Here is a 60,948-nt window from a genome sequence, read left to right as displayed (position 1 = left end):
TGAGTTATATCCTTTTATAATTACAGATCTCGTGTATCTCCAATCCTGTCTTGGCATCTGCCTCTGAGAGGGCAAGAACCAACATACCGTCCATAGATTTAGATTTTTTTTTTCCTTAATAATATTTTGTTCTCTATGTAGAGGTCTTACACACCTACTGTTAGATTTACTCCGAGGCAAATAACATTTTGTAAGTGGCATCTCTGATGGATTAGACATGGCTGCAAATTCTTTTTGTCTTCTCCAAATCAAAGATAGGGCCTTTTACCCATCCCTTCTCTGGGCTGACCACTGGAATATGACTTCTGAGACTAGGTGTCAAGCAGGTCTTTCTCAGTGTCGCCTCTGTGGAGGTATCGCCTCTATTCTGTCCTTTGCTTCTTTTGTCTCTCCATGCTTCTTACTGGATATTTTCTTCAGGTTTATCTTCCAATTCACTGATTTTTCTCTTCAGCTCTGTATAATATGCTGGCATACTCATCCACTGAGTTCTTCATTTCACTCGTTTTATTTTCCACTTCTAGAGTTTCCATGTGGCTCTTTCTTTTTCTCGTTAGTTTCAAGTTCTTTGCCACAATTCTCAATCTTGTCTTTTATCTCCTCAAAGGTAGCAAGCATCATTATTTTAATTTTTGATTGTGATAATCCTGTGAGTTTTTCCCCCACATGGTAGGTATTTAATACATACTTGTTGGATATTTTTAGTAGGTAGGCTCTCAACTGAATGGACAGCTAACTTAGTGGCTATCTCAATTGAACACTTGGAACAGTTTCTCTATCTTTAGGCAGGGATGTTTTCAAATTATCTAGAGTGTGTGGACTTCTAGTCTTACTTGTGAAAATCTCTAAGATAGAAATTTCTTGTCCTCGCCTGGTCATCTACCTATGCAGAAAAGGGCTGTGCTCTATTCTGCCCTGGGAGGAGCTGGTTACCAGGGCCAGTTGAGGTAGGGGCATTTGAGGTCACTGTGCCTTTCTAGTCCCTACTCCAGCTGTGTGGGGACTTCAGAGAGAAAGGCATGGTCCTCAATCAGCTGTCCCTCTGGAACGCTTCGCTTGGCACCTGAGTCAGCCTCCTGTGTTTGCATGATCTCATCCATCATTTGATTCCAAAATGTTTGTTCGTTAATGCTCTTGGAAGAACTAACCCTGACACTCCCATCCCACCTCATCGGACCCCAGACTCTAGCCCCATACTGAGTCAAGCCTGGAGTAATGAGACTGGCTCTGCAGCTCAATAGAAGAGGGCAAGTCATTCTGGTGTGCGTGTGTGTGTGTGTGTGTGTGTGTGTGTGTTTTGCGGTACGCAGGCCTCTCACTGTTGTGGGTCTCCCGTTGCAGAACACAGGCTCTGGACGCGCAGGCTCAGCAGCCATGGCTCACGGGCCCAGCCGCTCCGCGCCATGTGGGATCTTCCCGGACCGCGGCACGAACCCGCGTCCCCTGCATCGGCAGGCGGACTCTCAACCACCGCGCCACCAGGGAAGCCCTGTGTGTGTTTTGTTTGCTTTTTATAACTACTTTATTGAAAATATGATTTATATACCATTCAATTCACCCATTTAAATTGTGCAACTCATTTGTTTTTAGTACAGTCACAGAGGTGTGCAACTACAACTGCTATCAATGTTAGGGCACTTTCCTCACTACAAAAAGAAATTTCATACCTGTCAGCAGTCACTCCCCCTACCTCCCGCCAGCCCCTGGAGACCGCTAACCTACTTTCTCTCTATGGAGTTGCCTATTCTGGAATTTCATATAAATGGAATCACACAATATGTGGTCTTTCGTGACTGGCTTCTTTCACTCAGCATAATGTTTTTGAGGTTCATCCATGTTGTAGCCTGTATCAGTGCTTTATTCCTTTTTATGGCTGAGTAATATTCCATTAAATGGATATGCCACATCTTATGCATCCATTCATCCACTGATGGACATTTGGGTTGCTTCCGCTTTTTTGTTTATTACAAATAATGCTGCTAAGAACATTCATCCACAAGTTTGTGTGTAGACATATATTTTCATTTCTTTTGGGTACATACGTAGGAGTGGAACGGCTGGGTTATCTGTAACTCTATGTTTAACAGTTTGAGGAAGTGCCAGACCATTTTCCAAAGCAGCTGCACCATTTTACATTCCTGCCAGCAGTGTACAAGGGTCCCAATTTCTTTACATTCTTGCCAACTTTTGTCATTTTGATTACACAACCATCCTATTGGTTGTGAGGTTGTAGCTCCCTGTGGTTTTGACTTGCATTTCCCTGGGAGCTAATGATGTCGAGCATCTTTTCATGTGCTTCCTGATCATTTGTTTATCTTCTTTAGAGAAATGTTTATTGAGACCCTTTGCCGTTTGTAACTGGGTTATTTGTCATTTATTATTGGGTTGCAAGGGTTCTTTATATATTCTAGATACAAGTCCCTTATCAGATACAGTTTGCAAATATTTTCTTCCATTCTGTGTTGTCTTTTCACTTTCTTAACAGTGTCCTTTGATGCAAAATTTTTATTTTATTTATTTTATTATTTTTTTTGGCACGCTGTGTGGCATACGGGATCCTAGTTCCCTGACCAGGAATTGAACCCATGCCCCCGGCAGTGGAAGCGTGGAGTCTTAACCATTGCACACCCAGGGAAGTCCCTAATGCAGAAAATTTAAAATTTTTATGATGTCCAATTTCCTTGTGTTACTTGTGTTTCTGGTGTCATATGGTGTAGGAAACTATTGCCTAATACAAGGTCATGATGTATTACACCTAAGTTTTTTTCTCCTAAGGCTATTACTTTAGCTCTTCTATTTAGGTCATTGATCCATTTTGAGTTAATGTTTGTATATGGTATGAGGTAGAGAGACTACTCTTTTGCGTATGGAGGCATCTTGTTTTATTCATTATTTTCTGTAACCTTCTGTTTTTTTCATGATTTGGGCAAGAAAGTCTCATTTTATCCCAGTCTCATTACTGTGGCCCAATAAATCTAGCTTTGCCACCATGCCATTGTGTTCCCATAGTGAGCCCCACAGAAAGTTATCTTTGAGCGTGTGCGCGCGCGGTACACGCACGCACACACACCCCATGGGATTGGGCGTACCCTCCTCACTGCTCCCGCCCCTGGCTACAAAGACTCCTGAAAGCTCTAACATAAGCAATTCTTTCCTTTGGCTGAGTCATCAGCCGTTTCTAAGTCCTTTCGCTAAAACACAAATATTTGTATTGCAGCTGAGTTTATCAGAACTTTTCCAGGGATGGTTAGCCAATTCCTCAATAGCCGGGGTCAGGACATGGGGAAAGGAGCCAATGCCAGGTAGACTGCTTTGGCCAAGGGTCAGGTGGAGCAGGTAACTAGGGGCCACACGTGCTGTTCTTCTGAGAAGATGGCATCCATGTCACACTGCAGTTAAGGTCCTAGAAGAGTCCTCGAGATATGGCAAGTACCATGTCTTATTTGTCATTATGCCCCTAGCACCTAGCACCTGGGCTAGCAGAAAGCAGAAGCAAGAAAGAGCAGAGTGGAAATGTCAGCAGGAAGGGAGTGGAAGATCGGGTGTGGAGGAGCTTAAAGCGTGAGGGACCCTGAAAGGGGACTGGGTGGGCTCCAGAGCAAAGGCTGCCTCCTCTTGCATGCCAGCTTGGCCGGCAGTGGGACAGGTGATACACGCTCCATGACACATGACTGTCCCTGGAGAGAGGGCACGCAGTGGGCACCTGGATGAAGCTGATTCATTCTTTCCACACACCTTTGGGAAATGCACTCAGCCCCTGTTCCCAGCTGCATCCTCTGCCCGGTGGCCTCAGCTGCAGGATGGTGAGGCCCAATCTTTGTCCTGCAGGGAGCGGGGTCGCAGTGTCCGCCTGCTCCGGTCTGGCCTCAGCGCAAGGCCGAGCACGGCCGCACCGGCTCACCCAGAACCAGGCAAAGGGAGGCCAGCAGCTGTTTGCCAGCCTGCTGGCACCAACAGGACCCAGGCAGCTTCTGCACTGCCTGCTGGCCGTCTGGTAAGGGCCCTGGCCACTAACCCAGTTGGCAAACGATGGAGAGAAGAAGAAACATCTGCTCTTCACCACTTGGTCACAAAGGGGGCTGTTGGTGGGTGTATTCAAGCCTGCGAGTTGCTGTAGTGGGTTGACTTGTGTCCATCCATGGGCCAAAAGATTGGTCCAGGTCCTGAGCCCTGCTAACTGTGAATGTAACCTTACTTGGAAATAGGGTCTTTGCAGATGTAATAGAGTCAAGGATCCTGAGAGGGGATCATCCTGGATTTAGGGTGGGCCCTAATTCCAACAACTGGGAAAGAAGGGAGGGGGAGATTTAAGAGATCTAGGAAAGAAGGCCACATGAAGACAGAGACAGGCAGGGGTTAGAGTAATGCAGACACAAGCCATGGAACAGCTGGGGCCATCCGGAAGAAGCAAGGAAGGCTCCTCCCCTACAGGGCGTCCAAAGGGGCCAACTGTGAAATGCATTCCGGTGACAAATGAGGCAGTTCAAGGTCCAGCCTGTGCCTGCTGGGTACCAATGTCCCCAGGTACCAAGCTGAGGGCCCCCAGGCCTCCAACAGGCAGTAGGCGGGGTTCCGGCGGTGGGGTGGGGTGGATAGAACGGAGGAGGACTTGGTTCAACACCCAAACTGAGGAGGCCATGATGCTGAAACACACAATTCCAGGTTTAATGTTTTCTGGAAGAGCACTGGGGCAGCACGAAGCAGGAGGCGGGCGCCCTGCTCCCCAGCCCTCCCACACGTATACACAGTTATTAAAGTCTGACCAGCAGAAGTCCTTCAGAGGGAAGGATGTGCAGACCCCAGACCCAATGGCCAGGCTCAGGGAGGGCAGAGGGATTGGTCAATCAGGGCTTAGCAGGCAGGCAGTGGGAAGGAAGGCTCCTGGAGGGGCTCAGGGCCCAAGCTGACGGGGTGACCCTGGCCCCGGGCGTTGATGCAGAGAAGTGGGGAAGGGCTGCCGGGCCAAAGTCAGCCACGGGCCACAGCACCAATCCAGGCAGCGCCCCACTCCAGGCATCCCCCCAACCCCCTCAGAGCAGAGGTTCTGACCCCGGTGGTTGGGACGTGCCCTCTCTCCCCCCCTCAGAGGCTGAGCCATGCAGGAACTCCTGAGACAGGCAGGGGGGAGCTTTCCGGTCCCTTCCAGCTCTCCCCTGCTCTGGGGCCCAGGAAATCCCCCTCCTGCATTGCTCTTAGGCTGCTGGTCAAAGAGGCCCCAGGGGAGGGTGCTGGGGCGCTGAATGGCGAACTCTCTGGGAAACAGGACTCTGAGACGGTGGGTGAGGAAGGTCTATTGAAGTTGTGTAACCATGACAGCTGCTGCAAAATCAAAGGCCCTAGTTCCTTCCACAGCTGACCCGTTGGAGAGGAGGGACAGAAAGCCAATGCCACTGTGACAGGCGTGGGGGCCCCGTCTAGGACGCAAGGGTGGGGTGGGGGAGTGGGTAGAGCCATGCCAGGATGCACGGCTCTGCTGGGTTGTACTGAGCTTGGCTGCCAGGGGCCATCTACCACCAGGAGCCAGCGGGTTCCGGCGGGCAGGTTGCTCACCAACGCAGAGGCCACGGCCGAGGGCTTGGCTGTCCCTCTGAGGAGCTGACCCTTGCTGCCCAGTTCGAACCCCCTCGCCGTTGTGGCTCAGAAAGACCAGCTGAGCCCTCGGGCAAGGCCACAGGAATGTCCACGGGATGTGGACGTCAGTCCAGCTGTCCCCCAAGAAGGTTCCTACGTGGCCTAAAATATTAAGCCAGACATGGTTTTCCGGTCCCCACGCCCCCCACCCCCTTCCCCTGTCACCCTTGGCATCTACTTTAGATCTTCTCTTACAGGAAGTCTCCGGCAGCCTCGAGGGGAGACAGCCCTCCTGCCTGGAGCCAGCGAGGCTGGCAGAAAGGCAAAAATAATAATGCCTCCCTTTCTTTTCCATGGTTTACTTTGCTCCTTTCACAACCTTTAGAATTGGCTTAATTATTCCCAGCAATGGGAGCAAGGGTGGCTTACTCTGGGGACACCCTGGCGCGTCGTGGCATGCGCGCAGGGGTCACTCAAGGACGTGCACACAGAGGGGAGCTCTCGTGGGCACCCGCCTGGTGATTTCACGTGCGGACACGGCAGGGCCTGGGACCACACAGCCGATGTTGCTTCCCACTCCCGCGAGGGGCGTCATGTCGAATGCCAAAGCTGGGGACATGTGGGCCGGGGAAACCCGGGTGGGGGAGGGGGTCTGGCGGAGCAGGGCGGGGCACGGGGACAACGGGAGGTTAGCCTGTGGCGACGGAAGTTAGCCCTAGCGGGCGGCTAGGGCTCGGTGGCGGGCTTGACCAGGTAGCCACTGAAGGTGATGTAGGTGTCAAACTCATCGCTGAAGATGGCGTTCTCGCGCTCGCCCTTGAAGAGGCGCACCCACACCTCATCTTGGTCCTGGAGCTCCAGCATCAGGCTCTGGCTCTGCATGATGCTGCGGTCGCTCACCTGGGCGTACAGGATCACCACCTCCTCCCCGTTCTTCATGATGTGCAGGTATGTCTCCTTCTGGTTCCAGGTGTGCACATTGAGGCTGAAGAAGTAGATGCCGGGCACATAGCAGTAGAATTTTCCCGTGAACATGTTGAAGTGGCCATAGAGGTTCACGAACTCCGTGTCGAAAATCACCGTCTGGTAGTAGTCGTTGCTGTGCAGGGGCTTCTTCCGGCCCACCGAAAAGGCAGCGTAGTGGTTCTTGCACCGGTCCCCGGGGGCCCCCATGGACCCTTTCTGCCCTTTGGGTCCCGCGTGGCCCCTGGCGCCCACGGAACCTGTTTTGCCATATTTGCCTTGCACGCCCCGATCTCCTCGGTCGCCCTTCTCACCTAAATGGGACGGGAAAACACGTGGCGTCAAGCAACCTCAAGGATTATTCTATTTTCCTCCGGAAGCAATCTCTTTTTTTTTTTTTTCCTTCTTGAAAGTCCTGGTGAAGAAAAGGGAACGTATGCGTTTATCCAAAAGCAACAGGAACAGCAGCGGGGCCCACGGCTCCCTCCGAACAAATGACCTACAGACGCAGGGGCTGGGCCTGAGAATCTGGGACCCGGGCCGCTTGGCTTCCCGATTCAATCGTCCCAGGCTGTGCAAGGTTATCTGCTGCTCACAGGACCGTGAAGCTGAGGCTTGCGGTGCAAAGGCAGGTGGGGTGAGACCCTGAGCTGCCCTGAGGCTCCTTGCCCTGTGGATCCCTCCCCAACCCCTCCTCTTGGAAAGGGGCCAGAGCCTCAGAAACGGAATTTCCTTCTCCCCGCTAGATGACAGCATGCCTCTGCTCGGTGCCCTGAGGGAGCCATTCTTCTCCTGCCCACTCCTCCCTAACTCCATCTTCTGCCTTGCCCTCCAATCAGGACACAGCAGTGCCCCCTCCCCAGGGGACAGTCCCCCCTGCTGGTCTCTGTGCCTGACCTTTCAGGATGGTGATGTTGATCTGTGGCACCGGGATGGCCTGGTACATGGGAGTACCAGGGTCACAGCAGCGAAAGCACCGGGATGCGGGGGGCTCCTCTTCCTGCCTGGAGCTGTATTTTTCATGCTTTTCTTCATCCCTAAGGGAGTAAAGACATCACCGTGAAAGCCAAGAGCTCTCAGAGCCAGGAACTCTTCTCTCTTCTGCCACCAGAGGGCCTAGGGTACCTGTCTCGCCTTCTCTCACCTGGATGTGTGAGGCTGTGTTAATTTTCCCTCCACAGAGACTGCGTTGGCTCTTGGCAAATTCTGAGGCTTTTAGTGAAGGTTCAGAAAGAGCCCCCTGCCCTCTGTTGACAGCAATGACAGTAGTGGAAACAACGAGATAACAAAAACGGCAATAATTTGAGGAGCTTGGCAAGATAGAGGCTACATGGGAGAAATCTGGCACGTGACATGCCAGTGGAGTGACTGGACATCCCCTTCACGTATCTAGGATTCTAGAAGATGCTATGTTAAGCTGACTCATTTGCAAATGAGAGGGCTCAACCAGATCTGCTCCTGGGGGGCGGGGGGCAGCGGCAGCGACAGCTCCATGCTGCTACCTCGAGGCGTCACACTGCACCGCACCGTGCTATCTGCTTGCAGCTCTTTGGCTGTGACACGGCCATCTTGGAGGTGGCACAGTCCGTCTTGAAGGGTCAGCTCTTTGTCTCACTCTGCTCCCATATTCAGACCACAGACAATCCAGGAAATGGATCTATACACCCTAAGCTCAGCCACCTACAAGCCCTAGACTCCCGGATGGACCCCCGCCCACCTCTCACCAGAAGTCTCCATTTAGAGATTCAACAAGCCCCACACACGAGATGTGTCCCAAACTGATGGCCCATCACTGCCGCTCATCCCTAGAATCTTCTCTTTCCAAACCCTGCTCACAGCAGCAGCAGCGTCGCCAGTCGCCCGGAATGGAACGCTCAGCCTCATTGCAGATGCTTCTCCGGCCTCACCAATCCATTCTGAGGATCACAGAGTCCTGAGGAGTCAGCCCACCCCACCATCAAAGTACCTCCAGGAGCTGGGCCCTCGGCTCTCCTCACCTCTAGGGACCACTGCTGTTCGGAATGCCCTCCTGGAATTCATCTCTCCCTTGCCAATTCATCCTCTGTTCTGCCACCCTCCGGCATTCTTTATAGGGCACCATGAAATTTAAACCTCTCCATGACTCCCCTATAGATGAAGTTCCAAAGAGACCCTTTCCCACCAGGCTCATCTGCCCTCCCATCCTCCACCCTCCGGCATCCAACCACCCTACCCAAACGACCTACCAGCCCTTACACTGCCACACACTGGAATGGCCACACTTCTCATGTGCCATCCTGGCTGCCAGGCAGCTTTCCCCTCCTGTGCCTGGGATGCCCCTCAGGTGTCCTCAAGACCCAGTCACTCCTCCTCCTAGCCTTCCCCACCCCCCACCCCCGGCCCGTGCGTCCACACCGTGGACACACTGAACTGGATCGTGTGTGTCTGTCCCCCCATAGCCTTGGAGTTCCTGGAGGCCAGTGACTGTGTCATTCACGTGTGTGTCCCCAGTGCCTAGAGGATAGCCAGACCAATAACGGCCCTCAATCAATGTTTGTTGAATGAAAAGAAGGAGGAAGAAGAGGAGAAGGAGAAGAAAAGACAAAGAAGAAGAAGAATGTTACTTTGCCCCAAATCCTATGCAATTCCATTGTACTCCAAGACGGCCCGAAGCCTCAGGTATCGCGTCAGCCCGAAGCTCAAGGTGATAAAGAAACTCAAAGTCGGCATCAGGTGTCTAGGACCTCACGTTTGATGAATGACATTTTCATGAGTAATCCTAAGCATTTTATGTATCCCTACAAAATATCCCAGATAGCCTGGAGTCTATATATCATCGCAGGTCATATATATGGAGACAGTGCCATTTGGAAGAAATTCATAGCTTTTCAAGGAAAGCCACCACTTCTTGTGCCAGTCTTCAGCCACCATCCCCCATCTTGCAATGTGATCAGACATCAGGGTGGTGGAGATCAGCTCTCAGCCCAGCATCGTCCCTGTCTCCTACTTCCAGGTGGTACTTAGAACCCTAGAAGATATTCTCAAAGGACAGGCAAGGATGCAAAGAAACCGAGAGCTGGGGGTTGGGGTTTTGGTGTGTTCTTCTTTTAAGGATGTGGCTGCAGAACCTCACACAGACCCACGTTCCTCTGGGGTTGGAATGAGGCTGGGTTACTGTCCGCAGTTTCAGATAACAGGCCCGGGTCACTGACAGGAGAAATGGCGCCTCTGTCCCCCAGCACCGGCTCCTCAGCCTTGGCCTCTGCTCCTTCCCCTCTAGCTGCCAAAGAGCCCCCTGGGGCACCTGACCCCCAGGCTCATCCCCGCTGCTGAGCCAGCGCTCCCGCATCCACACCGCACAGCCTCACCTCTCAGCGTGGTCCAGCGGTGGCTCCCTGGTCCCCTGCTGCTGCTGCTGTTCAAGCTGCGCGTGGGGCACGCGGCCCAGCACCGGGCCACAGGCAAAGGCCAGCAGCAGGCAGCACGCCAGCGCGGGTCCCAGCCCACGGGGGCCCATCTTCCCGCTGAGCCCTGCTGGGGAGACACACGGGGAAGACACGGGTTGGAAGGGCCCTGCAGGGAAACAAGCCTGCAGTGCTTGCCCGACCCACCAAGCTGACCCACTAAGTGCTTCAGCTGCCACTCTTCCTGGGACGGCGATCACACACTCACACTCACACACACAGTCACACAAGCTCAACATACATACTCACAAACCCCGGTGCACATTCATGCACATATACACGTGCCCTCACACACGCACATACTCACACACTCAACACACACTCATACACAAACACACTCTGTACACACTCAAGACACTCGATACATTTACACACACTCAGACCCACACTCTCTTGTGTTTACACTTGCACACCCAACACACTCACGTGTACTCCGGTGCACTCACGTGCATATACGTACGCTCACATGCACACATGCATGCCCACACCTGGCATTCACACTCTCAGCACACTCACAGGCTTATACGCACAGACTCGCACACCCTCACGCACACGCCCTGGGGCCGGGCTGGCGTTGGAGCACCAGGCCACCTGCTGCCGCTGAGCATGGCTCTGCCTGGCCCCCCACGCCTCCCAGGAAGGAGACCCCTCAACCCTGAGCTCTGCAGATGGTCGTGTCTCGGCCCTGTTAGGACAATGAGCAAAATCCCGAATGAATCTGGGGGGTCCGCTGTCCAGGGACTTTGCCCCAGCCGGCACTGTGGGGCCCGGTGGGCAGGCAGGCGCTGACATGTCGCTCTCTGGCCACCAGGGGGCGCAAGAGCGTGTCCTCGAGCATCTGGCGCGGGGGGGGGGGGTGGCGCCCCGCCGCACAGGGCATTTATTGTCATCGAAGCCAGCCCCATGTCTCTCCAAAAAGCTCTGGACCGGACCCTCTTTGTACAGGATTGAGATAGTCCTTCCAGAAAGAGCTGTCCACTGGGGGTTCCCAGTGAGCCCACTAGGGGGCAGTGCTTGGGCAGACAAATCCCACTGGTTTCTCACCGTCAGAGGCATCACCCCGGCTAACCCCAGCTGTGGGATTTACACGCGTGCCTCAGCCGTTTCTGGTGTGTGGAGTCAGAAGTCACACGTGCCTCGACTGTTTCTGGTGGCTGGGAAACCTCCCCATCACTGAGGGGGTGACGGTGGTCAATCCCAGCCCATTTTGTTCACCGAATCATACAATTTAACCCCAAAAGGGCTGACAAGGACACCTAATTGGACCCTCTGGCCTGCACAGTGAAAGAACTGAGGCCGGGGGAGCAAGCACGCCTCCACCCTGCCCCTGCAGCTGGGCTGGGGCCGGGAACCAGGCATCGTGGGGAGGGGCAAAGCATCAAAGCAAGGGAACAGCCTCAGAAGGTCCTGTCTGATTTGTCTTTAACTCCTCTTTCATGTCTAAGGAAAACTAAAATACCGAGCCGGATTTCTGTTTTTGTCGGTAATCGTCTACCCAGATGAATGCTCCTTTCACGCATCTCGGGCCACCACGGACCTCCTTCAACTCCATGGCTCAGAGCCCTTGCGGCCGATGAGGGCACGACCCTCTCCGCGGGGCCGACTCTTTGGCTTTGTTCTTTATTCTGCGTGTTAGCAGGCTCGCTGTTTTAGCTCTGGCCGCCCTCGCTGCTGGAACCCCGTGCCAAGTCAGGAGAACCTGGGGGAGGCCCAAGACCGGGAACCAGAGCCGAGGCTCTCCCGATGGATCCTCAGAGATGTGCTATGAGACTCTGAGCCAGGAAGCCTGGCCTCCCCAGGAATCCCCCCCCCCGAACCCACACTTCTGCCCGCTCTTCAATTCTCTGCATAACCCCCACCCCCTGCAGTGGATTAGCTGGGCCCCCCACCTCCACGTTCTCTACCTGCCAAGGGTCAGGACCCAGAGACCTTCCAAATGACAGAGAGACTGCTTGGACCAGCCCCCCTCCTCAAAATGTCCACTACCTCCCCTCCACTTGGCAAAGAAAATTTGTACATGAAAATGTAATTTATAAAATACATATTAAAAGAATCTCTCCCTCTCTCTCCTCGCCCCCTCTACCCATCCATCATTTCTCCAGGCTCCTTGCCAGGGTGGTCACCACCCTCCCCAGTCTGCTCCCACACTTCGCCTGCATTGCCCAGCACCCCTCATCCCATGCGCAAGCTCCCTGCTTCACGTACTGCAACGTGCACACGCGTCACCTGGGAAATCGTGTGAAAATGCAGATTCTGATTTGGCAGATCTGGGACAGACATTTTCCAAAAGCCCCCAGGTGCTGCCAAGGCACCACAGTTTGAGCACCAGATTCCAGCCACACCCCCAAACTCCTGGCACCTGCCCACCTGCCCACATCCTTCTCCCCTGGCCAGGAGCACCCTTTGGCCTCTTTTCTTCTGCTAATAACCAGCCTAACAGGACTGACAACTGCCCCAGGCCCGGCGCTGGGCATCCCTGCATCATTTTCACTCATCCTTACAACCCTAAAGGTTAGGGTTCCCTCCGAGAACACTTCCTCGTTAATAGTTTTTACCCCATCACAGGTCTCGTATGGACCTGCGGTGAATCTTTTAAGAAGACAATATTCATTCATTATTATACTGAATTTACTAATGAAGAAACCGTGATGAGAAGTCGATTAGCCTAAGGCTGCCCACTTTTGTGTGTGTGTGTTTTTTTTTTTTTTTTTTTTTTTGCGGTACGTGGGCCTCTCACTGTTGTGGCCTCTCCCGTTGCGGAGCACAGGCTCCGGACGCGCAGGCTCAGCGGCCATGGCTCACGGGCCCAGCCGCTCCGCGGCATGTGGGATCTTCCCGGACCGGGGCACGAACCCGTGTCCCCTGCATCGGCAGGCGGACTCTCAACCACTGCGCCACCAGGTTAGCCCAGGCTGCCCACTTTTTAAGCCATGGGGGCTGGATTTGAATTCAACAGGCTGCCCTCAGATCACATCAAAATCCCACCCAAGGGACCTCCCTGGTGGCGCAGTGGTTAAGAATCTGCCTGCCAGTGCAGGGGACACGGGTTCAATCCCTGGTCCGAGAAGATCCCACATGCCACGGAGCAACTAAGCCAGTGCACCACAACTACTGGAGCCCGCCGACTCTAGGGCGTGTGCTCCACAACAAAAGAAGCCACCTCAACAAAGAGTAGCCCCTGCTCTCCGCAACTAGAGAAAGCCAGCACGCAGCAACAAAGACCCAACGCAGCCAAAAAAAAAAAAAATCCTACCCAAGACCCAACTCAGGTGCTTCATATTCCTTCTGAAGGCCTCCCAGACCCTCAACTGGAACAAACTCTCCCTGCTCTTTTTTGCTTGCGTTTCTCATATTGTCTCATTCTGCAGAGAGTTTTTCTTGGCCTAGAAGATTCTGCACAGCAGACCTGTGACCTCCTCTGGGCTTGGGATACGGTCTTGTTCAACTTGGACCCACCAAGCATCCTGCAGCACCCTGAACTCAACAAATATTTGTCAGATTGAATTCTCCAAATTTGTTTATTGCCCTATTTCTGTATTTCCCCTGTTTCTCCTTGGCGCCTTGATAATTACTCTCTTTTTCCTTTTCAATGCCAAGCTTGCATCACTTGAAAGGAAAAGAGGTTTTCCTTTCTTCAAACATTTTTTTTCCCCTGAATCCAAAGAAATATATATTCATTTGGGAAAGGCTGGAAAATAACAGGAAAAGAAAGTACAGAGCTGTCTTGGACTCTTTTGTCCCCAGGGTTCCTCAGCCTCGGCACCATTGACATTTGGGCTGGATCAGCCTTTGTCGTGGGAGGCTGTCCTGTGCGTTGTAGGATGTTTAGCAGCATCTCTGGACTCCACCCACTAGATTCCATCAGCACAGCCCCACCCCCAGTTGCGACAATCAAAAACATCTCCAGACTTTGCCACATATCCCCTGAGAGGCAGAAATCCTCCCAGCTGAGAATCAGTCCTCTACCCTCAATGGAAGTACACTTTTGCACGTTGGTACGTTTCTTTCTAAGTCTGGAAAAGGGATTTTCTGTACCTAGATAGAAGAGATGGAGACCAGGATGCAGCCGGCGCAGGGGTGATGCTATCAGTGGTGGGGTGGGGGGGTGGCCCGCGATGACCCAGCAAAGAGTCGGAGGCGCCAGGAGGACTGAGTGAGGGCAGCAGAGGTCGGTGGTTCTCCTCAAGGACCTCCTCTTTGGGGTCAAAGCAAACCCAGACTGAAAGCTTTCCCTCTTCAAAACCATCTTCAGAACGCTTTTACTAAGTCCCACAGCAAAGTCAACATCATGACATTATGATCATTTTACTCACTTTTGGGCAAAAACAGTATTGCCCAGGGCTTCCCTGGTGGCGCAGTGGTTGGGAGTCCGCCTGCCGATGCAGGGCACGCGGGTTTGTGCCCCGGTCCGGGAAGATCCCACATGCCGCGGAGCGGCTGGGCCCGTGAGCCATGGCCGCCAAGCGTGCGCGTCCGGAGCCTGTGCTCCGCAACGGGAGAGGCCACAACAGTGAGAGGCCCGCGTACCGCAAAACAAAACAAAACAAAACAAAAAAAACCAGTATTGCCCAACATCTAACCAAACTTGGCTCCGGCCCTCTTTAGCAATTTCCAGTGAAACAGTGCCCTACAAGGGGGGGAGGTGTGCCCCCAGAAAGGTGACTCAAAGAACGTGCTGTCAGGTCCAGGGAGCAGCCCCCAGGACTCCTTGGCCAGTGGTGTGTAACCCTTGTGAATCTGGACCCGAGTGGTCCAGTCTCCTGGCTGCCTTGCGGTCAAGACATCTGAAGTTAATTCCAACATGACTCAGAACTGGACTTGCCTACCCCAAACCCTGAGAAGACATTCGTGTTCCAAATTCCATAACAATTCCATGAACATCTTTATCTCCCACCCACGCCCTTCAGGACCTGCAGCTCCTCCACTCCCGTCTTCTCAACCCTCCCCATCTCCCTGCATCTTAACCTCCCCCAGCAAGGAAGAACCCCCCTCTACAGTAGGTGGGAGGCAAAAAGGAGGAATTGGGTCAATGACAGGGTCTGGAGGAAGGCAGGAAGTCTGAGAACACTTCCTGGTTAATGATTTTTATCCTCCCAGCCCTCGAATGGATCTGTGGTGAATCCTTTAAGGAGACGATATTCATACACAAGTGCAAGTTTCCTTATATCTGTTTAAAATCGATCCTGTCATTTTGGGGGGCCCGCCCACCTCCGTGGTGTCATGCCTGTGTTCTGACAGTGAACTCCTAGCCCTCAAGCTCCACGAGTTTGCCTTTTGTCTTGTTGCCAACCCGGCCCAGTGCCCTTTGACCAAAGTATTTTATAAACCTTCCTTAATCTTCATCGGGTAACCAGCTGTTCTGAGAGGCGAGAAGCCTAGGATCTCCCTGGATTAGAAGGAGTCTAGAAGACAAGTCGAAATGCCCATGTAGCTCTGGAATTCCCTCTCAGGAGAAAATTGAACACAGGCACGGTTTACTGGATGCCCGTGATTTGCACAGCATCGGGTAAGAGCTTGGGAGACAGTGATGCCACCGCAGATTAAATATACTCCCTGACCTCAAGATTACCATCCATGGGGACTTCCCTGGTGGTCTAGTGGTTAAGGATCCACTTTCCAATGCAGGGGACGCTGGTTCGATCCCTGGTCGGGGAACTAAGATCCCACATGCCACAGGACAACTAAGCCCACGGGACAACTAAGCCCACGCACTGCGACTAGAGAGAAGCCCACGTGCCGCAACGAAGATCTCGAGTGCCAAAACTAAGATCCGACGCAGCCAAATGGATAAAAATAAATAAGTATTAAAAACAAAAAAAAATTACTGTCCAGTGAAGGAGACAGGTATGTACACAATCACAGCTCAAGGCAGAGCAGGAGATGTGGACTCAAAATGTGATATTCTAGGCCTGTGCCGTCAACTGCAGTGGCCGCTAGCCACCTGTGGCTATTTCATTTGAAACCAATTAAAATTAAAGAACATTCTAGGGACTTCCCTGGTGGTCCAGTGGTTAAGACTCCGCACTTGCACTGCAGGGGGCACGGATTAGATTCCTGGTCGGGGAACTGAGATCCCGCGCACTGCACAGCATGGCCAAAAAAATAAATTAATTAAATTAAAGACCATTCTAAATTCCATTCCTCAGTCACGATAGCCATGTTCCAGGGGCTCAATGGCTACAGGGAGGTGGGAGCTACCTTAATGGACTGCACAGAACATTTCAAATGCTGCAGAAAGCTCTGTTGGGCAGCTCTGTTCTATTAAGATGAAGTTGGGGGGTGGGGGAGTAGGAACTATGAACAAACAGCAGGCCAGAAATCTGGGAGTCATTTAGACGCCTTCCTCTCACATATCTGCCACATCGAGTCAGTCATCAAGCCTCTTTAATACCTCCTGAAGGTCTCCGCTCCTCTGTACCATTTGATGCTTTCCAGGAGCTCTGGCTGTGTCCCAGACTTCAATTCACCCAAAACAAATATCTTTGTCTGGCTTGTCTAGGGCCTGGACACCACCCCCAAATTTTACATGCTTCTCCCGAGGAAGCTTGGCATAAGATAGGACTGTCTCCCACACCTAAGGTCTTCTAGGTCGAGAAGGCGACGCGGATCAGTATCCAATCAGTCATCTGTTTCAACACAGCGTCAACTGTCCCTCAGCCACCAGCAATCCTTCCGCACATCTGCTCCTGCCACCCTCCCCTCCCCAGTATCTTCTCTACCAGAAAGGAAGCCCTGGGGCTGCCCCTCACTGCTTCGACATCTGGCGGAAATTCTCTCGTTGAGACACTCAGAGCTCTCCAGTTGCTGCAGAAGGTTCCCTGGACTCAGATCCTGGGGTGCCCAGAAAAGAGAAAGCCCCATGTTGGGGTGTCCCTCTGGCCCTTATGACCATCCGGACTGTCTAACACATGACATCTGCTTTCCTTCCCCGGAAGCCATTCATCACATTCATTTTCCACTTACCAGACTCCTCTGGTGATGGGCAGGAGGGAGGTAGAGTGGCTCCCACTTGATAAATGACATTTGTTCGCCAATCCCAGGAAGCCATTTCATACCTAATTTTCCCTTCTGTAATGGGGCAGCCCCAGCCGGTCTTGGGCCCTCTCCCGCTTCCTCCCAACCTTGCAGTGGGGGCTGTGCATCCTTTATTAGAGGAGCTCTGGTCAACTGGAGGTGAGCTGTGCCTTTCCCAAAAGGTGAGGGCATCCTGGCGCCCAGCTCACTTGCTGAATCTCCCTCTTCCCCTTTTTCCAAGAAGCTGTCCTCTGGAAGGACAGCTTCCTCTGGAAGGAAGAGGGTTTATTTTTTTTAAGGTTTGGGGTTTTTTTGGTTACCTCCAAAGCCCAAGGCCAGCGATAGAGGTGGGGTCTCCCAGGGCTACTTGCTAATTAATAAACGAGGGCTTCCTTTGTGCTAACTTGGGATATAACAGTGAAGGAAAGAGGGGCCAGGCATCCTCCCATCCTGAAACATCTCCATCCTCTCCTGAGGCAATTCACTGCACCTAGACAAGGAGAGGCTTACCTGGACCTGAGAGAAGACACTGCCTAAGTTTCTGCCCAGGTCCTGCATACAAGGAGACCACGTGGGCTGCAGGCGGCGGGCCTTCGGGGGCACCTGGCCAGCCCAGCCTCCCCAGTGCAAACAAAGATTTCCTTGACTAGAGCCCTGTCCTTAGATCACCTCCCAGCTGTGAGGCCTCGGGCGGCAGGCTTGGCCCCCGCTTTGAGAACCGTGTGAGAGAGAAGAGCTACTGACAGCTTGTGCCTTGCCGTGAGCCCGCGCCGCAGGTGGCCTGGCCCACGTCCCACTGCCCCGCAGCGGTGACACCCTCGGGGGCTGACGTTCCCAAGACGGAGGGAGAAAAAAGCTGGGAATTCCACGGCCTGTGCGCCAACCGCACCATCCCTTTTACAAGCACCACACCGTTTTTCGTTTTCTAGGGCCTGGAAATCACTGCCGCATTTTACAGCCATCTCCGGGGAAAGCTTGGCAAAAGGTAGAACCTTGTCCCACATCTAACGGCTTCTAAGTCAAGAGTACAATTCAGCTCAGCATCCAGTCAGCCCTGCCACTGCCTGCTGCAGCCCAGACTGCTCTGGTTGAGATCGCCGAAGTCCAGCTCCCGTGCACGCTGCAGGGCGCCTGCCGGCACGACCGCCCACCTCCCCGCCCCCTATCCGGCCCACGCTGTCTCACTGTGTTTACCCTCCATAACCTCCCCCTTAGCGACAGGTGTTTTCCAGACCGTGTCCTCAGCCCTCAGCCCCTCTCACTCCAAACACTTTCCGCCCATCGTTTCCTGTGTGACAGCTTCAGTGGACAGCTCCTTGATCCTTGTCCCCAGCAGGCGTCCCCGACCACCAAGCTCTAGGCCTGCGCTCTCCAGAACATTGGCCTCTGGCCTCTGGGGCCAGTCAAATCCTTTACAACTAAGCATAGTGAAAAATTCCATTCTCGGCCACTCGAGCACATTTTAAATGGCTATCCTCTTGGACGGCACAGCTGGGAGGACACTTCCATCATCGCAAAGTCCTACTGCACAGCGCTGGTCCAGACCCAGATGGCCAGCTGTCTCCAGATCATGTCCTCTTCACTCTGTCGTAAGATGCTCAAGCCCCCAGTTAGTTCACTGTCTTCTTCCCCAGCTCCCGCCATCCCTGTTCCTCCTCCGCGCTTACAGCGGTTCACACAGGGCCGCCGGCCCGCATCTCCGAGCTCTGCAGACTTCGGCCTCTCTTGCACTGTAACCAAGCCCCCTGGCAGTCTCTCCTCTCCCTCCCTTCGGGCGCTGTCACTGCTTCTTTCTCAGCCCTGCGCTGGTCTCCCCATCTCTCCCCTACCTTCCAAACTGCTGGCCAGAGGCAGCTTTCAAACCTGCAGACCTGAATGCCCCCCTTGGCTCAAAAGGCTTCCATGAAAATAAAGGAAACATTTAAGCCCTGCGCTTCACCATCTGCCTCCCACCTCATCTCTGGCCCCCTTGTCCCCACCCCTACATGTGTATCCTTCACCCCAGCCAACTGGAGCCACCGGAAGTCCCAAGTCACACCACGGTCTCGTCCTCTGTCTCTCTCTCCTGCCACCTTCCTCGTCGCTGTGTCCTTCAGAGCCCGGCCTGATGCCACCTCCTCCAGGAAGTTTCCTCCCCCAGTATCTAGCAGAGACCAGCTTCCTTGTCTGGTGCCCCCACAGATCAGGAGGTCCTCATACACAGGAGATGTGTTTCAGTTCACACGTGTCTCCAGTGCCTGGGGTCTGACTTTCAGTATTGACCGAAGTCCACAGTCCCTTTCAGCCCTTCCCAAGTAGCAGAGCCATCGTCCAAAGAGGACTCAAGCCAGTGTGTTCAAATCTCTAATTCAGGTTGGGGGTGGTTTGGGGTGGGGGGAGAAGGGAGGTGGGGAGAGTGGCCCAGGGCATACTATTGTATTTTATTTATTTATTTATTTTTGGCCACACCACACAGTACGCAGCATCTTAGTTCCCCCGACCAGGGATCGAACCCATGCCCCCTGCAGTGCAAGTGAGAAGTCTTAACCACTGGACCTCCAGGGAATTCCCAGGTCACACCATTAAGTGTCATCAGAACACTGAATCCCGATGTGACCAGGTAGCCATCTTTTCCTCAAATGCTCCTCTTATCAGCACTCAGAAAGCCTCCTGCTTCAAAAAGAGTTACAAGCGCTCGCTTCGGCAGCACATATACTAAAACTGGAACGATACAGAGAAGATTAGCATGGCCCCTGAGCAAGGATGACACGCAAACTCGTGAAGCGTTCCATATTTTTAGACGTAGAGAATGGACTTGAGGACATGGGGAGGGGGAAGGGTAAGCTGGGACAAAGTGAGAGAGCGGCATGGACATGTATACACTACCAAATGTAAAATAGCTAGTGGGAAGCAGCTGCATAGCACAGGGAGATCAGCTCGGTGCTTTGTGACCACCTAGAGGGGTGGGATAAGGAGGGTGGGAGGGAGACGCAAGAGGGAGGAGATATGGGGACGTATGTATATGTATAGCTGATTCACTTTGTTATACAGCAGAAACTAACACACCATTGTAAAGCAATTATACTCCAATAAAGATGTTAAAAAATAAATAGAGTGAGATGCAAAATAATTAATTAATTAATTTTTTAAAAAAAGAGTTACCACCCATTGCCTCCATCAGCCAAACTTACAAAATACCTCAATGTCCTGCAAAAGCAGTCTAATCAAACACATGATGGTGCAGCCACACGATGGAAAAGTAAAGACGAGGTGGTTGGTCAGGCTGGCAAACTCAAATGCCTTCAGCCATTGGCCATGGGCTGGGTGTAATGTGACAGGGAGGGGTGGAGATTGCTCCGAACCCAGAAACACACGCTCCGTTTAAAGACATTTAAATAAATAAATAAACGATGCTGGAGGGGGAGGGGCAACTTCAGCTGGTAGCACCAAGGACTGACCTCTGTAAACAGACGAATATTTACTGGCGTGGAAAGATGTTCGTAAAATGCTGATGAGTGAAAATGCAGGTTGAAAACATACATACATAAAAACACATCCACACATGCACGTACATTAGCCCAGAGATTTGAAGGCCACCCACCTGGCCGCTGACAGCAATTATCTCTGGGTGATGAAAATACGGATGCTTGCCATTTTCTTATTTGGGGGTCTCTGGGGTTTTCCCCTATAACCGTCACGTATTTTTTCACATTAAGTACACATTATTTTCCACTTAGACAAATGATAAGTAAGCCCCACCCTGGAGACTAAGAGAGCATTTTGTTTATTCGGGGGAATTTGAGTCTCTGCCTAGAAAAGGAGAACGGGGAAGGGGCTTGAGGACGGTGTGGCAAGTTTGTGGCTCAGGCGGGACTGTGGGGGATATAAACTGCCCTCGTGCTGAAGTCCCACGTTCTTTTTTTTTTTTTAGAGAATTTTTTATGTATTTATTTTTGTCTGCATTGGGTCTTCATCACTGCACGCAGGCTTTCTCTCATTTCGGTGAGCGGGGGCTACTCTTCATTGTGGTGCGTGGGCTTCTCATTGCGGCGGCTTCTCTTGTTGCGGAGCACGGGCTCTAGGAGCACAGGCTTCAGGAGTTGCGGCACGCGGGCTCAGTAGTTGTGGCTCTCGGGCTCTAGAGTGCAGGCTCAGTAGTCGTGGCACACGGGCTTAGTTGCTCTGCGGCATGTGGGATCTTCCTGGACCAGGGCTCAAACCCGTGTCCCCTGCGTTGGCAGGCGGATTTTTAACCACTGTGCCACCAGGGAAGCCCAGAAGTCCCACGTTCTTTCGCAAGTGTTTGTTGAGTGTCTACTGCGCACTGGGAAGAGGGCTGGATTCTAGGGACACGGTGGAACAAGAGGAAGAAAAGGCCCTCCCCTGGGGCAGCCGAACCCTGGAGTTACCGTGGGTACTGATTACGCCGGGAAAGGCACCCAAGTGGGGCTAGAATCAGGCCGGCCAGAGAGAACCGGCCTTTTTGTAGAAGCAGGGGATTTGTCCTGCCTTTGACACACCAGTCACTGGTGTACTTGCCACTGAAGGAAGCTGCCTGCAGCCACAAAACAGGAGAAAATGGAGCCAAACCTTTGAGGCCATCATCAGGACTTCTGCTCAACAGCCAGGCGAGTTAACCGGCCCAGGAGCAGCCCCGTCATTTATCACAGATTCCTTCTAGTAAAGCTCCGGTAAAGCACCTGCTGCCTGCCGGGCTCCGGGCACGTGCTTTACGGAGGCTACTGAACTTGTCCCCTACAGTCACCTCGATTTCTCAGAGGAACAAATGGGCTCAGAGGGAGGGAGTCACTCACCCCAGGCCCTGCCGTGGCAGGGGCTGCAGCTCAGGTGAGACCCAGGTGTGTCTGACAGCAGAGGTCTTGCCACTTCGCCTCGAGGGGGCCTCCAGGAAGATGCCGGCTAGGTAGGACAGGCTGGTCCTGACAAACCACCGTCCTGAGGACACTGCTGCCTGCCGGGCGGGTGTCCACCTGCTAAGCTCACTCGGTTACGGTGGGAACAGCGGCAGCAGCCACGGGCCCTGAGGAACTTATCCCCCAGCTGAGACCTCGCATTCATCCCTTCAGCAGATTGCTGAGGGCCCGCTCCATACCTGGCACCATGCAGGGCACCAGGGATCCGTGATAACCGTCCTCATCAAAGCAATGTGCTAAGATCTCCCGGTGCCAGCATCTTAACGTCCACCGCTGGAGCTCGGTTCCTTTGGGTTTAGGTACAGGATCACCAGGAACCTCCCTCACACCTCAGAATGGAAGGGGCATGGGGGTTGTGGCCCACTGAATGTGCATTTTGAAGGCACTGCTTTTGCAGGGTAGAGAGAAAACAGTGCATGGGTGAGCTCTGCAGGGGAGGGGAGGGGGAAGCCCACATCTCACAGGGATGGTAAACGGTTCCACCCTGACCCCCATGCCCTCTGATGCTCAGAAGCAAAGGGGACTGAGGCCGAGTGCGGCTGGCAGGAGGGAACGATGTAAAGAACTGACATTCTTTACAGGGGGTGCAGTGAGCGTGCCCTGTGTCTGCCCATCCCTGGGGGCTGCCAGGGGTCAGGTGTGGGAGGGGTCCCACAGGAGAGGTCCCTGCAGAGAGGGAACCAGGAGTAGAATGGAACAGAAGGGGGAAGGGCAGGCATCAGACTCCAGCCCAGCGCCCCAGCTGCCTGGGCCTGCTTCTGCTTGCTCTACAGGGTCCATTCTCAGGGTCTCCTCCTTGTAGGTCAGGCCAGTTTACAGAACCACGGGTCTTGCTCTCATAGCTATACCTTAAGGGGTGGGGGGTAGATGTACTGAATGCTGGGTGCCATGGCCACCCCAAACCCCACCCAGACCCACCCATCTCTCACCAGAACTCACTTTAGACTCTTCACAAGCAGAAAGGGCCCAAGTGTTTCCAAGCGCACCCCAGTCCCCCACCCTGACCACCAGCCTCAGAACTTGCAGGGCAGAGCTGCAGGGCCCAGCCCAGCCGACATCTGGCCTGCATCCCCCCCCAGCTCCACCAGGGCTGGCAGCCTTCTCAGGCGAGGTCCTTTTCCTTCGCTGGTCCCCAGGGCAGAGGGTGACTGGTAACCAGATGTCCCCACTTGGGGACAGCGCGCAACGGAGGCGAAAGGTTTGGGACCTCCCCCCAAGTGTGGATTCGCCAGCGGCTGGCAGCAACGTCTGGCCCGGCACAGGGCACCCAGCACCTGACATCGGCATGCTCCCCACCTCCCCCACTGCCCGCCCCGCCTGCCTGCCCCTTCTCCCGCCGGTCCGGTTCTCCTGCGCTCCCTTCCCATCCTGCCTCCTGCCCGCAGTCTCCTGCTCTGCTCCACGTCATCTCAAGGAAACTTCCCACAGGAGCCAGGGAGGTGGTCAGGCAGGGAGGCGCAGGATGGGACAGGATGCCCCAGTAGGACTGTGCCAGTGGTGCCCACAGCTGCAGAGGGTTTGACTCCAAAGGCCTCTGGGCAGGCCAGGGACACCCCGGTGGGCAGTGGGGGGCCTCCGGCGCTTCTGCCCACACCCATCCTGCTTTGAGCCCAATTCTCGGAAGCAAGCGTGGGCAAGGATGAGCGGCTTCCCGGTGTCGGAGTGCCACTTCCACCTCCAGCTGCTCAGGCCCCTCTCAGCTGCAGCCTTGACGAGGACCCAGAGCTAAAGCTGCCCCCAATGAGCTCAAGAGCTCCCACTCCTGCGCCCAGCATCGAGCCCCTCCCCGAGAGGCAGGAAGACAAGGGTCAGAGGTCACAGGCTGCGGTGGCAGAAGTTTCACTGCAGGGCTTGGGGAGGAGGAAAAGAGCCAGCGTGCTCGCTTCTGCATGTCCTTGGTTGAGAGCAGAACTGGTCCTGCCAGGCTGAGGATGTCTGGGCGGGGCCCCAAGAATCCTGAATCCTGGGCCCGGGGGGAACCGGCTCACTGGGCTGCCCCTAGAGCATGGAAGGAAGCACCTGTTCAGGCTTTGGTGGTCCTTTTCCAAATCCTTCTCCAAGTGGGCAGATGTTCCCTCGTACTGTGTGAGGGGTCAGGGAGGTGTCTGGGGTCCTGTCCAGGGAGCTGCCTTGTCTCATTTGACTTTACGGGAAGGCAGATTTCAGCAGGTAAAAACAGGAAGAAAATAATAAGCCTCTGCCCAAACGGTAGTTACACCACCAAGATGAAGTGCCCCAGGAGACCGTCACCCCCGCTTAAGATCCCTGGACTCTCAGGGCAGGGAGACGAGGCTGCTCCGGAAACACTCACATCTCTCTCCAGTGGATGGGCAGGCAGAGTTACCTTAAGTAGTCAGCAGAATGTGGGGACCATAACAAAAAGGAAACTTTTTATTCTTCCTTTCCTTTGCAAGCTGTCACCACCACCTCTCCCCTAGGGCCCTGGAGCCTCAGCCACCCGAGCTCCAGGAACAGGGACTCATGCAAAGGTCCAGCCCCTGAAGACAAAAGCGCAATGGCAAGCTCTTGTCTGGTGAGGACGCCCAGCAGCACGACTGTATCTACAAAATTCTTTTCATCTTTGTTTTGAGGGGTGAAGTTCAATGCCAGAATATTTGGTTTATGAGTCACGCTAATTACATCGGGGGGGGGGGGGGGGGGGGCGGGGGGGTAGGGCGGGAGGCACCAGGAAGAATAACAGAAAGAAGCATGTTCCAAAAAAACTATGCTGTGCTGGTTGCCCTGAATAGGGAGGTTACGTCCCAGGAATGAGGAGGGAGCTGCCTGCACCCTTCCTGGGGCCATGTCGGCCTTCTCGGCTCCCACCTGGGAGCCTGTCCCTCACTGGATGGCTGCCCCTGCCCCAGACAGGCAGCGGTGTCCTCTGGCAGAAAGAGGGCCCATCCAAGGCCTCTGGCACCTACATTGTCTGTCGCCCTGACCTGCTGCTCACCAGGAGCATGCTCCTTGGCATCCCAAGAGACTCAAGATGGGAGAAGGAAAACAGAGAGAGCCAGAGGAGAGGGCTAGAGTCCCTGGGAAGCAGACCCCGGCTGTCTTTCTGGCCCCAGGGAAATTTCTCTGTGGGCTGCTGGGAAGTGGAAATTTGGAAACTTGAGAAGCTTGGGTTCCAGCACACACACATCCATGGCTGCCGTTATTTCTATTGCCACTACTGTTGTTGGGTCATCTCTAAGCCCCACCTCAGCTCTCAGGTCAAGAGGGAGAGTGGAGAAGGGGGACCAGAAAGGGCAGCTCAACCCTCTGCACCCCCCACCTCCCCTTCACCTGTATGTTTCCTGCCTCTCCCTGCCGTATGCCTCGATTTGTGAACTTGCACGTGGGGCTGTCCGCCTGCTTCCCTGAACTATAAAAAGCAAAGGCCTAGCGTCTCTGAGGACCTCACATCCTCCCCCAGGGACCCAGGATGTAGCTAGTGGTTGAGAAAACTCGGTTTCTCAGGACGCTCCCCATTTTCAAAGCTTGGAAAGAGGAAGCTCCAAGTGTGCCAAACTGCCTCCATTCTTAGAAACCAAGCGAGAGAGAGGAGACGGAAGCAAGTCACAGCGAGAAGTCAAGCCACCCTTCCTCCCAAGTGGCTCAGGAGGGCCCGTGAGCACCTAAAGCACGTTGGGGTCCCACGGAAGACACAGCAGCTGTCCAGGAATCGGCACGGCGGGGCCCAGTGTAACACGACGTGGGTGCCCAGGACAGGCGGGGATCACACCTGTGCCGTGGAGCTGCTTGGTACTTGCTAGTGCACAGAGAGGCATGCGTAGTCCAGAGGCTCAAGGGCAGCTCAGTGGCTCGGGCGCAGACCAGGGCCACATCCAGTGGTGTGGGCAGACAAGAGGGTCCCCCCAGAGGGACATTATTTTTTCCTGTCCAGGCTGGATCCCCTCCAGGAACACCAAAGCCATTAGATGCAGGGGCCAAAGCCAGCATTCCCTGTTCTGTGTAGGGTCCAAGTTGCCCACAGGCAGGGCTGGCTCTCAGACAGTCCAGGCGCTATTGGGGTGGGGTCTCCCCACCAGGTGCGAAGGTGACTTGGGTATCACTCCTTTCCCTTTCACACCCAGGGAAGAGTGAAGCAAGATAAACACGCCACAAAAATCGGGGGAGGTAACAATCATTCCTGACAGCATCTGTCTGCCACAGAAGCCCCCTGCTCCCTGGTCAACAAGGGAAACCACGGCCACGGCTCTCCACGGCACCTCGGCTCCGAAGGGAGTGTCAGGAACCGGCACCCGGCCCTTCTCCGCCAACTCCTGGTCTTTCTGCCCCTTTGCCACAACTGGCTTCTGGCCCCTCCCACTCCGCTCCTCGCCCCGTGTAGGTGTCTGCTCCGCGACCAGGCTGAAGCCAGGAAAAGGCGCACTGGATCCCCCTCCTTCCCCCCACCCCCGCCACGGCCACGTCCCGTCCGCCAGGCCACCTACCTCCAGCCACCAGCGTCCGGGAGCGAGCGGGGCGCCCGCGTCCTCCCCGCGGCCTCTCTTAGAGCATCTCCCAGCGGCGGAGCCCCCTCCCAGCCAGGTCGGGGGAAGACCAGACTTGTCGAAGGAGAGAGCAGGCAGGAAGGAGAAAGCCCTCCGGGAAGAGGGCTCAGAAAGTTGTCGGGGTGCAGGACAGCCGGCCGCTCCCCGGCACCTGGATCTCCTCGGCTACAAGGTCTCTTTGGCCAGAAGCGGAAACGCGGTTTCTCGAAAGTAGAGGAAGGACCGAAGCAAGCGGGACAGACGCGTAAAGAGCAAACCCGGGCCAGATGTGAGCGGCCGCGGAGCCTCGAACGCTCCCAGCGCATTTTATCCAAACAGCAGCCGCCGAGGATTAACCGTGTGTGTGCCCGGGGGCGGGGGAGGGGAGCCCAGCGCAACCCTCCTCCTGGCTACCCTGGGAGCTGGCGGGGGCCGGGGACTGGGGGCGGGGCTCTGAGGGTCCGGAAGTCCCTCCAGGTGCGGGAGTGGCCGGGGGTCCAGGACAAGGAAGGTTGGGAGCTTCGAGTTGCTGGGGGGCAGGGGGATGGGCTCCAAGGAGCTCCTGGCGCGCTTGCAGCCAAGCCCCTGGAATCCGTCCCCAGATGGTGGCAGACCTGAGACATCCACCTGGGGTCCGGGGACCATGGACAGGTCTGGAGGAATCTGTGAACCCCCGAAACAGAACACAAACTTGCATGTGTGCCCGTGTGTGTACACACATGTGCGTTGTTGGACGCTGATGGTCTAATGCTTTGATCAGATTCTTGGAGGAGTCTGTGATCCAAAGGTTAAGAACCCTGGCTGGGGGTGCAGACTTTCCAGAGGACGTGTGAGCCAGGGCAGGGCGGGTGGGGCCAGCAGGAAAGTCAGCATTTCTCAGTCTCCATCAGGCCTTTCATTCCTTGATATGAAAAACAGACATTTTCTCCACCTCATACAACTTCCTTGGCCCCTCCTCGCATCCTGATAAGCTGCCCTAGGCTTCTCCAGAGCTGCCCCTGGTCAGGCTGGTCTCCATCCCCAAAGTCTGAATCTGGATAGTTCTAGAATCTTATCAAATCAGAAGAAGAGGAAGGATCTGGCCTGAGGAACACAGCTCTGCTGTAATGATAATGGTTTTCTTTCTTTTTTGTTTCTCCCCCTCTCCCATGGTCTCTCCAATGTTTGGATGTCCTCCCTGCACTTTTTGTTTTGTCATCACTCCTCCCAGGGCCTCTCCCTCTGGCTACACCTGGACAGGAGATGTAGAAGCAGAGATGCCGGACTGGGATGCTCGGGGCAAAGCTGACTGAGTCTCACTCTTCCTTGCCTTGGAATTTCTTCTCCACCTCTCCTCCCCATGTGTCTGCCTGGAAAGCTAAGAAATCAAAACAGGAGGAGGAGGGGTGTGCATTTCTGACATCCACGTGGCACACCTTCTCGCCAGGGCAAGCTGAGAATGATGGAGATGAAAGGAGACGGAGGGCTCCAGGCACGGGAAAGACCCTGGCCACCAACCTGCTCCTGTGGGAGCAGAAGGACAAGTGGTCCTGATGCTCCGTGAGCCTGGAGAACTTCAAGGACTCCGTGGCAAGATTAAGTACATGCGTCTCCCCTGGAGATGTGGTTTCACTTCAGCTGGCATTAAAAGACTCAGAACTGCTCATGATCTTTGGCGTGTGTCTGAGACTTGGCAAACCCTACATCCCTGGTTGCTTATCCACACAGGAAAACCCAGAGATAAGCTCATCTTCGTTCCCACGCATAACCCAAGGACGTGTCCTGGTAAACAAGACCCGGGCCCAGCACACCCACTGACCTTCCTCTAGTCTCTCTGTCCTCAAATAACCTTCGCAGCAGGGTGACAGCAACACGACAGAAGAGGCAAGTAGGCTACATCTTCATGCAGCCTCTGTGGGACCTTCGTCTGGGACGTTAGAGGACTTGGGTCTTTCTCAGAACTCCTAGGATCTGGAAACCCCCTGAGTGCAATGGGAAAACCCCCAGGAGACTCAGACCTGGGAAAGTCCTGGACCGATACCAGAATTCAATGCACACAAAGTTGGGCATGCAGCTTGGAAGAGAAAGAGATGAGAAGTTGGAAGATTTGTCCCCCTCTTGCCCCCCATGTAAGACGGCTTTGTTGTTGAAAAACTAAGAGAGTTACCTTTAAGATCCTTCCAAGACATGAACTCAGAGGCCCAATATAGAGCAGAGCTCTAGAAATACAGCCAGACAATGACCATGTCTTCCTGCAGCAGCTGGCTTGTTCTAAAAGGAGTCTTTGAGTCCTCAGCCAGGGGATGCTGCCCTACCTTGGCGAGCCTTAGGCCCCTTACCTGTAAGCAGAGCCAGGTCCAGGGTGTCTTACTGGATGGAACCCGTGAGGACAAATGTACCTAGCATAGGCCGCAACTATCACTAGAGCATCTTACCCAGTAGGCTTTGGGCAGGGCCCCTTCATCAGACACGTACATAGTCCTAAGTGGCACAAATAAAGGGCATGTACAGTCTCCCAACAGTTCAAGTCACACTGTTCCGTGAAATTTGTTTTGTGCCACATTTAAGGGAACCACTACGTTTTCAGAGTTTTTTTTGTACTGGGGGATTTGGGGTAAAGTATGAGAATGTTCGTTATAACTATCCGTGTTTTTACAGGTATAATCTTCCCTCTCTCCTCTTGGGTTGAGTCCCCACATCTCCCAAGAGTTAGGAAGAGATTACTCATTTTTTTGAGGCAGAAACTGGGGGTTGGGGGTGTTGATATTAAATGTGGCAACAAGAGCCTAGGGTTTCCCAAGATATTCATGAGAAAGAGACGTCTCAGAGGTGAGGGAAGTTCCAGAGAATGGGAACTGAAGTCTGAGTGCATGTTGGGTAGTGCCACCAGGGCCCACAACTCAAGCCAACAGGCAACTGGGCAAAGATTCGCCAGGCTAGGCTCCCAAAGAAAGCAAAGTCAGCTCTCAATAAAAGAAATATTATGTCACGCAAATGGAGCTGGCCGGGGCCCTGATGCCCGTTGTCAGGTACTTCCTTACTGCTTTAAAGTGGTAAGTAGGACAGATTTGGCAATGCTTGATTCTCTCCATCGTGGCCAAAGCCACCCTCCCCCAGCAACCAGGGCGGAATGTTCCCGGTTCAGCAAATATCTTCCCGTCAGGCAGTCTGGGCTGGCTCTAGGACAAGAGTCATGGTGAAAAACCAAAATTGACGAATTAGAACCCAAAGCCAGCAGCAGTGACTGGGGGAGATTTCATCAGCCCTGAGATGGGTCAGAGGCCAAGGCCAACCAGAATGATGAGCTCTCCCCGCCCAAAGAGGTCTCTTAAGCTCCCAGAAGAGCCGTAGGCCACACCCATCCTGGAATTCCCTAGGAGCCCACACCTCCTGCACAAGGATGTCTGAGCCAAACTCCTAATGTCTTCCTGAACATTCATTCCCAAGTGGCTCCACATTCTCAGACAAGGGCAACTCATGGGATGTAAAACCCAGCGGCTCACGGTGCTGGGAGGGGGGCACATTCCCTGGAATCCCCGCCCAGACGCAGCACATTCTGTGCACTCCCTGGTTTGGCAATTCCTTCTCTCTCCCTGGGCATGTCACTGTGCTCACTCCGCTTGTTTTCTCATCCTCGGAAAAAACTACGTGACCTCGGTTAACGTCGGCAAGGCGCTCGGTTCCAGATAAGCACAGCCTGTCATTAACGGCGCTGTGATTTTTTCCCCCTGGGGCCCTAACATTCTGCCTCTCCCAGCTATTTTGGGCCAGGCTGCCCAGCCATCCCGCTGTCAAGGGCAGAGACTGGTATTGCAAACTCTTGAATTCCCTTCCAAAGGGTAGCTACAGGCAGGCTAGGATGGTGGCTTCCCACTGCCAAGGGATGGGGGTGGGAGAGCCTCCATGAGGAGTTGGGAAAGGAGCTGAGATGGAAACTTGGCAGCCAGACCCAGCCTCCCTGGCCGCTGGCCCACCCTCATTGCTCCTGGATGGCGCTGCTGGTGTTCTGGAAGGGTTGGGGGCAGGTGGGAATCAGACTGGCGACTGCAAGGATGCAACAGGCTAATCTGCTGTGATCCTTACACCTGGAGAAGACACTCTCACTATGAGAAGGACTGCCCTCTGGACTCCATGCCAAGATGGGAGGTCGGGGAGAGGAAAATACGCTCACCGTCTTACTTTTGCCCTTTATATGCTGTCCGACTCTAATCAAGACATTAAATGCCCCATGCCTCGGTTTCTCCATCTCTCAACATTTACTCCCCTATTTTGGGAATTCCTTTCCAGCACTTTCAGTTACACAGAGATAGTCCTAGACGGACCGGTTAGGTAATACTCCTTTACTTGATGTACAAAATAGGAGGGCCCCCTGGTGGACTGCACGATTCTAGGCATTTCACTCTGAAATGAATGAGTGAATGAGTAAGTAGACACATGAATGAACAATTAAAGTGAAGAATTTTTAGTTTTTTATGCAGAGCCACAGAAACAAAAGGAGGAGAGCATTTCCAGGAGAAGGTCACGGTGAAGTCTCCTAGGATGCAAAGAAGATAAGGACAATGAAAATCGGAAGGAAAACCTGGTTGTACATGATTGTAGACTGGGAGGAAGGCAATTCCATGCCACAGCCTCCCGGGAAGGCAGTGTCTATTCACCAGAGGATGCAAGGCCCCTTTGATCTAATCATTTTTCTTCTAGGAATTTATCCTACAGCTATACTTATAACTGTGCTCAAGTAAGTACGTTCTGGGATATGTCTGGAAGCGCCACTGTAATGTAGAAAGATCGCAGATAGCCTGAAAGGACATCATTAGGGGCCTGGTAAAAGAAATTACAGGACCTCCACACAGCGCAATACCGCGTGGCTCTCTAGAGAATGAAGCAGCTCTCTATATAATGATATGGAACAAGCATTAATGTGAAGTGAAAAATCACAAACCTTATTGAAAGACGTTAAAGAAGACCTCGGTAAATAGAGAGGCAAACCGTGCTCGTGGGTAGAAGACTCATCACCATAAAGATCTCAATTCTCTCCCAAGTAATCTACAGATTCAAAGCAATCCCGTTCAAAATCCTAAAAGGCTGGGGTGGGTGGGATATAGTGGGAGGGAGTGGGGAATTGTCCTGCAACATATGAAGGCTTATTATAAAGAGGTAATGATGAGGAAAGTGATATTGGAGCTACTATGAGAAATTATATCGGTACAACAGAAAGCCCCCAGACAGACCCATGTGTATATGGAAACTTGATCTATGACAAAACTGGCGTTGCGTACATATCAATGCGGGAAGATGAATTATTTCCTAAAAAGAGCACAGAGATATTGGGGCATCTCCAGAAGAGGAAATAGAAACGACCGAAAAATATAAGAAACAAACACAAACTCTCGGTAATCAGGCAATGAAAAGACATTTAATGCCATCAGTGGGCAAAATTAATACACCTGATAATACCTCTGGAGCGACCTGATCTTTCATCCGCCGCATAGAGTTTTATTTCATTGTTGTAAAAGTTATAATAGGTATATATGTTGTTTAGGGATACATACCTATTTGCTAACATTATAAAATCAAGCAGGAAAATGATTATTAACGCAACATGCAAGATTGTGATTACCTCTTGGGGTGGGAGGGAATTGGGTAGAGGGAGGAGTAGCAAAAGAGCTTTCAGGAGAACAGGGCTAAGGTTTTAGTTCTTAAGCTGGGAGGCATATATAGATTTAGATATCTTAATAAATAAAAGATTTGAAGAATTTACAGTAATAACAGTATATATGGTGTATGGAACAAATGAATTCAAGAAGGTTCCCCCCCCAAAAAAAATGCAGAACCATGTCCAGCACATTTCCATTTTTTTAATAAGGTAATTTAATATACGTGTTTATGATTAGTTTGTGTGTCATAAAATACCTCTAGGAAGAAACTAGTAATAGTGATCGCCTCTGGGCAGGGAATGCAGAACGGGACCGGGGGTTATTTTTCACTGTGCACCATTTATATAATTTGAATTTTTCCCTTGTTGCATCTGTAAGCTCTTGGGAGACACGAGGCTGTTTGCAGGCAGCGAAAGGCTGAATCAGGTGCAGACCTGCAGAGCACTGAGGCACCCTCCTAGCCAAGCTCTTGGGTGACGCGCCACTGCTACCAGGTTTTTTCAGGATTTCTGAAATAGGCACATTGTAGGACTTGGGGGGTGAAGGGCCAGGATACCTTTTAACACTTCCATTAAAACAGCCCCAGGGGCTGGGGAGGAGACTGGCAAAACGAGATGAATCAGAGACCCTGATTTGGGAGAGGATTCGTTGATTGCCAACCAGTGGCAGCGAAACCTCCACCCCATCCCCAGGACCCTCCACCTCCCAGGACAGTACAGCCTGTAGATCTGATCTTTGCTTTGGAAACGGATCAACATTCCGATGTGGCCGATTAGAAGAGCCAAGGAGAGGGGCTCTCTGAGAATGAGGGTGGCAGAAAGGGGCCCACGCTTCCCTGCCTCCAGGAGAGGGGGTCCTGTAATCTCAGCTCGAGGAATGATAACCCCTTCCTCATAGCCTTCATCCCACCCCCTTCCCATTTTGCCTTGGCCAACGTTCCGGAATTACGCGGCGGAGATGGCCTGCGGGTGGGCGCAGACTCCAACGCCCCTCCCTCCGTTCTACCCGCTGGCCGGCGGCTCCTCCTCCCGGACCCGCTCGCTGAGCAGCAAAAACTACAACTCCCAGCAGCCGGCTCGGCGACCGGCGCGCAGCCGCAGAGCAGAGGTTGCCGGGAGCGTGTTGCCCGGAGGCGGGGCGAGCACGCCGGGCGGAAGTCGGCCGCTCGCTAGGTCCCGGCATTGCCCGCAGCGAGGCCCCGCCGCCCGCGGGCCCCGGAGCCAGCCCGCACCGGGTGAGTGACGGCCTGCCCGCGGCCGCCGGCGCCCGCCGCCTCCTCCGACCCCGGCCCCGCAGGATCCCTCCCCATCTGACTGAGCGGGGGCTCCTGCCCCCTGACTCGCTGACTGTGGTGGGACGCCTCCCTCTGACTCTTGAGAAACTGTCCTCTTCCCCCGACTGGTGGCGGACACCTCCTCCCTCTGACTTGTAAGACTCTTACTTCCTCTGACTTGCGGGATACCTCTCCCCCTCTGACTTATGAGATACCTATCCCGTCTGACGGCGGCACTCCAACCCCTTCTGACCTGGGGGACTCCTACCCTTTCTGACTGCAGGACTCCTCCCTCTCAGACTTGCAAGACTCCCCCCCGCCCCCACCCCCGACTTGTGGACACCTCTCCGCTCTGACTAGGGTGGGACATCACCCCCTCCGACCCTGAAGGATGCATTCCCTTTCTGACGCTTAACTATCCTTGAGAACAGCCCTCCCCTGCCCCCTGTGATTTCATTGCTACTCCTCTGACCTACGCAGGGCCTCTCCTAACCAGTTAGGGAGCCCTCCTCTCTCTGACTGGCACTTTGTCGTACCTGCAGCAGGCCAGCCTTCCCCACCCCAGCAGGCCTTCCTCTCCTTCCCTTCAGCACTTTTCTTCCTTTTGCACCCAAACTGTACATCCTGCCCTCTCCCCTCCTCCCAGCCTCCATCTGGCCTGGATGGGCACCATCCCTGGGACAGGCACCTCCTGCCCATCCTTGCCGCTTGGTGCCTCTCCCTTGCCCTCACGTCCCTAGGCTTGGCAGGCACCTGCACCTGCGCTCACCCTTCTGTCTGCCAGGCACATCTTTTCCCGGGCACCTGCGTGTCCCCCAGGAGACCAGTGTCCCTTAGCACTCTTGCTCCATTTTGCCTGCCTGTCTCGGGGTATGTGCTTGACATCTTTTCCCACCACGTTCTCAACAGATTGTAGGTTTGGGAGCGCGCATCTCCTGGTGTCGACTGAATCTTGCTGGCTCTTCAGTGTAAGGACCAAAACTTGACCAAAGCGTGGGGTCACAGGGCGTCCATGAGAAGGAAGCCAGTGCTGCAGTCCTTCAGGAGCCGGGGGTGGGGGGTGTCTCTGCAGCCTCTCCCTCCTCTCCCTTTGAGGAGCTTGATTGAGAAAGCTCTTCCTGGATTAGGCTGTGGGCCCTCCTCCAGCCCCCAGCCCCACCCCACAGGCCTCTCAGTGGAACGGCCCAGCCTGAGCCTGTGGGCATGGTGGGGCACCTCCCAAAGCAACCAGCAGCCTCCCCGGGGGGGCCCCTCCCTGCCGGCCTCAATGAGCCCTCTATTCGGCCTGAGAGGCACACTGACTGGCCAGCCCCTCCCTCTGCACTTGGTAGGGGCTGCATCCTGAGAGTGTCTTCGGGAGAGGACTCAGGGGAAGTGTAGATTTGTTCAGGAGCTGTCATGAGGCCACTGCAGTGGTCTGGGAACGGGATTCTCTGTCTTCTCACTCTTTTTCTCATTCAAATTTCTCATCTGCTCCCAGAAGGCACTGTGACGTCACAGGGTGGTGGAGGAAATCCCGTGTGTGCAAGTATACTTTGTGCCACCATATGATCTGATTGTTTGATACCTTCTGTTAGCTGAAAGTCTCCTATCTTCCCCCAAAGATGTTCACCACATGTAGGTCACACCCTTTTTGCATAGCCCACAGCAGTGTCATAGACTTTAAGCCGCTGATACTTGAGGGATTTTTTACATGCCGGACGGCACCCTGCGCATGTGCCAGGCATTCCCGAGCCACAGAGGCAGGGAGGAGGGGCCCAGGGTGCAGGAGGAGCGGCTGTGTCCGCCCCACTCCCTGCATGTGGCCTTTGAGGTGAGCACTTGGAGGCTGCCACAGACACACGCCCTTTCATCTGAGTCTTGGGACTTCCCAGGCAGCAATGTGGCCATCCTCATGGCAGCTGTGGGGGGGGGGGGGGGGTAGGTGGATCAATGCCCTAGTGTTTTCTCCTTCAAAAACAAGAGTATCTCAGCTCTGGGAATGTGGTCCAGAGTCCTGAAATAGCTCTGCACTGTGATAAGGAAGTCATTTCTCTATTGTTCAGGTGTTTGTGGCATGGTACCTAGGACACAGAAAAAAAAAAAAAGCCCGTGATTATTCTTTTCCCTCCAGTAACACTCTGGACTGTGGAGATTCCCGGAAAGATCTTACTAAATGCCAACATTAGGGGAATCTAAAACTTTCATATTGATCTTTAAGGACTTTTATGTTGATTTTCCTTTTTATTAGACCAAGGTGATCAATTAGGAAAAAATAATCCTGATAATAGAGAAATCTGTTTGGGAAGATGTTCGGTTTTCTCTTTTTCTACACTTTTTTTTTTTGAATCCTACGTGTTTCTCTGTAGTAAGTCCAGTCATTAAGTGGAACTCACAGCTCCAGGTTCTGAAGCAGAGCCCTACTTCCATTCGTGCTCAGCCGGCAGAATGAATGGGTCGTGGGGAATGAGGCCGGAGTAGGGCTGCAGATGGCAGTGTGCAGACGAGGCCAGACCAGATACAGCTACGGTTGCTGGCCGTGTGAGAGTGAGGGTGAGGTTGGAGCCCACCCAGAAGGGCTCCAAGGGGTCCCAAGGGTTGAATGAGTCCCAGTGATGATGGCCACTGAGAAAAGTGGGGGAGAAGATGGGTTCTTGCAAGTGCACCTCCACTGGGGGAGCAAGCCCTGATTCAGGTCGATCGTGGGGTGATTGTGTCCCCATATTTGTGGGCTCTCTGGGAAGCAACCCCAATGATGTGTGGTTTTGTCTGGGACCTCACTTCCAACTGGGAAGATAACTTTTTGCTAAAAATCCTCCAAGTATAACATTAACGATACAACTGAAGCTCACGCAGCCCTACTGTGATGGGATAACTGCAAAACTGTGGATGGTCCGGACACTGTGCCACCTGCCCCAGAGACAGAGCCATGTGTGAATGGCCCTGCCCCGTGGGAAAAGCTGGAGGTTCTTTCCCTGTCTCCCTCCTTGTGGTTGGCAGAATAATGCCCCCCCAAGGTGTCCACATCCTGACCCCCCAGAATCTACAAATATATCACGTGACGAAGGGAGATTAAGGTAGCAGACAGAATTAAGCTTGTTAACCGGCAACCTTTAAATAGGGAAATCATCCTGGATTATTCAGGTGGTCCCAGTGTAATCACAGGGTCTTTAAAAGTGGAAGAGGGAGACAGGAGAACTTCAGACGGAAATGATGGCAGGAAGGCTAGAGAGATGCAATATTGCCGGCTTTGAAGGTGGAGGAGGGGGCCGTGAAATGTGGACGGCCATGAGAAGCTGGAAAAGGCCAGGAAGCAGATTCTCCACCAGCCCCTCAGGAGGGCACACAGCCCTTGATTTTAGTGAGACCCACGTCAGACTTCTGTCCTGCGAGACTAAAATAAGTTTGTGGTGTTTAAGCTGCTGAATGCGGTGATTTGTTACAGCAGCAGCAGAAAACGAATTCACTCCTCTTGGGTAGCGACTTCAAAACAAGACAGAGGGCTGAAAACTAAGTTATCTCAAGGTGTATTTAACTGGATTCAGTAAGCAGTTGTGAATGCCTGTTTGCAGAGAAAGAGAAGAGTCAGGGGAGGTGCAGAGTTAGGGAGCAGGCAGAGTCAGCCCTGACCTCAGGAGTCCCTAAAGGACATACTGGACTACTGGGACCTTTTCCTTCCTCCCTGGTTTCCTTCTGCTGCCCACCCTGTCCAAATTTGAAATGGACTTTTCAAATACAAAATAGGAAGCCTTGGTGAGTCCAGAACAGAAGAATGCCACAAATCAGGTCACATTCTCAAGGAGCTGAGACACATCACCCGCATCCTTTGAGATGCTGTCTCGCTGCGGCTTTGAAGCCCTTGGCCTCTGTCTTTGCAGCCCCGAAGAGTCAGTGATGTCGACGGGATTAGCTCTTGACTTTCTAACCAGGAAGTGCCCTTGGGCAGTGAGCAGAGCGGGAACTCTGAGGCCCGTCTGCTGTCTGGATGCCGCTCTCCGGGACCGTTCAGATCAGAGACCGAGGCAGGGAAGGGAAGGCAGCTGTTCTGCAGGAGTGAGAGGCTGGGAGGAGAGTGGCCGCCACTCTGGGCGACAGGGAGCTGGGAGGGGCCTCCTGTCGCTTCCTGCCTCCCTAGATCCTGAAGGGGAGGAGTTTTGCCCTGGCAGCTGTCATTAAACCTGTTTGCCCTGCCACCTGTCACACCAGTGTTCCTAAAGGAAGCTACAGAAAGAGGCCCTCAGCTGTGTCCAGAGTTGCCGCCTGCTTTTGTCTAAGCCCTGCTAAGTCCAGTGGCGAGAGGCCCAAGGATGGCCCGTGGAGGTAGGGGTGTCGGAGCCCGTCCTCATTCTTCACCGTAACCAGACCTCGGAGGGGCTCCTGCTTCTGGGGTGGGGAGGTGGCGTCACCCTGGACAGACATGCAGGAAGAGGTCGTACCGCCTTCCTTGGGCCTGGGAACCCACTGGCAAGTGGACAGACCCCAATGCCACCCCTGGCTGTTTCAGGCCTGTTTTCTAAGGAAGTTTTGGTTCTACAGAAACCGGAAAAGCGTGAGTGTCAGTGAGCCGTTCTTGATACCCACCCTAAAGAGGGGGGACCGGGAAGGAAATTAGGACTCGAGCCTCCTGGATGGTTGTTGCCCCTTGACAATCAGCGACTTCTTTCTGTGGATGTTGCAGTGGGGCTGGCGATGGAGAAGGAAGCCAGCAGGGGTGCCGTGCCCTGGGGTTTCTGAGCAGGAGAGGACTTGGCTGCAGGGCCCCTCAACAGGCGAGCCTGGCTGGTGAAAGAGTCCGTGACTTTTTACTGCAGCAACTCGGTTCCAGTTTCCCGGGTTATATAAAGCCAGCCCATCCTGCTGCACGTGGTGGGACTGACCAAATTCTTGTCACACTAAAGCAGACATTTAACCCGCTTAGTGTTTGCAGGTGCGTGGGCAGGGGGAGAAGCGTCAGCCCGGCCCTACTGGGAACGGCTTTGTCCATTTCACCTCTCACCTGCGCTGGCTCGTTTCTCTTGGTTCTCGTGGTTTGGTTTGGTTTGGTTTGGTTTGGTTTTTTAATGAAAATGCAAGCTCTCGCTTGGCACCAGACATCCAGCAACAAGACACTACAGTCAGCTCGCCATCAGTTTTAGGTGATAAACCAGCAGACCGTGGCATGGCGTGAAAACGCATGGGATTGTAAACTTTCTTTTCTACAAAATAAAAGTAATTCCTTGGGATCCTAAAGGAGGGATGGAGACCAAGGTTGGGCTTTGATCCAGTGGTGAAGCTAAAGGGATTTTCTGGAAGGCAGCCTGAGTTCTCCTGTCATTGAGAGCAGTTGAATGATTGTTTATTTAACAAAAGGTGATCGAACCCCAGGTGTCCTTAGGTCTTGGGAGCCAGCCTGACTGAGCAGAGCCCCTTCGCTCCTGGGCTCAGAGTCAAGTGGGGAGGCTGTGGGCCGGATCGCAGCCAGACAGGTGGCAGAGCCCCTGCCCAGAGAGAGGCCCCACACAGACGTGCGGCAGGCACATCAGCGGTGCGTTGGTTTCTAGGGCTGGCCTGACAGATCACCACAAACTTGCTGGCTGAAAAGAACACGTGGTGACACATCTTCACTGGCCCTCGTAGTTCTGGAGGCCAGAAGTCCATCCGAATGTCATTTCACCGGGCTGAAATCACGGTGTGGGCAAGGCCACGCTCCCACTGAAGGCACCAGGGGGCAATCCGTCCTCTCCTCTTTCCAGCTTCTGGGGGTCCCCCGCGTTTCTTGGCTGTGGGCCTCTTCTTAGTCATCGAGTCTCCCTCTGTCTCCCTTCCGTGACACGTCGCATTTGCGGCCCCACCTGGATAATCTCCCCTTCGCGAGGCCCTTGACTTGCTCTCACCTGCAGAGTCTCTGTTGCCGTAGAAGGAGACAGTCACAGGTTCTGGGATTCGGCCTGGGTGCCTCTGGGACCAGTGTCAGCCCCCCCGCAGGAGGGACGCTTACTGGTGGGGGAAGGGCACTTCATAGACGCAGGGCAGGAGGGGGAAGGGACAGCGGAGGCGTGACTCTCGTGGGACAGCCAGGGACTTCTAGGTGGTTCCGTGTGGCCGGGTGGAGAAGGCATCCCAGGCAGGGCTTCAGCACACGGATCGTGGGATCGCAGACAACGTGCTGTGCGTGGGGAGCGCACGCGAGGTGATGAGGCTTTCCCTGCAGGCTGCGGCGCTTGTCCTTTAGCAGGAAGGCGTTGGGGGCTAGTAAAGTTTCACTTTTTAGGAAAATCTTTCTGTCAGTTGTGTGCAGGATAGATTGGGGAGGGTCTAGCCTGGGGATCTGTTCCTGGGTGGGGAAAGAGCATGGATATTCTCAGCTTTGCAGGCTGTCCAGGTCACTGACTCTGCAGCCGTGCCTGGTGCTTGCAGGGATGGGCAGGCACCTAGCCAGCTTTGCCTGCAAAGCCGCACACCCCCAGCAGGTGGGCGAAGGTGCCAGTAAAGTGAGGAACAAAGCAGCCAGCCAGTGGCAGGCAGTCAGCGCCAAGGCCTACAGCATCTGAGCCAGCGGCCGTGGTGCGGGAAGCCAGCACGTCACAGACACAGTCCACACGTGGAGAGACGGAGGCCGAGAAGCCAGGGCACTTGTCTGAGGTCATGCGGCTGGTAAGTGGCAGAACTCAGGTTGGACCCAGACGGCCTGGGTCATCAGGAGGCCAAGGTGAGACAGGACCAGGGCAGAGGCCGTGGGGGTGGGAATCCAGAGCTGGGGTACAGACGGGTGAGGGGACCTGGCACCTGCCTGGATGTGAGGAAGTGAGTGATTTTGACTGAGGATGGCCCCTGAGGGCTGGAGTGCCCTCAGCCGGCAGTACGTTCCTGAGGGGAACCTGCTCCAGCCACAGGAAGCTCGGCAGCTGGGCTCCTAGCTTGGATTCCGGGGGAAGCTTCAGGCTCGGAAGGTGTGGATTCTGGAGAAGAGGTGGGTGGCAGGGAAGGAGCCAGCCTTGGGGGCTGAGAAGAGACAGGCAGGAGGAGGACCACAGACAGGTCACAACTCACATCCCCATGCCTGCTGGCAGGAGGTGCAACAAGACACCCTACGGGCTGATCTCGGGGCTGGGACCCCGGAGCAGGCCTGTCGGTGGGTCATCTCCGGGGACGGGGGGCAGACCCTGGCATGGACGGGAGAGAGAATGCTGTTCCAGGATGGTGAGGTCAGGGGGAACAGAGGTGTCACGGCGTGGGGGCGGGCTCTCCATTCATTCGTAGATTCATGGATTCACCTTCATCCGTTAACATACCGAGTGCTTTCAGTGTACCTGCGAGTGTAATCTGGAGATAGAGCGGTGACTCGGATGGGAGATTTGGACCAGCCCAGATGGCGGGAAGGAACCAGAAGAGCAGGCGGGGCTGCACGGAGCCTGAGAAGCAGGAGGCGCTCCGCCCGGACCGGGGCTGGGCGGCCGGCGGGCTCCACTGGCCCCTGGACCGTGGCCTCAGATTCTCTGCTTGGCGTGAGTGGGCGGAAGATGGGACAGGATCGCTGGTGACAGTGAGGATAGTGACTCAGGGACGGGGAGAGGGTTGACCGGGGGCAGTGAGGACGCCACATCGCAATGGCGACACATCTTCACTGGCAGACACTGTGTCCACTGCACCTGCGGCTCTGTGACCAGGAGGCAACTCGACCATCAGGGAGTGATCCAGGGCCGTGGGCTTGCGCGTAACTAAGGTGGGGCTCAGGGGCAAGACGGTGAGGGGCTGCTCAGGAAGTGGGTGTATTTTTCACTCCTTCAGCACTGGATGCTGTGGGGTAGAGGGTGGGCGGGCACAGGGTGGGCAGGGAAGTCCTGAGGAGGTGAAAGCGAGACAGCCGGGAGCCGGGGCGGGAGGACGGCAAGCCCTGTCTGGGGGACGAGGGCCGGCTGGGCCATTGGGACAGAAGGGAGGCTGGCGCGGCCAGTCGCTGGGGAGGGGTGAGGGCTGGCAGGGGTCGTGTAAGTAGCGAAGGTTTGCTCACGAAGCAGGGAATGACGTGGCCAGAGGGACTGGCTTGAATAGCAGGTGTCTCTGGCTGCGGGGCACCAGTGGCTGTCAGGGAGGGGAGTGGCAGCAGGGGCTGGAGGGCGGCCTGTGTGGTTGCAGTGAGAAGGGGCCGTGAGAGCAGATGGGAGCCGATGGGGAGGAGAGGGGTGGCCGGATTGCTAGGGCCTGCTGGTGGAGCAGGTGCTGCGAGGAGGGGAACCAGGGCTGTGCCTAGGCTTCTCGAGGTGGTGGTGGTTCATAACTTACTGTCAAAGGATGTTCAGGTGGAAAGTTCCATCTCCCAAGGTTTCGATGAAAGTTTTGACCAGGGCAGCTGCAATTATGGCCGTCCTGCATCACCTCTGCTCCTGTGGGGGGAGAATTTGTGGGCGAGGGCATGTTAGAAATCCAGGCAGAATTCTGACTAGGAGGTGAGATGCAGAAATTGAGAGCTCAGGGTGACGCCGGGCTGGGCGTGGACACAGGGCAGCTTTGGCCTGGCTGTGCTTTTGAAGCCTCGGTTTGGCAAGACCAGAGGAGGGGCTGGGACTCCTGTTTCTCCCGCGGAGTCCTCAGCGACCAGCTTGCAGCTCCATGGCAACTTGGGGGGCTGCTTCCTGGGGGAGGAGGGAGCCCTCTCCCAGAAGGGGAGCTGGGAGCCAGTGCCCAGGGAAGGAGAGGAAGGCTCCGAGGCCGTTCTGCAGGGCCCCACGCGTCTTGCTTCCTCCTTAGAAGTCACTTTTCTGCACTTGACCCTGTGGCCGAAACCTAAGAATGTCCAAAAAGCAAGGGAAGGGGAAGGCCTGGTTTCCACGTGGACCTGTTGCTGTGATTTTCCATCCTAGGAGCGGGGCTGCATGCTCTGCATTTGGGGGGCAAAGGGTGGGGGGTGACACAGAGCCGCCAGATCCCCGTGAGACCCCACAGCCTTCCCAGCTGCTGCCTGGTGGAGGGAGGGGCATCTGCACGGAAAGTCACACCGTTGGTGGTTTTGGGGGCCAAGGCAGAAATGCTCCATGGCCCGAGGGAAGTTTCTCAGGCTGAGACCCACTGAGTTACAGCTGGAGGCCGAGACTGAGAGCGGCCGAGGGCTGGCGTTCTGCTGATTCCGCCCCGGAGACAGCGCCGGCCTGGTGCCGCTGTGGCCTCGCTGATCTGCGTGGTCTGTGCCGGGGACAGGAGCTGCTGTTCCTGGCCGCTACAACCCGCTCTGGAGCTGTGCCTCGAGCTGCGCCCAGGGAATGGGCTGTGACGAGCCACGCTGTCCTTGGAGCTGACACGCTGGGCTCCAGTCGGTGAGGGCCCATCAGACTCTGGTCCCTCAGCCATTTGCATTACAGAAAGACGCCAGGGGGCGGACGTTGCCAAAACCAGAACTATTTTTGTTTGGATTGAATGTGTTTTATACTTATATTTGAGTGTTACAGAAACCTAACCCAGGAGGAAGGAACAGCTCACTCACTCAGTGAGCGCGCGTCTGCACTGTGTGCACTGTTCTAGGAGTTGGGGACACAGGTGAACAAACTGGTAACTATAACACGATGTCAGGTGGTGACAGATGCCAGGGAAGGGGATGGAGAGTGCCGTCGTCGGGAGCAGAGCCGTCAGGGAGGGCTTCTCGGCTGAGGTGACCTTGGATTAAAATACAGACCTGTACTCTCTCTGTTACCCTGTCCTGCCTGACCCCCACCCCACCCCCCAGCACGTGCTGCCCCTCCCGCAAGATGGCAAAGCACGGAACCTACACGGAACCTTCTGTCACCGAGCTTTCTGTCTTGCCAGCTGGGATAGAGGAGATGGAATAACATTGCTTTGGAAAGACTTTTCTTCTTGCTGAATAAGAGTAAACACAGATACTGCTAGAGTCGGGGTTTACTTAAGCCAAGGAAGTTTACTTGGCACAGAGTCGCGGCAGTGCTCTTTACCCTGGTTGAGGCGGCCTCAGACCGTGTGCCCTCACAGAAGCGGGAAGCGCTGTGCCTGGCCCGTCGCTGACTTCTCCTTTCCCCCTGGGTTGCAGGTCCCGCCTGCCCTTCAGTCTGATGCCCGTCCAGCCCTCCGACCCCCTGGAATGGAATGAGTCTATGCACTCCCTCCGGATCAGCGTGGGGGGCCTTCCCGTGCTGGCGTCCATGACCAAGGCCGCAGACCCCCGCTTCCGCCCCCGCTGGAAGGTGATCCTGCCATCCTTCCTGGGTGCCGCCGTCCTCTGGCTGCTCTACGCCCACCGCCCTCCTCCTGGCCGGCCCCCCGTGCCCAATGCCCACAACTGGAGGCTCGGCCAGGCATCCGCTGACCGGTACAACGACACCTACCCCCTATCAGCCCCCCAGAGGACACCGGGCGGGACTCGGTACAGAATCGCTGTCATTGCCGACCTGGACACGGAGTCAAGGGCCCAAGAGGAAAACACCTGGGTCAGTTACCTGAAGAAGGGCTATCTGACCCTGTCAGACAGTGGGGACAGGGTGGCCGTGGAGTGGGACCAAGGCCGCGAGGTCCTGGAGTCCCACCTGGCGGAAAAGGGGCGGGGCATGGAGCTGTCGGATCTGATTGTCTTCAATGGGAAGCTCTACTCCGTGGATGACCGGACAGGCGTTGTCTACCAGATCGAAGGCTCCAAGGCCGTGCCCTGGGTGATCCTGTCCGACGGCGACGGAACCGTGGGGAAAGGTCAGTCGGGCCATCTGTCCCCTGGGCTCGTTGCAGTGCTAGAGGACAGGTCCTGGGTCACCCTCAGCTGGCTTGGTTTGCACACGTGTGCAGTGAGGGAGGGGTTGTCAGGGAGATCTAGTCTCCTCCCTGCCTCTGACCTGCGGCCCCCAGAGCGTGAGCAGAAGCCTCCGAGACCTCGGACCAAAGCTGTGTCCAGGAGCGCGAGCTTCTGCTGGGGGCCTGTGGGGGAGGCGGGGCCTCTCCAGGAGCCGGGCTGGGCTCCGCCGCCGCTGCTCTCACTGCCCCCAGGAACCAGCCCCTTTCTGCGTCCTGCACCCTCCACATGCCTCACCTTTAAAGCCGGGTCGTCAGATTTTCTCATTTTGAACCAAGACTTTATTAAAAAGCAAACGTCTCCTTTCTGAAAACCCAGCAGAAGGAAGGTCTGTGTGAGCAGCAGTGACCGCCCCCCACCCCTTGAGTGGAATCTGGACCTCTGGCATCGGCTGTGCCCCACTGCTCTGCTGTTTGCCAGCAGGTGGATAGGAGAGCTGCGAGAGGGAGCCTGAGTGCCCAGAGCCTTCGGACAGGGCGGCAGGAGAGTTGGCACCAACTTCTGCGCGCGCCTGTGCCCTCGGGTGGGTCCGCACCTTCTAGAAAGCCAAACTCCACGGCAGGCGCCTGAGGTCAAAGGAGGAATCGCATTAACTCCCTGGGCCGCTGCCAGGCCCTCCCCCGCCCCTCTTCCTCCCCCTCTCCTGGTGATAAAAATCTCTCCCAAGTGTGCTCAAGGCTGGGCAGGTTGGCAGGACTGTCTCAGCCACCGTTTTATTGAAAGCATTGGCTGTCCGCTTCCTGCCTCAGGCTGTCAGGGCGTGTAGGGCAGCATCCAGGAGTTCTGTTTGCCCCTTGGGTAAAGGGAGCTCAGGGGTGCCCTGCGGTCCGTCATCCAGAGCCACCTGCCGAGAAGCATCTTGCAGAGAGGGTCGCAGCCCCAGCTCCTCGGGCTGGCAGGAGATTTGCAAAACATTTGCGAAGCAAGCACAGTTTAGAGCGCGGTGTAGGAACAGGTGAGAATATGCTAGAAGAACAAAGCACCCACACAGCCTTCAAAACTAAGCTCATAGTAAGTAAATATGTCTAAGAAAACAAACACTGTTTGGCGTGGCTACCATGAGCCCCCACGCCAAGCCCCGCTTAGGTCTGGCCACTGGCACATAGTTGACTCAGGGATGTGTCAGGTGTGGCCTCAAGGACCGCAGGCGCGTTCTGTGTGACACTTCCCTACACTTTTCTAGGATTGGGCGTAGTCTGAGTCGGGGCTGACGGCTCGAGAAACAGGGAGCTTGGGGTCCGCGGATTTGTGAGTGGGGGGTGGGCCTTTCTGGCTGTGCAGGGCGCAGCAGGGTTCACGTGGGTTGTGAGGTGGGTGGTCCCAGCAGGGTTTCTGGGGTGAGTTTGGGAGGAAGATGCGGGGGCTCCGGAGGGCCGGGAGAGAGAAGGGAGAGGCAGCAGGCAGAGGTGGCGCCCGTCTGCGCCTCGTGAACGCCGTGGGGTCAGCGCTAAAGAGAGGATCCCAACCGCCTACCCTCTGGGGTGGAGCTCCCAGCAGGCTGGCCTGGCCTCTGCTCTCTTGTCGCCGCCCCGAGGGACCTCTGACGCCCAAGGCTGCGGACCCAGAGAGCTCTCTGCTCTTGCCTGACCAGACACACGGAGCCAGGCCAGCAGAGGGCTGGCCGTCGCCTCAGGCCCGCCCCCTGTCTTCCTGTCCCCAGGCTTCAAAGCCGAGTGGCTGGCTGTGAAGGACGAGCATCTGTATGTGGGCGGCCTGGGCAAGGAATGGACCACCGCCACGGGGGAGGTGCTGAACGAGAACCCGGAGTGGGTGAAGGTGGTGGGCTGCAGGGGCAGCGTGGACCACGAGAACTGGGTGTCCAGCTACAACGCCCTGCGGGCTGCTGCTGGGATCCGGCCGCCAGGTGAGAGCCAGGCCCGCGAGCGGGCGCTGCGCAGACGGGTGGCTGCGAGCATACGGCCTCCACGTGTTGCTTGCGAGCTTGGGCTTCGCTTCTTCCTTGTTTGACGATTCGGCTGTCTCTGACAGTTGCTCCCACCAGGCCACTGGGTTCAGGGGCCAGTGAGACATTTTTTCTCTCGCCCCGACTCACCCAGACAGACGGCCCGGCAGGCTCAGACAGCAGCCCCGTCTACAGCGTCCTCCCGGCCGCCACCCTGGGGTCAGGCCTTGCATCTGACGTGGTGGGAGCAGGTGCACAGAGCTTTGCTTCTTTGCCCTCGTTTCCAAGAGTCATGGCTTGTAGTGGGGATGGTGGTGCTTAGAGCGGCCTGGTCACCTCTAGGCCTGGGGCATGTGACTGAGGACATGGCTTCACGCCCAGATAGGCTCACTTCCCATACTTTTCTGCTTCGAGGCAGCCTCTCCCCACCCGCCCTGATCCATCTTCACAGATCGGACCTGCATGTTCCTCGTGCCTCTTCCCCTGGCGCTCTCCTTTGCGCCACTTGAGTAGCACCAAGGAGGCGAAACACAGACAGACCTTGCAGCCACGGCTACTCGGCAGCGCTGGGGAAGCCGGCGAGGAAGGCTGGCCAGAGAGTGGCGCAGCAGAGACTCAGCGCGGCCCCGTGGGCTCTGTGCTGCTGTCCCGGGCTCAGTCACTCCGGACAGGTGGGAGCAAAGGCACATGGAAACCTAAAGAAAAGATGACGGTGACGCTGCTCCGGCGCCGGGCCGCTCGCGGGCCTGCATGCAGGGCAAGGCCGCCCCGGCTCTGGGGAGGGTGGGCGGTGACCGGTCTGTGTGTCCCCAGGCTACCTCATCCACGAGTCTGCCTGCTGGAGCGACACACTGCAGCGCTGGTTCTTCCTGCCGCGCCGCGCCAGCCACGAGCGCTACAGTGAGGACGATGACGAGCACAGGGGCACCAACCTGCTGCTGAGTGCCGCGCAGGACTTCGGCGACATCTCCGTCAGCCACGTGGGGGAGGTGGTCCCCACGCACGGCTTCTCCTCCTTCAAGTTCATCCCCAACACCGATGACCAGATCATCGTGGCCCTCAAGTCCGAGGAGGACAGCGGCCAGATCGCCACCTATATCATGGCCTTCACGCTCGACGGACGCTTCCTCCTGCCCGAGACCAAGATCGGGAGTGTGAAGTATGAGGGCATAGAGTTCATTTAAACTGGGAAAAATCAAGACGATGAACAAGGCTGGGGCGTGGACAGTTTTAAGCTACGTCAGGACTCAAATTTTATAAAAACCCGAGGACTGCACTTTTATGTGATGTTTAGTTTTGCTTTTTTATTTTTTTCCTCGGAACTCTGAGGTGTATACCTGGTTTAGAGATTTCCAGAATTGGGAGCTCAGTCCCAGCCTGAGATGTGGCTTCTCAGAGGGGAAGGGGCGGGGGTCTTGGGACCGCAGGCCAGACATCTGGTGGTGTAAGCTAGTAAGCTAGTCATTGCAGGCATCTTAATTTGGGGCCCATCCTCTGATTCAGCCCTTTCTTCCATCTGGCCTACCTTTCTTTTCTCTCCATTTCTTCTTTTGTTCAATAAATATTTCTTGAGCTCCTGCTGTGTGTCAAGCACTGTGCCCCCTCTGGGAACACAGCAGTGAGTCTGAAGCAGGCCTGCCAGTTAGGTGCTCCTGGGCTGCCCCCTTCTCTTCCTTCCTCGTGAGCCCCGGGCATTAAATCCACCCCTCCAGACCCCTGGAAAAGAACCTGTTTACGCTACAGGACATCACAGGGCTGTGAGAGCGAGGGCAGGCCTCCGGGAACGCCGCAGGTGCCCAAAGGGCTGCAAGAGGGGACGCAGGCCCACCATCTGTGCCCCCATCAAACTTCTCCATTCAAGTGACCGACCCCGTTTTCTGCCTTCAGGAAAATTCTGCGGCTGTGTAGCGCTTTGAAGTTTTATTATTAACTTATATTAATTAAAGTAATTTCCTTTCTTATAAAATGGAATTGGCAAATCTTATCAGAACAAAGTCTTGTAGTTAACAGATTCATTCCCAGCAGTGAAGGAAATGGTAATTAAGCAATTACAGTCGGTCAGGCAAGTTTTCAACCCTTTCTAAGTCCTTGGTCAAAGGATACAAAATTAAGGATAAGGATACGTTGCTGTTTTCTAGCAATTATCAGAAATTGCCATTCCTTGGGAGACTTGCATGAATGACTTGAATTTGTGTTTCCTGAGTCAAGTGGGGCCCTGGGTTCTGGCGAGCCTACACCCTGCCCCAGGCACTGGGGCTCCCTTACCCTGGAGGCTGTGGACGAGGCCTGCCCGGCCCTGTGGTTTCTGTCCTAGCTTTTTATTTCTCCTCAGCCTCTTCTTCCTGGAAACTCTTCACAGAAACCTTGGTGTGTCTCAGTACCTGTGGCCTCTTCTCCACGCTCCAGGGTAAAGGCGGAGGGTTTGGGACAGAGGTCAGCCAGGACCAGAGCCTAGAAGGGTCGTTGCCATCAGCCCACGGCGCCCCCTCGCCCAGAAGCTACCTCACCCCTCAGGAGGATGTAGGGTTCGTGATGGCTGGGAAGGGCTGTGTTTTAGGCCCTGGCTGCTACTGTGTGGACGCCCTGTCTCGCAGACTTTTCCCACTTTGAAACTTTAATACAGATGCTTGGAGGGAACCCAGGAAGGATCCCTCATTCTTGTGCTGGTTGTCTGTTTCTTCCACTGTAAAACAAACAGCAAAAGAACAGAAAACAAACCTTTGAACGTGGCATGTTTCTCTGGAACTCAGCTCCCACTGGACACAGTCTGACGGCCCAAGTCTTTCCTGACTTTGCCTAGCTGGGCTCCCTGACACGCCTCCTTGATAAACATCCATGAATGACATCAGGGCTGTGTGATATTAAAAATACAAAGATGGAATCAGGAAGATTGGAGGACTGGGGACAGTCACTGAGTTGAGATCCAAGACTCAGGTGCCCAGAAGCACCATTTTCACACAGTGATTTTCAAATATTTTAAAGCTAGCCTTTCCCCCCTGTATTTGCTGCTGTAAGCATGATGATTGTGTCCCTTCCTACTGGAGCCATTGTTTTGGAAACAATAAAGTGTATTGTCTCTGTCTCCTGGTCTGTGTTGTCTTTTGGCGCTGCCCCAGCGGATATGAGAGCTGATTCACACAGGGGCTCAGTGAAGGGTGCGCTCCCTGTGGGGGTGAAGAGGGGGTCCTGGCAAGGAACAAGCCAGAAGCCTTCTTGACACGGGATGGCTGATGTGCTGTGGGAGTTCACAGGATAGGGACCCATGGACCTTTGCAGTCGAGGAGACTTTTTGGAAACTGAATCATCCAGTCCAACTTTTCCCCAAGTCTGAAGATGCTCTTTTGGTCGGAGTGGTTAAGAATATAGGCTCTGGGACTTCCCCGGTGGTCCAGTGCTTAAGAATTTATGCTCCCAATGCAGGGGGCCCGGGTTCGATCCCTGGTCAGGGAACTAGATCCCACAGAACGCAACTAAGATCCTGCATGCAGCAACAAAGATGCCTCGACAACTCTATTCGATATGGAAATAAATGACTGAAACCCTCATCTCCCGCCATACACAAAATTAACTCACGTTAGATAATAGACCTAAATATAAGAGCTAAAACTACAAAATTCTATAAATTTCTGTGCAGTAGAAAATCTTTGTGAGTTTAGGTTAAGCAAAGATTTCTTAGATGTAACACCAAAAGTATGGAAAATTGAGCTTTTTCCAAGCTCAAAATCTTTGCTTTTCAGAAGACACTCTTAAGGAAATGAAAAGGCAAGTTTTTCATCCAAACAATTTGCAAGTCGTGTATCCGCTAAAGGACTCGTAGCCAGAATATATAAAGAATGTATACGACTCAGTGATAAGACAACCCAATTTAAAATGTGTTTAAGATTTAAATAGACACTTCACCTCACCAAAGAGGAGGCATAAATGACAAATAAGCACGTGAAAAGATGCTCCACATCGTGAGACATTAAAACCACAGTAAGATTCCACTACACACCCACCAGAATGGATAAAACTGAAAAGACTGGCAATACCAAGTAGTGGTAAGGATTTAAAGCTACCGGAACCACCATAGAAATTGCTAGTAGGGTCGCAAAATGGTTCAGCCACTTCGGAAAACACTTTGACAGTTTCTTAAAAAGTTAAACATACACCTACCATACGACCCAGTAATCTTATCCCTACACAAAAGAAAGAAAAACTTAGGTTCACGCAAAGACTTGTCTCCAAATGTTCCTAACAGCTTTACTTGTAATACAGTAGTCCCGCCTTTATCCACAGGGGATACTCTCCAGCACCCCAGTGGATGCCTGACACTGTGGATAGTATCAAACCCCATATATACTGTCTTTTCCTATACGTACCTACCTATGACGAAGTTTAATTTATAAATTAGGCACAGTAAGAGAATAGCCGAGCTGCCAGCATACCACTCTTGTGCTTTGGGACCATTATTAAGTAAAAGAAGATTTGCCCTAACACAAGCACTGTGATATCTGGACGGCCGATCTGATAACGACAACGGCTACTAACTGACTAACAGGTGGGATACGCTGGATGAAGGGATGATGCACGTCCCAGGTGGGACGGCGCAAGGTTTCATCACGCTACTCAGAACAGTGCACAATTTAAAACTCGCGAATTGTTAATTTCTGGAATTTTTCATGTAATATTTTTGGACTGCAGTTTACCACGGATAACTGAAACTGCAGAAAGCAAAGCCTCGGATAAGGGGGTGGGGGGGGGCGGGTGAGTGTAGTCCAAAAGTGGGAGTGACCCAAATGTCCATGAATGCATAAGTGCAGAAGCAGATTGAGGTCTGTCCACACAGTGGGCTACTACTCGCGAGAAAAGAACCAATTACTGATATTCTCAGTGACATCTCAAAAGCATGTGCTAAGTTAAAGGTTATATATTGTGTATTTCCATTTATATGAAATTCTAGAACACGCAGAGCTGCAGTGGCAGTAAAGCAGATCCCCGGTTGCCAGGGTTGGGGGCTGGCAGAGGGGATTGTCAGCAAAGGCATAAGAGAACATTTGGGGATGATGAGAATGTTTTCTATATTACGATTGCCATGGTTACCATCTGTATACGTTTGGCAAAACTCATTAAATCGATGCATTTTATTGTGTGTAAATTATCAGATCTCAAGACAATTTTTTTTTCTATAAATTTATTTATTTATTTCTGGCTGCGTTGGGTCTTCGTTGCTGTGTGCGGGCTTCTCTAGTTGTGGCCAGCGGGGGCTACTCCTCGCTGTGGTGCACGGGCCTCTCATTGCGGTGGCCCCTCTCGCCGCGGAGCACAGGCTCCAGGCGCGCGGGCTTCAGCAGCCTCAGCACGCGGTCTCAGTAGTTGTGGCTCACGGGCTCCAGAGTCCAGGCCCAGTAGCTGTGGCGCACGGGCCCAGCCGCTCTGCGGCATGGGGGATCCTCCCGGACCAGGGACCGAACGAACCCGTGTTGCCTGCGTTGGCAGGGGGACTCCCAACCACTGCACCAACAGGGAAGTCCCTCAAGCCAATTTTTTAAAAAAGAAAGAAAAGTGTGGGTTGGAATCCCAGCTCTCCCGCTCCCAGCTGTGTAACTGGTTGGGTTTCCCCTCTCTGCATTTCCGTTTTCTCATCTATTAAAGAGTTAATAAGAGCAGCTACTTCCTGTAGAGGTTGGGAGTATTGAATGGGTCCCGTCAAAAGTTGACAGCAGTGCCGGCTACCTCGAGGTTACTATTACAGGCAGTGTTCTGTGTTTGGTGGTGGGGGGGGGGGGGGCGGGAGAGGAGGCACAAAGAATGTCGTACGGGCGTCGTGAGGGCTCTGGTCTCTGACAGCCCCCAGCACGCTCGCCACCACGTCTCGGCTGTGGCTTCCTGCTTACAGCAGCGGGCTCTACATTGTCACCACTGGCCCGATTGTCCACAGTGTTGGGGCTTTCAGTTGGTCTCCTTACCAGAGCTGAGCCACTCCTCTCTGGAGCAGATGGTCTCAGTTCCCGTTCTCCTGTTCCTGGAGAGACCCTGAGAGCCGGAGGGGAACAGACACCCGTGCTTTGATTCCATGTCTGGGCCTCAGTCTGACATTTTACCACCTGCACACAAAGGACTTTCCAGCAGGAAAGGACCCAGGGAATAAAGATTCGGCAACTTGGGTTTTTCGACGTTGCCACCAGTACCTCCCAAAGGACTTCCTATGCACTCCTGACCTAGACCGGCCACTTATTGCTGCAAGTACCGATCGACGCTAGAAGTGACAGTGCTGGGGTTTCTGTGTCAGCCAGCACTGAGGCTCCTTCAGCTGGATGGCGTGTTAAAACTCCCCTGTCTCTTCTGCCACTTTTGTTTCTGCTGCTCTCCCCACTGATCTTTACGGTTCCTTTGGAGGGGATTAGATGAGCCGGTAGCCCCCTCAGACCTCACATCTTGGGCAAATAGTCATTGAATGGTTGACCTGGGGGCTCACTCTTTTGGACGCAGGTCTGCCAGGGAAACTCTGTCTCCCCCACTGGTTCTCAACCCCGGCTGCACATGGGAACCACCTGCAAGGCTTTAATGCCAATGCCTGTCCCCACCCCAGAGACTGTGATTTAATGGGTCTGGGCCTATGGGAGTTTGTGAAACTCCTGGGTGATTCTCATGTGCCTACCAGGTTGACAGCCACTGGATTAGAGAGACCTGGGGACATTCCAAGGGGACAGCTCTTGTCCAGAACCTGGAATGCAAGTGACAGAAATAGAAGGGATTGATTGCCTCATTTAACCTTGAAGGCAGGGCTTGGCCTTGACGTCAGGCCAGCTGGACGCAGGTGCTCAAGCCATAGCATCAGGACCGAGGTTCCTCCGTCTCTCAGCTCTTCCCTCACCTGCATCCCCAGCTGGGCTTTCCTCAAGGCACAGTCGGGGGCACCACAGACATCAGCATCTCCAGGCCGCCTGCTCCCGGCAGGGTCCCGTTCCGGGAGTCCGAAGCTGACTCCCTGGGCCGGCTGGGATCACGGCGCCTCCCTGACACCATCTGTCTCCCACCCACCAGGCTCAGGTCAGCCCCAGAGGAGCCACACAACCTGAGGGTGAGACGGGGGTGCTTCCCCAGGGGAAAATCGAGATGCTGGCTCCCTGTCAGAGGAAAGGCAAGGGAGTGGGCGTGAGACGGGCAGAACAGTTTATGTCCACTCCAGAGGTTCTGCCCCCGCCCCAGCAGGGTGCAACATTCAGGTCAGGCTTGAGACCCAGGAAATGGTTCAGGCTGTGCGGTGAAAGAGCCCACAGTCCCCGGATGCACATCCTGCCTGTCCATGCCCACCCTCTGCTCTTCTGACCGCTGTCCGCTGCTGCCCCTCCTTTCCCCTCCCCCAGCGCAGGGGCCTGGCACTGGTCCAGCTCGGAAGAGTATTGAAATTCAAATGTGGCTGTCGGCGCCTTGCTCTGGTTACAGAATCAGCCAGACTGCCGCCTCGGGCCGCTGCCATCCCCACCGCCCCAGTCAGCACCAAGGGGGATTGGGGTGGTGCAGGAAGCCTTGGCGGCAGCCAACCCCAGAAGAAAACAGTGTCAGGTGGTTTCTAGGAATCGAAACTAGACTGAGCTTTCTGAAGCATTTCCTGAGACCAGCCCGACCACGCTCTGTACTGGAAGGGTTTTCTGGGTTGAAGATTGACCTGCAGAGGGATCCTGCAGGTGGGAGGCTGTAGGACAGCCATCAGTAGCTGTCTCGGGCAGGTAAGCTTGTGCCTCTTGCTCTCAGGTGGGTGTCCCTCTCTCTATACCATGTAATCTCATGGGGGCCAAGTCTCCCTGCTTGTAGCCAGATGGGGATCTGGTGCTTCTCCTGAGTCCGGGGACCGTCACCGCGGCTCCGTGTCCAGAGGGTCTCTGTGGACTGTTAGTTGGGCAGGGTGTCCACTGGCACACAGGACACCAGCCCAAGGGGCAAAAGCGGGCTCGGAATTCAGCCAAGGTGCTCTCTCTGCTCAGTGCTTTTCAGCCCAGGCTAAACCTGCACAAAGGAAGAGCACCTCTCTCCAGTCTGCATAAACTCTGTCCCACTTCCCAAATGAGTCAGGCAAAAACGGGTGGTCGCGGCCACCTGAAGTACTGTGACATTTGCATACCACGTGCCAAGCGTTTAAATGGCCATTTGTCTGGGGCCTTGAGTTCCTGTTTCAGGAAGAGCAAAGCTGGTGGCTGCCACTGTCTGGGGAGTGCAGAGGGTGGCCAGCCATCCCCATGTGCCTGGGACCTAGGGCATGTCCCAGGACACAGGAGTTCCCGTGCTAAAGCCGGGACAGGCCCCAGTGCACTGGGCGGTTGGTCATCCTAGCCCCTTGGCCATCTGCTGAGGTCAGTGTAATGAAGAGAGGGCACCCCCACACAAACACACCACGCACGGCTCCCCAGCTGTGTGAGCCGAGCCAGCTACCCCTTCGCTTGTAAGGTGGGGTCAATGAGCATTTCTCAGGCTCGTGGTCAGGATCCCACGAGCCAGCGGTGTGAGCCGTCCTGGCCCAGTGATGCCGTTCAATGATGGTTAACAGGCCTTCGTGCCTGGGAGCCCCCGGGGGTCTGGTTAACGCAGTCCCGGGGTGCCGCCCCGAGGTAACCAGGCCCTGACTTGAGGGGCAGCCACAAGAGAGGCCACATCTCTGCTCGCTGGGCCCCGGGGGTGAGTGTTGGTGTTGCAGTGACCACCCCCTTGTGCGGACAGGAGGGGAGGGAGGCAAGTGAGGGGCAGGATGGGGGTGAAGGGGAAAAGTGAGCAGTGACAATTAAACGGAGCCAAGAAGTCCAGGCAAAAGTGGGGAGACCTGGGTCCCCCCTGCCTGCCTGCCCAGGGCTGGCTGTGTGGCCTCGGTGGTCCCCCACCTCTTCGAGCCTCTGCTCCTTGGGGACACTGACCTCAGAGGTCCTCGCATCCTGTGCCCCTCCCCGCAGCCTCTCCCCACCCACACCCGGCTGCACAGTCAGAGGCCTGGGCCTCAGCCCTGACCCCTGTCCGCCCCGCCCGACGCGCCGAGCCCAAGCTCTCTCACTGCTGGCTGTCCCTCTGTCACTCCTGCCTGGATTTCTGGGGCCTCCTCCTGCTGCATCCCCCTGCCCTGCTCTTGCCGCCCCCTCCCTTCCTGGGCTCACTTGGTCCAGAGCCCACAGAATGTTCTCCGTCTGCTGCAGACCTCAAGGCACCCCCTCAGGGCTCCACTGACTGAAGACAAAGCCCCATCCTAAGCAGGGCTCCCCAGGCCCTCCCAATCTGGGCCCCGCACACCCTGCCTTCTCCCTCCCCTCCTCCCCACCCATCCCCCCCGCAGCCACGCCAGGCCTAGCTTTCTGAGATGGGCTCCTGTTCCCACTGTCCTCGCTGCCCAGAGACCCCCCCACTTCCTCTGAGCAGGTCTCCCTCGTCCTCGGAGGACCACCTTCAGATGAGGTAAGGGGCCCCCGCCGGGCGCTCCCCAGGCTCCCGGCTCTGAGGGTGCAGGCCCTGCACCCGCCGGCCGCCCTCCGTGAGCAGGGTCCAAAGGCTGGGTGGACGCGCCGGCCCTGGTGCCACGGGCTGTCCAGCTCCGCCGTCTCACTCGGCTGCCTCCTTTCGCTGCAGGACAGGGGCTCCCAGGCAAGACCATGGCCCCTCTGCGGCTCCTGTGGATGTGGCTGCTGGTCGCGGGGATTCACGGTGAGCGGGCCCCCGGAGATCTGGAAAGCAGCGTCTGTGAAGCTGCCGCTCCCTTGCTCTGCGGGGTCAGCCCCCTCTTTGCAGAAAATCAGGGCAATGTTCTGCCCGGTGCCTGGGTGACGGGAGTCAGCCCGGGTCTTCTCTCCTGCTTGAAACCCCGGGTGTCCCAAGTCATGGCTTGTATGTTTCGGTGGGGGGATGCCAAGGGAGTCACCATTTCATCCGGTGGGAACCAGAGGGACCCGGCAGGAGGGGCCCACAGATTGGCCAAACCCTGGGGGACACGAGGCCAGTGCCCTTTGGACACAGATTCCAGAGTCCTGGACGGCTGTCCTCACCCTTCACACTTCGAGGCCCTTCCTCATCCTGGTGACCCCACAGAGGCCTGTTGCTCCCCCATCTGAGAAGTGCCCTTTGACACGGCACCCAGCTCCTGCCTGACCCTGTCGGCTCCGGCCGGGGCTGAGGTGGGGCTGGGCAGGGGAGGTCAGCGGGCCGAGTCCCAGAAGAACAGGTGTAGGGCCAGGACCCCGCTTCCTCTCCTTGCCTGGCACTCTGCCTGAGTTCCGGGGCGCCCTGGGCCTGCTTGCCCCCCATGTTCCCACACGCCCCTTCCAGCAGTCCTCACTGTGGTGCCCGGGCTGCACCCCAAGCCCCAGACACCCTCAGTGGGGTCAGTGTGGGCCTCTGCCCCATCCCCCATTCTTTCCTTGGGGTCCTGCCACCCTACTCTCAGGTGGCATCGGGCACCCCTCTGCCCCATCTCTATCAATAAAGGGTTCAGACCTCAGAGACAAGAAAGGTGGAGTCTACCCTCACTGTGTGTATGGGGGGCGGTCTATGTGTACTTTCCATTCCTCCCCGGGGGGTGATCCCCTCGAGGATGGAGGGAGTCTTCAAAGCTAATGATCCAGGGGTCACCCCCTACTGGGGAGAACTTTACTGCCCCCGTGAAAGCACATGACCCCCGAGGAGGGTGGGGCGGCCATGCTGCTGCCTTGGGATGGAGGCCCAGCACGCGGCTTTCATCCTTGCTGACCTCTGCTCTCCCTCGGGAGCTTGCAGGCGTGAAAGACGGTGACATGCGGCTGGCCGACGGGGACACCGCCAACGAGGGCCGCGTGGAGATCTACTACAGCGGCCAGTGGGGGACGGTGTGTGACAAGCTGTGGGACCTGACAGATGCCAGCGTTGTCTGCCGAGCCCTGGGCTTCAAGAATGCCACTGAGGCTCTGGGCAGAGCCACCTTCGGGCCAGGTAACCTGCGAGTCCCCAGGTCCTCCAAAGCTGGACGCGCTGCTAAGTAACCAGGCCCAGGAAGGGATCGTACCTAAGGCGGGCAAATGGCGTTCCCGCCAGCTCAGTGCTGGCAGAGGTTTCAAAGAGGCCGAAGCCCCGCGCTGGCTGAGCGCTGGCGGCCCGGCGCGCACGCAGGCTTGGCCGGCGGCCGTGTCCTCCAGCCCAGTGGCTCCACTCCGGGCAATTTACCTTCTCGAAACAGTTTCCCCCCAAAAGAAAAGTCTGTGTGCAGTGCCTGTGATTCAAAAAAAGGGAAATCATCCAAATATTCAGAGACAGGGGTAGACACGTAAATTACGGTATAATAATTTGATATCTACGAGGCAGACAGACCTTGTGAGAACAAGGCTAGTTCGTGGTATGACGTTACAAGAGCCCCGAGAGCCCCAGCTCCCCCTCCAGGCTCTGTCGTCCTTGCTGTGCCACCAGGAAGGGGCCCCATCATGCTGGACGAGGTGCAGTGCACCGGGACAGAGCCCTCGCTGGCCAACTGCACATCCCTGGGCTGGATGAAGAGCAACTGTAGACATGACGAGGACGCCGGCGTGATCTGCACCAACGGTGAGCGGGGGCGGGGGGGTGTGCCCCATCCTGAGCCCCAGGGCCCTCCCTGTACCCCCGCCCAAGAGCTGCCACGGAGGCCCGAGCCCTGGATCCCAGGGACGGTGGTCACGTCGGCTCCCCACCCCTCCACACGGATCACACACCTTCCCGTGCAAAGGTTCGCAGGTGGTGCCTACTCTCCAGGAGGGGCAGGAAAGGCCCAGTTCCCACCACCTCACAGCAACAGATCTCCACTTCCTTACCGCCCACCCCGACCCCGACCGGAGCCACTCAGAAATGCTCCATTTAACCCGATTCTTGGGCAATGAGCCACATTCCAAATACAGGCACACCTCGGAGATATCTCAGGTTCGGTTCCAAACCACTGAAAGCGAGTATCACAGTAAAGCGAGTCACAGGAATTTTTGAGTTTCCCAGTGCCTGTAAAAGTTATGTTTACACTATACTGTAGTCTACTGAGTGTGCAGTAGTATTATGTCTAAAGAAACAATGTACATACTAAAATATTGAATCACTATGTTGTACACCTGAAATTAATATATTGTAAACCAACTATACTTCAATTAAATAAATAAGCAAGCACACTTAGTTGGAAGCAGAGCTAGAACTGGAACAAAGATTTTCTGACCCTAGTCCAGAGTCCTAGGTCACTCCTGCAAGAGAGAAAGCAGCTGTCACCGGGTGCAGGCTCCTGGCCCAGCAGCGCCCCCTCCCTGTGATGGGGGGAGGTGCGGGGAGACTGACACCCGTGCTCAGCTGTACACGGGCAAGGCCTTGTTGCATTAAGAGAGGATTGAAGCTGAAGAGTTTCAGATAAAATAAATATGCATATTTTCTCTCTTTTTTTGTAGAGAACAAATTTAAGGACTAGCCAGTTCTAAATATAATAGATCGATGGCATAAAATCAGTGAACCAGAAAAGCTATCGATGAAAAAAAAACACTCTACACACCTTAATTTTTAGAAGAATAATGTACATACCTTAATTAAATAATACTTTATTGCTAAAAAATGCTAACCACCATCTGAGCCTTCAGCAAGTCATAATCTTTTTCCAATAGTAACATCAAAGGTGACTGAGAATTACCAAAATGTGACACAGAGACGCAAAGTGAGCAAATGCCGTTGGGTAAAAGAAAAAATGGTGTAGCTCAAGGCACAGTTGCGACAACTTTCAGTTTCAGAGAAACGCGGCATCTGTGAAGCACATTAAAACGAGGTGCCTCTGCACCCTGTGTCTACACGCTGCAGGCGTATCTCTCGAAACGCCAGCCTTTTGTTTCTGCTGGTTCGCATTCCAAAACATATTACAGCACACCCCCCGGACCCGGGCTTAGACAGCCTGCTGGACGTGCTTTAGACGTTTCTTGGGGGCAGAAAGGCCTGATTGCAAACAGCCCCAGCCCTGCCCTCTCCCCAACGCCATCAGACATTCTAAATGGACCGAGGCTGCCCCGCAGATTTGAGTCCTCGGGTCCCAGTTTTATCTCGTCTCTCATGACCACTTGTCCTTCTCCCTGGGCTCGCACAGGGAGCGTGGGAGCACGTGCAGGAGACACACCTGGGCTGTGGGGCTGGGGTGCAAGGCAGGAAGCAGCCCTGGCCTGGTGGGGAGCCCCGGGGTGAGAGTAAAGGAGAGTCTGGGGTGCAGGGAGGAATGCGGGGGCTGAACCCACCTGGTTTAATTGTCAGAATTGATTCAAACCTGTTTGTGGCAAAGAAAAAACAGATGGAATTTAGTTTCTTGCTAAGCTTTGGGAGGGGCCAGGAGAGGCGGTGCATCACCCCCAAACCACCCTGGGGGCTTCAAGTAGCTTCTCTAGGCCTCGGTCCCCTGAAGGAGGCTGCTGAGAACCTCAAAACTCTAAATAGGGTTGCCATTAAACCCTCCCTCTTCAGACCAAACCAGGCAGGAGGTTTGGGTTTTAGAAGGTCATATCTGGGTGAGTGATTGATTGGGATGGGGCCCCAGGCTCTGGGAGTCAGCGCCTCCGAAACACCCACCTGGATGTGCTGTCAGAATCTAGAGGAGGCAGATGAGCTAAGTAGGGGTGTTTGACGGAGCGGGGGCTCTGGGCCACGGAGGGCAACAGCACCCCGTCTTCCAGGGCTGTTCTTTCCTTGCCTCCCCAGGAGCCTTTCTGAGTAGATAAGGCAGGAGCGGGGCCACGATTTAAGGGAAGAAACTGACTCCAGGGAGCAAAAGTGTTTTCAGGTCACAAAGGAAGCAAGTGTCAGGGCCCCTCCCAACACGGCACGTTCCCTTCTACCCCTTAGAAACCAGAGGCATCCACACCTTCGACCTGTCCAGCGAGCTCCCCGCAGCTCTAGAGCAGATCTTTGAGAGCCAAAAGGGCTGTGACCTGTTCATCAGGGTGAAGACGAAGGAGGAGGACGAGCTGGGCATCTGTGCCCACAAGCTGATCCTGTCCACCAACCCCGAGGCACACGGCCTGTGGAAGGAACCGAGCAGCAGTGTCACTATGGAGGTGGATACCGAGTGTGTGCCTGTCGTCAGAGACTTTATCAAGTGAGTGTCCTTGGGGCCAGGGGCTGGGGACTGGGCAGCATCCCCTCCAAGGCAAACCGCAGGGACGAGGGATGCGGCACCGACGGCAGCCATGCTTGGGTGAACACGCTTGTTCACATTTGTGTGCACACACACTCACACATTCGCACATTTGCCTTCACAGCCACGCATCCTCACATTCACACGCACATTCTTTTTTTTTTTTTTTTTTTTTTTTTAGTGGTACGCGGGCCTCTCACTGTTGTGGCCCCTCCCGTTGCGGAGCGCAGGCTCAGCGGCCACGGCTCACAGGCCCAGCCGCTCCGCGGCATGTGGAATCTTCCCGGACCGGGGCACGAACCCGTGTCCCCTGCATCGGCAGGCGGACTCTCAACCACTGCGCCACCAGGGAAGCCCACACGCACATTCTTATGCATTCTTTCTGCAGGGGCTGTGACAGATGGGGCAGTGCACGCACGCACACACGCACGCACACACACGCACACACACGCACCCCTCTCTCAGGTGTCGTAAAAGCATCCAAAAAACAACCATCAAAGGATTCTCCCTCTTCTCACCTGACTGATCTGCTCACTCAAAAAATTCTTTTAAAAACCGAATCCAAATCTGTTGCTGGAGAAAAGTGGGGGGAAGCCCTCAGGCGGGGCCGCCCAGGCCTCGGGTCTAACCAGTGGGCCGGCCACGCTCAGGAGCCCGTCTCCCAGATGAGAGTGGGCCCCGAGGGGCGGCCCCTTCCCCCAGAACGCCCTGCTGGGGGCCACTCTGTCCCCACCCGAGGGGCCTCCCGGGGGGCTGGTGTTCTGCGAGCATCGATTTGAAAAAAGAACCACGTCTATGAAAGCTGTTCTCTCTCGTGACCCAAAGCTGTAGGTAGGTGAAAGTGACATTTAAGAGAAAACAACAAATGGCAGTTAAAACAGATTAAAGTGGCTTCTTTTCAGCCAAGGACAATATAAG

The 60,948-nt window shown here is 54.9% G+C and overlaps 3 protein-coding genes and 1 non-coding gene across 4 annotated transcripts in view; 3 read left to right on the top strand and 1 right to left on the bottom strand.

Moving 5' to 3' along the window:
• Nucleotides 1–6,297: 6,297 nt before the first annotated feature.
• Nucleotides 6,298–10,030, bottom strand: C1QTNF1 (C1q and TNF related 1). Its single transcript, XM_065897476.1, has 3 exons — nucleotides 9,882–10,030; nucleotides 7,432–7,571; nucleotides 6,298–6,848 (listed from the first exon to the last, which is right to left on the bottom strand). Exons 1-3 carry the CDS (start codon nucleotides 10,028–10,030, stop codon nucleotides 6,298–6,300), a joined length of 840 nt encoding a protein of 279 aa, XP_065753548.1.
• A 9,631-nt stretch (nucleotides 10,031–19,661) lies between these two features.
• Nucleotides 19,662–19,768, top strand: LOC136139548 (U6 spliceosomal RNA). The gene has a single exon (XR_010657072.1). It is a non-coding gene; the product is annotated as a U6 spliceosomal RNA (small nuclear RNA).
• A 13,438-nt stretch (nucleotides 19,769–33,206) lies between these two features.
• Nucleotides 33,207–47,513, top strand: CANT1 (calcium activated nucleotidase 1). The gene is made up of 4 exons (XM_065897340.1): nucleotides 33,207–33,249; nucleotides 43,283–43,935; nucleotides 45,693–45,896; nucleotides 46,749–47,513. The coding sequence occupies exons 2-4, from the start codon at nucleotides 43,305–43,307 to the stop codon at nucleotides 47,117–47,119; spliced, it is 1,206 nt and encodes a 401-aa protein (XP_065753412.1). The 5' UTR covers nucleotides 33,207–33,249; nucleotides 43,283–43,304; the 3' UTR covers nucleotides 47,120–47,513.
• An 8,033-nt stretch (nucleotides 47,514–55,546) lies between these two features.
• Nucleotides 55,547–60,948, top strand: part of LGALS3BP (galectin 3 binding protein) — an 8,259-nt gene continuing 2,857 nt past the window's right edge. The window contains exons 1-4 of the mRNA XM_065897352.1: nucleotides 55,547–55,598; nucleotides 56,664–56,855; nucleotides 57,327–57,458; nucleotides 59,739–59,991. Of these exons, the coding sequence (XP_065753424.1) occupies nucleotides 55,547–55,598; nucleotides 56,664–56,855; nucleotides 57,327–57,458; nucleotides 59,739–59,991 (629 nt within the window). The remainder of the gene's footprint in view (nucleotides 55,599–56,663; nucleotides 56,856–57,326; nucleotides 57,459–59,738; nucleotides 59,992–60,948) is intronic.

Source organism: Phocoena phocoena, chromosome 19 (assembly GCF_963924675.1).
Source record: "Phocoena phocoena chromosome 19, mPhoPho1.1, whole genome shotgun sequence".
In the NCBI taxonomy this organism is placed as follows: domain Eukaryota; kingdom Metazoa; phylum Chordata; class Mammalia; order Artiodactyla; family Phocoenidae; genus Phocoena; species Phocoena phocoena.
Note: the sequence above shows the minus strand (reverse complement) of the source record. Positions and strands in the feature narration are given on the sequence as shown.

What these genes read in the sequence shown, in the direction of transcription:
- CANT1 (XM_065897340.1), top strand. Translation starts at nt 43,305, where the DNA reads ATGCCCGTCCAGCCCTCCGACCCCCTGGAATGGAATGAGTCTATGCAC. An exon ending in CGACGGAACCGTGGGGAAAG is followed by an intron (nt 43,936 to 45,692) that starts GTCAGTCGGGCC and finishes TCCTGTCCCCAG; the next exon opens with GCTTCAAAGCCGAGTGGCTG. An exon ending in TGCTGGGATCCGGCCGCCAG is followed by an intron (nt 45,897 to 46,748) that starts GTGAGAGCCAGG and finishes GTGTGTCCCCAG; the next exon opens with GCTACCTCATCCACGAGTCT.
- C1QTNF1 (XM_065897476.1), bottom strand. Translation starts at nt 10,030, where the DNA reads ATGGGCCCCCGTGGGCTGGGACCCGCGCTGGCGTGCTGCCTGCTGCTG. An exon ending in CCGCTGGACCACGCTGAGAG is followed by an intron (nt 7,572 to 9,881) that starts GTGAGGCTGTGC and finishes TTACTCCCTTAG; the next exon opens with GGATGAAGAAAAGCATGAAA. An exon ending in CAACATCACCATCCTGAAAG is followed by an intron (nt 6,849 to 7,431) that starts GTCAGGCACAGA and finishes CGTCCCATTTAG; the next exon opens with GTGAGAAGGGCGACCGAGGA.